This window comes from Chiloscyllium plagiosum, unplaced genomic scaffold (assembly GCF_037043375.1).
Source record: "Chiloscyllium plagiosum isolate Xiang-an unplaced genomic scaffold, Cpla_swu_hap1 HiC_scaffold_20, whole genome shotgun sequence".
NCBI classification, from domain to species: domain Eukaryota; kingdom Metazoa; phylum Chordata; class Chondrichthyes; order Orectolobiformes; family Hemiscylliidae; genus Chiloscyllium; species Chiloscyllium plagiosum.
Genome location: NW_028270158.1, coordinates 33,275,939 through 33,337,686, shown reverse-complemented (window position 1 = coordinate 33,337,686; position 61,748 = coordinate 33,275,939). Strand labels below are relative to the sequence as shown.

Here is a 61,748-nt window from a genome sequence, read left to right as displayed (position 1 = left end):
TGGAACTATGATCCAGCAATACTAATGTTGGAGATAAAATCCTGTAACTTGCTTTCTTCACAGTACTGTGGGTATGCTTAGCAGTTCATGAAGGAAGCTTATGTCCAAGGGTAACTAGGTTTGGGTAATAAATACGGCCTTGTCAGTGATGCTCTCATCCCATGAATTTAAAAAAAAAAGTGGGCACCTATATTGATTTGACAGACAAAAAGACAAAATAATATTAAACCAACAATTTGCAACTTTCTTCATAGAAGACAAATTTTAGGCAAAATAAATGTCTAGTCAGAATGAGAACATAAAAAGTAAGCATATTAGAAAACAATACTGGAAGTATTGAATGAGGAGAGGCTGGGACTTCTTTCCCTAGAGCATTTAAGACTGAGGGTTGACCTTATAGACACTTATAAAATTATGAGGGGCATAAGTAAGGTGAAGAGTCAAGGACTTTTTCCCCAGGGTAGGGCAGTCCAAAACTGGAGGGCATAGGTTTAAGGTGAGAGGGGAAGGTTTGAAAGAGACCCAAGGGGCAACTTTTTCACACAGGGATGCTGCATGTATGGAATAAGTTGCCTGAGAAAGTGGTGTAAGTTGGTACAATTACAACATTTAAGACATTTGGACAGGTACATGGATAGGAAAAGTTTAGAGGGTATAGGCCAAACGCAGGCAAATGGGACTAGTTCAGTTTAAGAATTCTGGTCAGCATGGACGAGTTGGGCCAAAGGGTCAGTTTCCGTGCTGTGTGACTCTGACTCTAGTTGTATAGTTTCTTTTCTATTTTACTTTTGCAGCAGACCGGAATAGACAATTGCTGCAGTTCACCTGTTGCTCTTTGAATATTTGCCATTCTAATGTCAACCCTAATGGCAGGACTATTGATCTTTGTTCTGATTCATTGGTTGCAGGGTGGTTTAGCTCAGCCTATCCCTGGTTTATGCTCTTTGGCATGCAAATAATCTTGTTTGGAAGCTTCACAGGTTATCACGTCATTTGTAGATGTGATGTGCCTGGTGTTAGTCCTAGCATGCTGTCCTGCACACTCTCATAAAGGCCCTGGCTTGAAGGTAATGGTTGAATGGGGGATATGCTAGGCCATGAGTTTGCAAATTGTGGAGGAGTACAATTCTGCTGATAGTCCACAGTGCCTCATGGATGCCCAACCTTAATTGCATGCTTAAAACCATGCTTAAAACGAGCATGTATTAGAGATAGAGATAGATTACATTACAATGGGAATGATTATAGCTAATGTTAAGCTTTAGAAATTAATAGTTTACAGCTCGTGTGCAGAATGAGCAAACTAATGAAGGGAAAAAAACTGCAGGCTTTTGGGTGCCAGGAGGGAATAGCCCCTTCAGAATGCTCAGAGGGGAGGGCAGGGTAACATGTGTTTGGTGGTGTTATCAGAATGGAGCCGAAGAAAATGGCTTGCATATGGAGACAGGTGGGGTAGAAGGTGAGAGTGAAGAGAACTCTATTATAGTTGTAGGAAAGAGTTTATTAGGGGAGGAAATGTGAGAAGTGTGAAATGAAAATGGGTTGAAGGAAAAGGATCACATATCAGAAACACTGCTGTGGAAAATTGTATCATCAGTCCATAGGCAACAAAGACAGAAAAACTTCAGAATGAAATGAAGTCCTGACAGTCCGAATTTAAACAGACACAAACTAGAATTTGGAACCTGTTAGAATTTTTTTTGGTAAAAACAATGCCTGCAGATGCTGGAAACCAGATTCTGGATTAGTGGTGCTGGAAGAGCACAGCAGTTCAGGCAGCATCCGAGGAGCAGTAAAATCGATGTTTCGGGCATAAGCCCTTCATGAGGAATTTTTTTGTTCTCAGTCTGTAATTGATTTTATTCTTACTCACAGATCAGTGAGCAGGCCAGAGTGTAATGGTAATGAAGGCAGATAACTATTGATCAAGTACATATACTGGTGACTGTTTTAACACTCCTGGCCTTCTTACTCAAAAACAAGATCTCTGTGCTATTAGTACCCTTGCATCATATCTCTCAGAAGATTTCTGATTAAACATTGCTTAATTGTCATAGGAAGTTGAGTCAGAGATTAAGCTGAGAGTCTGGAGCTAACTGAGTGCATGAACACTACTTGAAATAGGACTGAAACACAACCAGAAAGTGATTGGGGCTAAATGTTTCTCATACACATATTGATATATATCACATCAGTAAATCATGCCCACACTGAGTGTTGTGGAGGCAATGAGAATTGTAGCAAAAAAGACAAGCAATTCTGAGCAGAATATTTGAGTTGAATTTCAGGACCCAGCACATGTCCACGGTTTCATCTGTAGCAGCGTTCTGAAATCTCACAAACGAACGACCACTAACGGGAGCCTGGGGAGTTAGTACTGGGAGATTATTCAACCATGGGAGAAACATAGTTTAGCCAGATCCTGTCTTCACCCAACATTCTCAAACACAATGTTTTTCAGGACAGCAATTGGGTAGACCAGGAACCTTGGTTACTTTGAGACAGTGAGGTCTACAGGTGATCAGAATTGAGATGTGTTGCTGGAAAAGCACAGCAGGTCAGGCAGCATCTGAGGAGCAGGAAAATCGACGTTTCAGGCTGGAGCCCTTCATCAGGAATGAGGCTGGGAGACTGGAGGAAGAATGCCTTATCTTCCACCTCGGAACCCTTCAACCCCAGGGCATCAATGTGGACTTCACCAGTTTGCTCATTCCTTCCCTTCTCCACCCCCCCCACATTTTACCCCAGTTCTAATCTTCCAGCTCAGCATCACCCGCGTGACCTGCCCACCTGTCAGTCTTCCTTCCCACCTATCTGCTCCACTCTCCTCTCCGACCTGTCACCTTTACCTCCACCTACTGCACTTATTAGCCAACTTCTCCCCAGCCCCACCCCCTCTCATTTAATCTCTCCACCCTCGAGGCTCCCAGCCTCATTCCTGATGAAGGGCCCCGGCCCGAAAAGTCGATTTTCCTGCTCCTCGGATGCTGCCTGACCTGCTGTGCTTTTCCAGCAACACACACTCAAATCTGAGTTATGTTAACAATACCATAAAATAATTCAATAAGATCTGTTACCACTTATTTTCTCAACCTACTATCAGTTAAGCAGAGAACTGAATACTAGAGATCACTCTTCCAAGGAAAAAACGCAGGCCTCAGACTTTATGCAGCGTCTCGAACAGCATTATAATGCACACACTTGGCACCAGGTGTCAGTACAGCATTGCTTTCGATTTAATTCTTCTTTTCACTACAGATAATAGGCAAACTTCAGTGATAAAGCAAAGATCATTTTTGGTGAAATACACAAAGGATGAGCTTCTAGCTCTATTACCAGTTACTATCCAGAAACAGTTAAGTGAACTATGATAACCCATGTTTCCGTTTCCAAAATAATGTTAAACAAACCACACATTGAGAAGGAACATGTATTGAGCACACTGCATGTCTCAGAAATGTCTTAAAATCTTTCACAAGTGATGGATTACTTTGTACCAGTCAATGTTATTCTGTGGGGAATTAAAGTGGTCCATTAGCACTGAGCAAAATACTAACGAACAGCAGGGAGACAAATTATCCAATTAATCTGCTGGTTAAGGGAAGGACTTGGAGAGAACACTGATCATTGAACAGTGCCAGGGATCTTTTACATTTACTGAGCAGAGAAATTATTAAACTCTTCAGCCAAAGGATATTCTAGCCAGTGCTAATGCTGTTTAAACTGTGGCCAAAGTTGGAGCAGGAAGAATGGCAAATCATTAAAGGACACCACTGTGTGGGTTCTCTTGCTGGGTGAATTGATAGGGAACTCTTCAGCATTAGGTGCTGATGTTACAAATGAAGCACCTCTTTGGACTGTATCTCCAAGTTTTACATACTTACACTGGAGGTTTTCTGCATTTAAAGAATTTCTCCTCTCCCAGTGAGAATACATTGCCCTTACACCTAATTAAGAGAACATTTTACAGCATTCTGCATACACAAGATTCTTTAGCAGTTGCTTGGTGGTGTAACCAAAGAAATGTTTGTTGCCAGTTCTGGAAAAATCTCTGATCTATCACCGCACACCCAGAAGAAATCATATAAACCACATTCAGCTGTGATCTGGTCCTGATGATGAGATGTGGTTTAATCTGAGGGAAAGATCAGCAGCTGCACTGAGAAATTCACTTTCTGATCAATTGCAGATTAATGCTCAAAGTTTGTATATGATGTCAGACCATCTCTTGTTTTTCTCTTGCTTTCTCTCTCTTTCCCTTTCTATTCATCTCACTATCGCTTTCTCAATCAGTCTGCATCTCTCTTTCATTTCTCTTATTCTTTTTCAGCCTCATTCCCCCTCTGTTTTTTCCTTTCTGGTTCTCTCCTCTCCAGGTTGGCTGTAGAAATTCTCTTCTGTCACATTTAGTTCCAGGAGTGAGAAACTTCCCACAACTCAATGGCTCACATTTCATCTTACGTGGAATGGAAGAGTCAGGACCACCAGAAGCTGACAGAGAAGCTGATGTCCAGTGACCTCACATAATGCCAGTACTTCACTGGGATAAACAGGACCTCTCCTGGCCTCAGTACGCATTCCTGGAAATCAGCAAATTTAAACTCTGGAAAATTGACCAAATCTGGGTTCTCCACATCCACCTGAAAATAACAAAATTGTTCATTAACTGAAGTTGGGATCAGTTTATCAGCCCAATCAGAAAGACAATGTGTACAGAGTTAGCGAAGACCAACAGATTAACATGGTCCACTCATCCATTCACTTGCCTCAATCCCTGTCTCCAACCCTATATCCACAAGCCACTGCATGACTACCCATCTAGGTAACTATCTCAAGCTGTGCCAGACTTTATTCATCTTCTGCCCTACATTCCCTTAACTAAACCTCTGATCATATATCTGCCCCATAACTAAGGTTATATTAATCCCAATGACATCACCCCTCTCCGCCCACTTCTGTAGGAACCCAATCCAGTACTTTAGCTTCTCCCAAACTCAAAGCTGCTTTCTTACCTGACTGGTGTTGTGCAATAGTTGGGTTGAATGAGGATACAGTCTTCCAGTCTCTGCTGGGGAATACAGGCGGATATATTTCTGACCCACCACCTGCCAGAGACAGAATGGTTTAGCATTTTCACACAGAAGGAACCTTATAGTAGACTGTTTACCTGCTCTTAGTGATGTCAGCAGTGCCTCTCGGGCCTAACACAATTGGTCATTCTTTCTTTGCGAATTCAGACAATTGGTGAGTGTGCGCATACAGAAACATGCACACAGACTCAAATATACGCTCACAGAAGGGAAAGTTTTACAAGATCTCCTACTAGAAAACTAACATTTTCTGCTTGGCTGGAATGTAGTTCAAATTGAATCATTCCTTACAAATTAACATCTAATCCTTCTAACAGTCTGTAAGTGACAAGACCTCCTGATTAGGTACATCATCAACAGAATGCTAACAACCATTCAACATCCCACTTGATTAACATTTGGTTGCACTGTAGAAGTCACAACATAGTTTCCACGATGATATTGGATTCTCATCTACTGTGAAAAGCAGCCACCAACTAGAGCAAGCCTGGTGGCCAGAAAATCATCTGATTCAAACTGAAGTTGCAAAAAATTTAAATGGCACAGACTATATGACATGTTTATGCTGACAAACTCCCCACCTTCTTCACGTTTCACTTCCATCTAGAACATGTAGACTTTTAAACTCCTAAAATAGCATCAGCAATCAATATTTCACTATACAGGCAATGGTAATCTTGGTTCTTTTTTAGTCCAGTCATTTTATTAAATACTCCTGGGGTTTTGCTTGCACTTTGCAGCCAGCATGGCTTGTTGTTGGTGGTGTATGAAAACTACCCTAGTTATTGCAGCTTAATCGGATTTGTCCCCTCAATGTTGTTGCTTAATTCAAAAGGAGAAAGTGAGGTCTGCAGATGCTGGAGATCAGAGCTGAAAATGTGTTGCTGGAAAAGCGCAGCAGGTCAGGCAGCATCCAGGGAACAGGAGAATCGACGTTTCGGGCATAAGCCCTTCTTCAGGAAGAAGGGCTTATGCCCGAAACATCGATTCTCCTGTTCCCTGGATGCTGCCTGACCTGCTGCGCTTTTCCAGCAACACATTTTCAGCTTAATTCAAAAGTTAAAGGAAAATTCTGTGGATGCCAGAATTTTGTAATAAAACCTGAAAATGTGAGAGAAATTCAACAGGTCTGATAGCATCTATGGACAGAGAAACAGAGTTAAATGTTTCAAGTCCAATATAACTATTCTTCAGAAGTGATTAAGTTGTTATCGACAAACTTCAGCTTTTCTCCAATTCTTTTTAACTTTGGTCCTGCTCTTAGTGATGGATTTTGGCTGTTCCTTGGATCTGACCGCAGTTTAGCCATTACTCTAGACAACTCACCCTAATGTGGTTCTTTGAGGAGAAAGTGAAGTCTGCAGATGCTCTAATCTGGTTCTTTCTTACTACAATGTTGCCTTGTATTTACAATATATATTGATTTTGTTTCTGCACTAACCTGTGTTAGGAAGTTTTGTTGTGGATCCTGGTGTAGGGGGGAAATTGTTCCTATTGGCCCAAACCAGGCATTTATGGTGATCTCATCTTCATCACCATCTCCTAGACAACAGTAATCTGGTATGTCGATGTCCTCTCGTAACTCTGGGATCTACAGAAAAGATAAAACTAATTTAACCAGCTCAACATGTAAAAAGTCAACTCTATCTGCATTTACACAAACAGTGGATGCTTTGACAAGATGATACTGGCAGTTATGGAATAGTCTGTGCAGAGAAAGAGCCTCACCTGTTCAAATAGTTGATGCTGTGCTAGATATCCAATGGGCTCCTGCTCCACCTACAGGAAGAATCAGGAAGTCGGTGATTACATGTTACACATTGGTGACTGGGCAAGTAACATAGCATGGACCACATACTCCATCAGCTCCATACATACTCAGTGGTCAATAACTCCATTTATGTGGAAATAGTTCCAGGAAACACACCAAGATCTCCAGCTAAATTGCAAGTTAGAATCACTCAGTTAGCTAGAGTTCCAGAACAGACTTGCTGCCATTATGCAAGGCTGGGTTTATTTGATAATAAAATCATCCAGCAGTCACAGTACAGTATTCTCCACAGACAGCAAGGTATCATGGAGCAGAGGGCAGCTGAGCAGTGCAGATTAAGATAAAATGTGAATGATGTTAGCAGAACCAAGGCGATGGATGGTGGGATGGAGTTTAGGAAGCTTTAAGGAGAGTGTGCAACCAAAAGGTTGAGAATTCTCGAGATCAGGATATAATGGTGAGTACGCAATGAGTGACAATAAGAAGCAGATCTAAGATGGATGACTGCAGGGAATTAAAGAAAAATAGGGTGACCCTTGAAGTAACAAAGGCATGGAAGGGAACAGATATCATGTGTAGATATAGAAAGTGAGTTCCTTGGAAGCATGAGTATCTTGAGTTAACACTCTTAAGCTTTTCCATGGACAACCTGTTTTCAAAATCTATAAATTCTGTACCATTATTCCTCATCTTCAAAAACATTGATATGCAATTTAAATTATATTGCAGATAGTATGGATATATTAGCCAGCTTTCAAAATTATTTAACTCTAGGAACACAATGGCTTTAAACAACAATTGATGTCAAGAAACTAACCTGGTCCAAAACATACTTCTCAATGAATTCATTCACAGTCATCAGTGTCTGGGACCATTGCTCATCGGTGTAACGAGAACCCAGTTCTACTGGCACAGTGCGATAGCCTGCAATGTCACGGATGTACTCCACGCTGTGAAGAACAGTCAGTCAATTTCTCTATGAAACCCAGGATATCTGGGCCTGATTACAAGTAACAACATATTGGAGGACTTCAATCCTGAGAATGCCAGGATCTGGTTACAAATTCAACACTCCCAGGGCACTTACATAATTGGTTAAATATGTACTGAAGTTTTCTCAATGCAGTTTGAAATTTCTAGCAGCAGAAAACTGTTGATTCTATCTAGAATGATGGTAGAACCAAATAAATCTCTGAGTGAAAGACAGAGATGCTACACCACCAATACTCCCCTCTAATGGGGAGTACTTTTCCATCAGCCTATTTTGGAATTATTTGTTGAGGTAAAAATATCAGCGCTTAATCCTGTACAGTACTTAGTCTCTCCCCACAGTGTGTTCTCCTGATAGAGCACAAGCAAATGTCTCAATGCAATGCTGCTTTGCTTTGATTTGTAAGGACCTGCATATTGTTAACAGAAGAAAAATGACTGGTCTGTCGTTACCATGATGCATGGTATCACTACGCTGTAAGGTTACCGCAGATAGGATAATAAGTGCTCATTAATCAGACATCCACCCCAAAGGTGTACTGCAGCTCCAGAAAAATGTCCTTTACAACAGAACAATGGTACATAATTAGTACTGTATTGTTGCAATTATATGGCATTTTACTGTTTTTATTTAATATGAAAGATGGAGGTTACTGACAGTTTATCCAATTTTTTAAAATGTTGGAGATTCTCAATGCCTATACGTACCTCCATTTACAATCCCTCACAGCAGGCCAGTGATCAACAATTCCCTCCAGTATGACAGGTTTCTGTGGAATGAGATAGTGTGTTCTAAAATATTCCAGTGAAGGGCAGTGGACTCTTGGAACAGCCATTTCAGTTTTCATCTCTTGCACCAGAGGAAGAGAAACACTTAGCTTCTGGAATCACAAATCAATTACATTTTTAAAAAGTCAGAACCTGTTAATGATTTGAGTTAATCCTATGTTTAGTTTCTGATGAATTTCACCTAATTTATGAGGAAATACATTTCCCAACCAACTGGCTAAGTCAGAGCTCTCCATTCTCCCGTCTTTTATTCTGAAATGAATACAGGACTTGCTGGTTGAATAAAGTATAATGTCCATCAGATTCACCCATCCTAGTCATTGAGTTATGCAAAAACAATGGAGTTATTGACCAAGCAAAGCTTGATCAATTAACTCTAATGCAGGTTCAGATACAAGGTGAGAAAAATACTCAGTGGCTATTTCACACCATAGAGCTTTGAAAATCATTGATCCAAAATCACCTGCATCATCCAAACCCAGAATATTCACCACCCTCTTCTTTTCTAATTAATTATCCCCACAAGATCCAGATGCTCGCCTGCTGCAGACCCAAGTAAAACAGACAGTGTTTGCAATGTTTGGGCAGAGGAGTGTGGAAGAGGCGCTGGGTTGGATTTAGGATCCAGTCTTGTCCTAAATGCTCAACTTCTTAAAAAAAAAAGTGAGCATTACTGATAAGGCCAACATTCATTGCCATCCCTAACTACTGCTGAGAAGGTTTGCTCAGGCCATTTCAGAGATCAGTTAGGAATCAGCCACATTCCTGTGGGTCTGGGTCACATGTAGACAAGATCGCACAGGGATGGCAGATTTCCTTCTCCAGAGTCATACAGCATGGAATGGACAAGGTGGGCTGATCAGGTTTCCTAAACTGAACTAGCCATGGTTTAGATGCCACAGGAAGGATAGAAAGGGGACAAGAGAAGAGGGGGAATAGTTTTTTTAGTTAAGGATAACATTACAGCTGTACTTAGGGAGGATATTCCTGGAAGTATGTCCAGTGAAGTTATTTGGGTGGAACTTGGAAATAAGAAAGGGATGATCACCTTATTAGGATTGTACTATAGGGCCCCAATAGCCAGCAGGAAATTGAGAAACAAATTTACAAGAAGATCATAGATATCTGTAAGAATAATAGGGTTATAATGGTAGGGGATTTTAGCTTTCCAAACAGAGACTGGGACTACCATGACTGGGACTGGGCGGCACAGTGGTTAGCACTGCTGCCTCACAGCGCCAGAGATCCAGGTTCAATTCCCGCCTCAGGAAACTATCTGTGTGGAGTTTGCACATTCTCCCAGTGTCTGCGTGGGTTTCCTCCGGGTGCTCCAGTTTCCTCCCACAGTCAAAAAAGAATGTGCAGGTCAGGTGAACTGGCCATGCTAAATTGCCCGTAGCGTTAGATGTAGGGGAATGGGTCTGGGTGGTTGCTCTTCGGAGGGTCAGTGTGGACATGTTGGGCCAAAGGGCCTGTTTCCACACTGTAGGGAATCTAATCTAATCTAATCTAAAATTAAAGGCTTGCTTGGAGAGGAACTTAAGTGTGTACAAGAAAATTTTCTTATTCAGTGTGTGGATGTACCTACTAGAGGAGTAAAACATGACCATCTCTTGGGAAATAAGGCAAGGTAAGTGACTGAGGTGTCAGTGGGGGAGCACTTTGGGTCCAGAGAACATAATTCTATTAGTTTTGAAACAATGATGGAAAAGGATAGACCTAATCTAAAAGTTGAAGTTCTAAATTGGAGTAAGGCCAATTTTGATGACATTAGGCAATAACTTTTAATCATTGATTGGAAGAGGCTATTCAGAAGTAGAGGAACAGTTGGAAGGTGGGAAGCCTTCAAAATCATGATAATGAGAGTCTAGAGGCAGAATGTTCCTTTAAGTGTGAAAGGCAACACTGATAGCTGTGGGGAATACTGGATGACTAGAGAAATTGAAGCTCTGGTCAAGAAAAAGGATATGTCAGGTATAGACAGCTGAGATAAAGTGAATTCCTAGAGGAGTGTAAGGGCATTAGGAGTAAATTCAAGCCGGAAATCAGGAGGCAAAAAAGGGAACATGAGATAGCTTTGGCAAGTAGGGTTAAAGAGAATCCAAAACGATTCTACAAATACATTAAGAGCAAAACAGTAACTAGGGAGGAATAAGGCCCTTTAAAGATCAACAAAATCATCTGTGTGTTGAACCTCAGGAGATGGGTGAGATATTAAATGAGTACTTCTCGTCGTTATGTACTGTGGAAAAGGACACAGAAGCTACAGAACTTGGAGAAATAAGTAGTGATATCTCCATATTACAGAGGTGGCAGTGCTGGATGTCTTAAAATGTATTAAGGTGCATAAATCCCCAGGACCTAACCAAGTGTATCCCAGATCTTTCTGGGAAGCTAGGGAAGTGAATGCTGGGCCCTTCGCTAAAATATTTGTATCAGAGCCATAGGTGAAGTGCCGAAAGACTGGAGGATGGCTAATCTAGTGCCATCATTTCAGAAAGGTGGTAAGGAAAAATCAGGGAACTATAGATCAGTGATGGGAAAGTTGTTGGAGGTTTATCTGTATTTGGAATGGCAAGAACTGATTAGGATAGTCAACATGGCTTTATGTGTGGGATGTCATGTCTAACTTGATTGAGTTTTCAAACAAGTGAGAAAGAAGATGGATGAAGACAAAATGGTGTATGATTTCTACATGGACTTCAACAAAGCATTCAACAAGATACTGCATGGTAGACTGGTTAAACAAGCTTAGGACACATGGAATCCAGGGAGAGTCCATCATTGGCTTGAAAGTAAGAAACGGAGTGGTAGAGGGTTGTTTATTGGACTGGAGGCCTGGGACCAGTGGTGTCGCAAGGATCAGTGCTGGATCCACTGCTTTTTGTAACTTATAAAAAATAATCTGGATGTGAATACAGGGGGAACGGTTAATAAGTTAGATGACACCAAAATTGGTGGTGTAACGGACAGTGAAGAAGGTTACCTCAGAGTACAACAGAACCTTAATCAAGGAGTAGCAGATGGAGTTTAATTTAGATAAATGCGAAGTTTGCATTTTGGTCAGGCAAATCAGGGCATGACTTATACACCTAATGGTAGGGTCCTGTGGAGTATTGCTGAACAATGAGAACTAAGAGTGCAGGCTCATAGTTACTTGAAAGTGGAGGCACAGGTAGACAGGATAGTGAAGTAGGCATTTGGGTAAGCTTGGTCAATGCACTGAGTATAAGAGTTGGGATGTCATGTTGTGGTTGTACAGGACACTGGAGAGGCCACTTCTGGAATATAGCATTCAATTCTAGTCTTCCTGTTAGAGGAAAGTTGTTGTTCTATAGAGTCAGAGTCACAAAGCACTACCCTGTGTGTGAAAAAGTTGTCTCTCAGGTCCCTTTCAAAACCTTCCCCTCTCAGCTTAAACCTATGCCCTCTAGTTTTGAACTCCCTTATCCTGGACAAATGACTTTGGCTATTCACCTTATCTATGCTCCTCATGATTTTATAAACCTCTATAAGATCACCCCTCAGCCTCCTACATTCCAGGGGAAAAAAGACCCAATCTGTTCCAGCCTCTCCTTATAATTCAAATCCTCCAATCTTGTAATATCTTTGTAAATCGTTTTTGCACCCTTTACAGTTTTATAAAGCAAACTAAATTAATTCTTAGGTCTGGGATTGTTAATAACAAAGTCACTCTGCAATTTTACATTTCCATTTACAGTACCGACCATCATTTCCTTCTCTCATCCCTTTATAGTCAATTAGCATTGCATTATAGGCAATAGTGTCATATTTGTGTTGTGAAACTATTTCAACCTCATTTCCATTATGATTTATCACACACAGCCATCTTCTCTCCCATTATTCTGCTGTTATTCCAATGTGCCAACCATTCCAGTCCCCATCATTAGGACTTACATGGAAAAATATCTTACTGAATTTGCTTGTTCTCTCAATTCTTAATATAATAATATAAATATAGAGAAAAGTAGCTGCATAGTAATATAAAACAGTACCTTTCTGCTTGATTCCTGATGGGATGCAGCATCTTCTAAAGGCCTTTTCCCAAGAGTGTATCTCTGAAGAACTCCGACCAGTCTGTTGAGAATGTTGTCCAATATGATTGCCCCCATCAACAAACCCATGTCACAAGTTTTTATTGCCTCACTAACCGTTCCTTCATCCTTGCACAAACAAACAGCTTTAAAAAGACAACCATGAGAATACACCCTCCTCCACTCCTTATCCACGTCCCTCCAAGTTCCAATATTAAGTTTCTCCCAAGAGAAATCCACAATAGTCTGACTGAGCTGCAGGCACTTGTCTATGTCCTGGCCTTTGTATAGTAAATCCACTGTTTTTCTTAATAAGAATACGAGGCTCATATCCACTGTACTGTTGAACTCCAAGTTGAAGTCTTCCAATCTTGGTGGCAAAATTGCCATTACCTCTTCCCAAATACAACTCATGGGTTTCACTTCATGTGCAAATTACTACAATTCAGTAAGACGACAGGCTACTTGGCAGTTGATGGCAGCACATTTCAGAGGTTAAAACAACAAAGTAATTATCTAATTGCTAAGAATCTGGTACTTGTACAATTTTTTTCCCTCGACATTCAGTAATTACGATGAACTCAGCGTTTGTAGACTTGTCTTGGTCTTCACTGGCTCACCAGATTTCCACTGTGGAGATGATCCTAGATAAACCAACACAAATTGAAATGACTATTCTAATAAAATTGACTTCAATTAAACCCAGGTTATGAGACTACAGAGCAATTTTCCACAAGGTTATCAACAAAACTGGAATTGCATTGCCTCTCCCAAAACTGTGTATTTTTAATTTCTCTCCTAAAGCCATTTTTATCAATGTATCAAAATGAAGTCTCTGATAACGTATCCATATAGTCATCCCTCACAGTGGCTTGTTAAAGCATTTTCTCATTCAATGGAAGCATTTTTGATGCATTCTCATTAATTATTGATACACAAGGATTAATTGTTGATATTCATTCATGTGTTGTAAAGAGCCTTCTTTGAATAGTCAATGCAACTCAACTGTCTTTTCAAAGCTGCAATCTCCCTGAGGGGCTGACGAACCTGTTCCTGTTTGGAGGAGAAACTATGGTCTGAATAGAAACATAACCCCCTTTCTACCTCTTTCCTTCTTAAATGCTCTTTCTGCTAGCTCTTTTTGTTCAGGATTACAGCCAAATCCCCACCCCTCCAGCCACCACACACTGAGGTTGGCAACTGCATTGCAAGTTAAGAGTAGTGGCACATTGATTTGTCTCTAATGGATAGAGATTGACCTGCAAGCTGTGACCTACTGGTGACAGCAATAATATTGCTGTCATGCCAATCTGTACTAATTCAGTTGATGGACATTCAAGACTAATTTGATTACATTATATAGATTAGCCTGTTAGAAGGGCATGTGCTTGAACCATCTCCTGCACTGTGAATGAATGAAGATGTTTTTAAAAGGATGCATTGTACAGCAGAGTTCCCATCTCATCCACTGTCCACTTTTACTGCTCACAATTAGAAACGTTGAACAAGGGCAATTAACAACTGAAAAAAAATCTAGCAATCTGGTAGATGCACCAATTTGCAAGTGACTGGGCTACACAGAAGTCATTTCCCAGGTACACAATTCAGTGCATGCTATTAGCTACTTGCAGGCAGATCAATGGGAGGAATGCTGTGGACCACATATTTTAGGTTAGAAGGACAAATTAAGCTCAGGTAAGGGCTTTCCTTACTGATGCTCATTAGCTTTCATTTCCTGTATGAAATTGGTGAGAAGGGCAGGAAAAGAAAAATTTGCATTTATACAACAGCATTCTCAATTGTAGAGTGTCCCAAAGCATTTAAAGATAACCAAGTACTTTCAAGGGTCATCACTGGTGCTACATAGGATATGCAGCAGCTAACTTTACATGCAACAAGCTCCTATAAAGACCAATCTGATAACCAGATATTCTGCCTTTTGGTGGAACTAGTGCAATGGAAACTTTTACACCCACCCAAAGTGGATATGTGGCCATGGCTTAACATCGAAAAAACATGGATAAACAATCCCACAAGCAACACATCAGATTAACCCTCTGCCGTCCTGCCACATCCAGTCATGAGTGGTGACAGACAAGTCATCAACTAGGAGAAAGTGAGGACTGCAGATGCTGGAGACCAGAGTTGAAAAATGTGGTGCTGGAAAAACACAGCAGGCCAGGCAGCATCCGAGGAGCAGGAGAATCGACGTTTCGGGCATAAGCCCTTCTTCAGGAATGAATCTGAGGGTTGGGACTGAGATAAGGTGGGGGGAAGGGAAATGAGGAGAGCTTCTTCAAGGTAGGCATCCTTGCAAGAGGATTCGCAGTAGGTTAGTCATCAACTAACCTGAAAAGGAGCCTCCACAAAAAAAAACTACATTCTCAATGATGGGGATGCACAGCAATCGTTGTGAATGACTAGTTCAAGCAATTGCCAGCAATATGAAGAGTTGAATGGACGATCCCTTTAGGACTCTTGTGGTCCCCCAGCTTAACAGATGCCAATTTTCAGTAAATTTAATATATTTTATGTATATCAAGAATTGGCTGAAGGCATATGAAGAGAAATGAGTGATGAAACATACGGGTAACAAAAGGCATGCACTCCCAGAACTACCAATAGTTCCAGCCAAGATGTTCCAATAAAGCTACAACATAGACATCTACCTGACAATGTGGAAAAATGCCCAGAAGTTGTGTGTCCATGAAATTAATCCTGGCCAATTCCTGCAACCTCAGTTTACTCTCAATCATCAGCAAAATTATGGTAAGCATTGTCAGCAGGTGTTATTAAGCGATGCTTCCACAACAACACTGTTGACCAGTGCTCACTTTATATTTTATCATAAACAATCAGTTCTAGACCTTATATAGTGTCCTGAATTCCAGTTATGAAGTGAGAGTGACTAACTTTGAAATGAATGCAGCAACTGACCGAGTGTGGAATCATGAAGTCTCAACAAAATCGCAGTCTCCACTTGCCTGAGTCATGCTCAGCAGACATGACAGGGTTTGGCTCTTGGAGGCCAAACACCTCACCCCTACAATATTGCTGCAGAGTAGATATTTTCTAAACAACCTGTTCAGAAATGTTATTACACACCTTTGGAGTAAATGGGATTTGAAACTAGGCCTCTTGACTAAGAGACAGAGATGCTACCAGAGTGCCACTAGAAGGCTTTTGCTGCAGGGTAGCTATTTTCCTAATCAATCTGTTCAAGCCAGGCCTCCTGGTTCAGAGGCAGGGAGACTACAACTGCTATAAGAACTCTTTTGCTGCAGGGTACTCAACTAGGACCAATCATCTCCAGCTCCTTTAACAATGACTTTCACTTCAACAGAAGGTCAGAAGTGGGGATGTTCGCTGATGACTGAACAAAGTTTAGTACCATCTGCATTTCTTTAGATATGATAGCAATCTCTTCCTGCATACAGCAAGACCTTGACAACATTCAGTTCTGGGGTTCTAAGTGACAAGTAACACTCGTGACACATAAGTCACAAGTAAGGACCATCTCCTTCAAATAAAAGAGGATCCAATTAACACCCCTTGATATTCAACACCATTGCCATCAGTGAAACCCTCGATCATCAACATCCAGTGGGTCACTTTTGACAGAAACTTAATTGGTCCAGCCATAAAATACTGTGGCTACAAGAACAGGCCAAAAGCTGAAACTTCTGTGGCATTTAAATCATTCCCAAAGCCTGTTCACCATCTACAAAGCACAAATGATTAAATAGTTTTCACTTGCCTTGATGAGGACAAATCGGCCCATTTGATCAGCACTCCATCCACCCACCATCAGTACAAAGTGGCAGCAGTGTGTACCATCCACAAGATGTAAGGGATAGGATTTATGAACATCCGGATAGGAATAATGTGATCAAGGATAGTCAGCATGGTTTTGTGAAGGGCAGGTCGTGCCTCACAAACCTTACTGAATTCTTTGAGAAGGTGACTAAGGAGGTGGACGAGGGGAAAGCAGTAGATGTGGTGTATATGGATTTTAGTAAGGCGTTTGATAAGGTTCCCCATGGTAGACTACTGCAAAAAATACGGAGGTATGGCATTGAGGGTGAGTTGGAGGTTTGGATTAGGAGTTGCCTGGCTGGAAGAAGACAGAGGGTAGTAGTTGATGGCAAAGGTTCATCTTGGAGTGCCGTCACTAGCGGTGTTCCGCAAGGATCTGTTTTGGGACCATTGCTGTTTGTCATTTTGATAAATGACCTGGAGGAGGGGTTAGAAGGTTGGGTGAGCAAGTTTGCGGATGATACGAAAGTCGGAGGAGTTGTAGACAGTGAGGAAGGATGTGGCAGGTTACAGCGGGATATAGATAAGCTGCAGAACTGGGCAGAAAGGTGGCAAATGGAGTTCAATGTAGCTAAGTGTGAGGTGATTCACTTTGGTAAGAGTAACAAAAAGATGGGGTACTGGGCTAATGGTCAGATACTTGGTAGTGTGGATGAGCAGAGGGATCTTGGTGTCCATGTACACAGATCTTTGAAAGTTGCCACCCAGGTAAATAGTGCGGTGAAGAAGGCATATGGCGTACAGGCTTTTATTGGTAGAGGAATTGAGTTCTGGAGTCCTGAGGTCATGTTGCAGTTGTATAAGACTCTGGTGCGGCCACATCTGGAGTATTGTGTGCAGTTTTGGTCGCCATACTATAGGAAGGATGTGGAGGCACTGGAACGGGTGCAGAGGAGGTTTACCAGGATGTTGCCTGGTATGGTAGGAAGATCGTATGAGGAAAGGCTGAGGCACTTGGGGTTGTTTTCATTGGAGAATAGAAAGTTTAGGGGTGACTTGATAGAGGTGTACAAGATGATTAGGGGTTTAGACAGGGTCGACAGTGAGAATCTTTTTCCACGTATGGAGTCAGCTATTACAAGGGGGAATAGCTTTAAATTAAGGGGGGGTAAGTATAGGACAGATGTTACGGGTAGGTTCTTTACTCAGCGAGTCGTGAGTTCATGGAATGCCCTGCTAGTAGCAGTGGTGGACTCTCCCTCATTATGGGCATTTAAGCGGGCATTGGATAGGCATATGGAGGATAGTGGGCTAGTGTAGGTTAGGTGGGCTTGGATCGGCGCAACATCGAGGGCCGAAGGACCTGTACTGCGCTGTATTCTTCTATGTTCTATGTTCTAAGATGCAACTCAGCAATTTACTAAGGGTCCTTCAACTGCATGGCACGGTAGTTCAATGGTTAGCACTGCTGCCTCACAGTGCCAGAGACCCGGGTTCAATTCCCAGCTCGGATAACTGTCTGTGTGGAGTTTGCACATTTTCCCAGTGTCTGCGTGGGTTTCCTCTGGGTGCTCTTGTTTCCTCCCACATTCCAAAGACGTGCAGGTCAGGTGAATTGGCCATGCTAAATTGCCAATAGTGTTAGGTGCATTAGTCAGGGGTAAATGTAGGGGAATGTGTCTGAATGGGTTGCTCTTCGGAGGGTTGGTGTGGACTTGTTGGGCTGGAGGGCCTGTTTCCACACTGTAGGGAATCTAATCTAATCTTCCAAACCTATGACATCCATCAGTTTACGAGAACATTAGCAGCTGGAAACGTGGAATACTATTACCTTTCAAGTCACACACCATCTTGACTTGGAACTATATTGTTATTCCTTCAATGTAGCTAGATCAAACATTCAGGAACTCCTCCGGAGTAGCACTCTAGGTGAACCTACACAATGTGGACTGCAGTGGTTCAAGAAGGTACCTCATCATTACCTTAAGGACAATAACAGATAGACAATATCACTTCCATGAATGATGAAAAGAAACTTATAAAAGGTAGCAACTCTGAGATTGCAACATTTCCTCAGCATCAGTTTTGATTTTTGTGCTCAGCAATGTTTAGAAAAGAGCAAGACATCATCTTAAATAAAAACAGAAATTGCTGGAGAAACTCGGCAGACTGGCAGCATCTGTGGACAGAAAACAGACTTAACATTTGAGGTCCAGTCTTCAGAACATCATTTTAAATTTTGACTTCAACAACCAGAGCATCTCGTGCAAGAGGTAGAGGGGCTTCCCATTTATAAAGTGATATGGGGAGAGTGCTCCATAACAATGCCTGCTTCCACGTTTCCAGTGACAATAAACCATTAAAAACAAGTAACGTATAGCAGTAACAGATGAATCAGTTCCCTTTGTAGCAATTACGATTATGAACCAATTCAGCAAATTCCTTCTATTATCCAACATATTATCTAACTACACACGTCATAAAACTTGCTTCTGAAAAGTTAATGGAATGATTACAAGGGTAATAATGTGCGGCTAGGGAAAAAGTCCTCTCTGCACAGCTCACTTAGGAGACACTGAACCAGTATCAGCAAGTTGTCTAATTAGAGTACGGATGTTTGAAAGTTAGTTAGGGTCTGCCTCAACTCAGAACAACAAAATGCAAATGCCAAAAACTCAGCCTAGTCCCACAGTCCTACTGGAAGCAAAAGCACAGCTGATGTGGAAAGTGGAGAAAAAGACTTAGATTTACATAGTACCTTTCAAGATCTCAGAACATTCTAAAGTGCTTTACAGCTAATGTAGTGCTTTTGAACGGTAGTGACTATTTTAATTTAGTAAATACTGCAGTCAATTTGCATGCAGAAACCCCCAATAACTACAATGTGAATTATAATCAGATAATTTGCTTTGTGATATTGCTCAAGGGACAAACATTGGCTCGGACAATAGGATAACTTCACAGCTGCTGTCTGAAACAATTCCATGTTTATGTACACCTGAGGGGGAAAATGAGTTTAACATCTCAACAAAATAACAGCACTTCTGACAATGCAACTCTTTATCAGCATTGTATTGGAGAGTCAGGCTAAATAGTTGTGCTCACGAACCAAACTTCTGATTCTTAATCAGAACCACGGTTGATAGAAATCTCCTGGTCTCTATGAAGTTGCTCTTTATGGCTAGGGTTAAGGAACAAAGATGGGTCAGGTGAAAATGAGAATTACTTTTATAATGGTCACGTTAAACCTGGCTTTCAAGCCACCATACAGCTGTTGAAAACTAGCACGCAACCAAACCCTAATTAATACAAAGTTACCAAATAAATAACATAAAACTGTGCTATCAAATGAACTGGGAACTTCTTGTATATATTCCTTTTCGTGAGTGGATTCTTAATCTCTACATTTGTCTGTCTACCTTGCATGACACTTTCAATTGCAATGTAGTATAAACAGATGTTCTTATCCGTATGTTCCTGGTTTATTCTAATAGGTTTGACCTTCTCTTCATTTCAGGGCTTCATTTATTCTGCAACTTGCAACATGCTCAAGTTTGCAATTGTTTAATCAAACAACACTTTGTTAAAATTAAAGATTCAGAATGTCAAAAAAGAGAAAAATGCTTAAAGAAATACTGAATAAATGAGCAATATGTTACATTTGTCAGAGATTGCGCCTGTTGCCTCCACTTTGAATTCCTGACGTTGCTCTTGCTCAGAGCTGCTAGGGTCAGCGTGCCAAAAAGGCCAAGGTTAAGCCGTTTTGTGAAAACCAAAGCACTTGCCATCTGGTGAACAGCAGTGCATTTCCCCTTTCAGGACCATATTCTATTTTTTTTGCTCTCCTGCTACACTTAATGAAGGAACTCTGTGACATTAAGGGTGCCTGATATCTTTGTAATGCAGTTTCTTAAAAGTTGTGAGCATGAACAGCAAATGAGCTCTGGCGGCACATCATAGATGCACTCAGTTCTGTCTTCACTGACATCCACATGAGGGGCTCTTGTGGTGCAGTAGGAATGTCCCTACCTCAGAGGCAGAGGATCTGGGTTCAAATCTCACCTCTTAAAAAGGTATGTAATAACATCCCCAAACAGGTTAAAAAATCCACATATATGCACTTTTAAGCAGGACTTTTACAAGTGTACTAAAGAAACAAACTTTGCTGATTTTCCTCTCTGCTTGGTTGTATCAAACTGCTATGTGTAGGTCTAATACAAATAAAAATCAAGAAGGACTACCACCAACCAAGGCAATGGACAAAACAATGGCTGAACCAATTCAGTCAATCTTGAAAGCTCTTCTCACTAACATGGTTGTCCCATAGGTCGCTAAAGCAACAAAATTGTTCCTTTCAACCAGTGTCCCAATTCAGCATGTCCAACTCTTACCAATTTTTATACATGCATTACTGAAAGCATCCTGTCTGGATGCCTCACAGCTTGGTATGGCAATGGCTCTGCCCAAGACTGCAAGAAATTACAGAGAGTTGTGAACGTAGCCTGGTCCATTATGAAAACCAGTTTTCCTTCATTGACCTCATTTACACTTCCCGCTGCCTTGGGAACGCAGCCAGCATAATCAAAGACCACCTCCTATCCCGATTATACTCTCTTCCACCTTCTTCGGGTGGGCAGGAGATACAAACGTTTGAAAACACATACCAACAAATTTAAGAAGAGCTTCTTCCCTGCTGTTATCAGATTTATGAACTGACTTCTTATATTAGAGTTGATCTTTCTCTGCACCTTCCCTGTAACTGTAACATTATATTCTGCATTCTGTTCTTTTTCCTTGAACTACTTAGGTATGATTGGTTTGGTTAGCACACAAAACAATACTTTTTACTGTATTTCAGTGCATGTGACAATAACAAATCAAATCAAACGCCAGCCTGGACACATCCTGGTCTTCAGCATAACAGAACAACACAGGTGGTGGCAAGAGTGCTTTGCAGTAACTCTGGGAGTCTGCAACATTGACTCAGGACTCCATTGAGTCTCATGGTGTTAAGCTGAACATGGGCAACCTTTTGGTCACCATATATCACCCTTCTTTAGCTGATGAATCAGTACTCCTCCACACTGAACACTACTTCAAAAAAAAACTGAAGGTTGCAAGAGGAAAAGTTATAATCAGGATATGTGACTTCAATGGCTATTACAAAAAAAACCTTGGTAGCACAACTACTGACTGAGCTGGTTAAGACCTGAAGGACCCATGTACCAGACTGGACACGTGGCAGGTAATGAAATAACTAATACAAGGATAAAATCAATGTGATACTGTCCACATTAATCTAATCCATCGTAGATGCATCTATCCATAACAACTTGTGTATAGTCACCACAACAGGGCCCAAATGGAGAATGCCTTCTTCACACTGTGGATACCTCATGGTACTAGCACCATGTTCAATGGGATAAATTCAGGATAGATCTTACAGCAAGATAGTTTTAAAAGCTGTAAAACTGCTGGATATCAATACGTAGAGAGATTTTGGGTGCATTTATACCTGTGACACAAAGTTAGTATGCAGGTAAGCGGCATGGTAGTTCTTATTACAAGCTGATTGGATAATTGTGATAATTATATTTGGCTTTGGGAAGACCGTGTCAGGAGTACTGAGCATTGTTTTGGTCTCTACATCCAAGGAAGGATGTATTTGCACTGAAGGCAATACAGTGAAAGTTAACTACATGCGATCCTCAGATAATGTTCTGTATAAGAGGATAAGTAAATTGTGCCTGTCAAGTACTCCAGAGTTTAGGAGAATGAGAGATGATTATATTGAAACAGATTCCGAGAGCTGACAAGGGTAAATGGTGAAAATCTATTTCTCCCAGTGGAGAGCCTAAAATTAGGGGGCTCAAGCTCAAGATAAGGAACTAAACGTTAAAGATTGAGATGATGAGAAATTTCTCAATCAAAGGGTTGTGAATCTGAGAAATTGTTATGGATATTCCTCTGTTTCACATAGTTATGGTCAAAATAGACTTATGTTTGAAATTTCTAGCAATCAAGGACTTTGGAAAGGCCTGAAAGTGGAGTTAGGGCACAATATCAGCCATGATTGTATGACACAGTCGAGCATTCTTGTGGGGTTAAATGGTCTACTCCAGCTTGTACTTATATTCAGTGCAAAACCGGCTACCTCTGACATTGTTTCAGAAGTCACAGATTTGTTTTCACCAAAATCCATAAACTGAAGGCCCAGCACATCCCTCAAACTACTATTATCAAACTCAGGGATCAATCGGCATTTAAGTGCAGGGCAGCATGCTAACAGAGGCATCTGGTAACTCTAAAAAGGACTGGCAAACCTTGTGGAGCTACAACCTAAGCTACACACATGCTGCAAATGCAGAAACAGCATACATTTGACAGAGCTATGTGAAACAGCAATCAACAGATTAGATCAAAACTCTGCATTTCTGCTGCGTCCAGTTGTGGAAGGGGTGTACAATTAAACAACTAATTGGAAGGAGGAGGTTGTATATTCATTTCCTATTGTCAAAAATGGCAGAGGCCAGGAGTTGAATGAAAACTACAAGATTGAAGCATTTACAACTACCATTAGCTAAAAGTGCCAATTAGATGATCCATTTTGGACTTTTCTTCAGCTCCACAATCTTCAGCCAATTTAGCTCACTCCGCATAACAGCAATAAACAGTGAACATATCGGATATAGCTGAAATTAGAGGCTCCAACAATATCTAGCTATAGAGCTGAAGACTTGTGCTTCAGAACTAGGTTACTAGACAAGCTGGTGAAAGTGAGGACTGCAAGTGCTGGAGATTAGAGTCGAGAGTGTGGTACTGGAAAAGCACAGCAGGTCAGACAGCAGCCGAGGAGCAGGAAAATGGACGGTTCGGGCAAAAGTCCTTCATCAGGACTAGACAAGCTGTTCTAGTATAGTAACAACTTTGGCATGTATTCAACAAAGTAGAAATTGCCAAGATATGTCCTGCATGGAAGAAATAGACATATCCAATTTGGCCCCATCAGTATGTTCTCAATCAGTGTTATCAAGCAGTATGACTAATAAACGTTAACTGTTTGTCCTGTTTGTCTGGGGCAAACTCAGAATTTCTATTAATCCTCATCTTCAACAACAAGGACCTTCCAGGAGGGATTACTCAGTATCAATGGAGAGTGAGAACCTAGCTAACTATCTCCACTAGCCCACAAACACTGAAGCTAAAAGTTCTCACATTCCACCACAGTGCCACCCAGCTGAGATCAAACAAATCAAAGACTAAACAGAGAACCTTCTAGCCTACATGGCTCAGTTTCATCCTGCTTTAAAACTCTTCTATTGCAGATCTATTAGCTTAATAGGAATAACTCCACACCATCCCATTGGGATAAATGAAAATTAGACTGACAGCAACAAATAACCCATTTTTGAAATCTCCTTATGCCCAAGATATATAATTTGAAATGTTACTTAGGGCAACATGGTTAGCATTGCTTCCTCACAGGGCTACTGACCCAGGTTTGATTCCACCTTAGGCAACTGTCTGTCTGAAGTTTGCATGTTCTCCCTGAGTGTGGGTAATCCAGTTTCCTTCCATAGTCCAAAGATGTGCAGGTTAGGTTGGATTTGCCATGCCAAAAAAATTGCCCTGTAATGTCCAGGGATGCACAGGTTAAGTGAGTTAGTCATGGTAAAAACTCCAGGTGGGGTTGTGGGTATAGGATGGAGGGGTGGGTCTCAGTGGGATGCAGTTGGAGGGTCAGTGCATACTTGATGGGTTAACTGCACTGGAGATTCTATGTCTCTATCCAGAGACACAGTACTCTGAATGGATTCTCTATAGATGAGCTTAAGGAAGTACTGGGCAATCATACTGATTCGGCAAATTGATAGTTTAGACCTAAATACAATGGTGTTGTTTTAAAACAAATAATTGAGACAATTTTTCTAATCCATCACAAATCAAAATGTGCACTGGGACAGTAACACTGTCAGTTTGATTCATTTGGGAGCGCAGTCATATGGAAGCAGGTAGCAGATAAAAGCCCAATCCAGGGAATACTACACAGGTCAAGCTGGGTAGGGAAAATCCTGGATAAGTTTTCTTCCTTAAGGACAGCAGTGAACAAGTTGCATGAGATCTTTAAGGCCCATCAAACAGGGCTTCAGTTTTAATGAATTGCCTAAAGGACTGTAGCATCTCTGACAATATATGAGTACTAGATTACTTGCACGTTTTGTTGAGAGAATCAATAATCAAAGCACCCTGACTCAAAAATGATAATGTTATCAATCATGTCAAAATGAAATTAGAGGCTGGTTACTTGAGAATAATCCTCACTCAACACCCACGTGTAAATAGAAGGGTCAATGCATAACGTGAAGCTTGAACCACTGCCACAAATTTTTTAACATCCCAAGGATTTTTAAATAGGTTTCCACTTCCTCTCTCTATCCTTTGAATCCAATATTGCTGCCATCAACCTATAAAAACAGAATTCTATTACAAAGGTTCTCTTTACTGAAGCATAATATTCATAAATTAATAAATCATGGGATATAAAACAGCAAAAAACTATTCCGTGTCTCTTTTCACACAATTTTCATTTCCCACTTTAAATAAATCTGTGCACATTTTAAAAGTGCGTAATTTAAAAAAATCTTATTAAAAGCTGCAGCAGACGTGCATATTGAAAGAATCTGGAAATAAGATTTAAGTATGCGTTTTTCTGAGATGAATTGATTTTTTAAGTGACAGCATCTGTTTGTTTATATTTCATTTGCAGCTAATTCATCCCTGGGTAGCTGTTTCTGGCTGTTCGGTGAATATTAACCAGCTGTCACAATTAGGCACAGCAAATCTAATTAGCTCATGCGTAAAGGAGTTTCTGGACATTGTTTAGAAGTAATAAATTTTTAAAAATACGGCTGCCCATTTGTACCTTCTAAAACTGTGATAAATGAACTCTATACTGTTTAAGGAGATAGAGATGAATTGAACAACATGGTGTAATCTGAAGTTTGCTGAGGGCTCCTGGCTTTCACTGCCAACCAAAGATCAGTGCTATAGCCAGTTAGTACAAGTCATCCAGTGCACCAGTTCAACAGAATCAATCTCTTCTGTCACTTTTCCCCATCTTCTCACAAGGGCAGATCCTAGCTGGGATAGAAGTCCATGAGCAGCACTTAGCAACATTATCATGCATTCGTACATAAAGTGACACAGGGGCTAGTCAACCACAGAAAGCATCACAAATGAACTTTTATTCCACATGATATTTTCCTTCAGTGTTTTGGGGCATTGAGGATTCCTGTGATACTGATTACTTCGTTGCTCGACTCAGTGTGCTTTCTGCTTTATGTTAGGAATACATATTCATACTGTAAGTAACCACATTTTTAAAAACATTTTTGAACTATGGACTGCAAATGGGAAAAATGGATGCTGCTTTAAAATGTGAATACAAAGTGTGTTTGCAACTTTGGAAAGCAAATGAAGCTAACTAATGCATATGCAATAATATTACTTTTGGGGACAGATATTTTTAACCAACTCATTCAGAAATGTGAAGACATCTCTGGTGCAGGTGGGATTGGAAGCTAGATCTTTTGGCCTACCACTGTGCTACAGGAGTCCTTAAAGAGATAAATTACAAGCACAGCCCACTACGTTATGATACATCTTAGGAGCAGGTAGGATTTGAAGCTGGGCCTTCTGGCTTGGAGGTAGGGACAATACCACTGTACAATAATAACCCACTTTCAGGGGCACACTTCTCAAATAGAGCAGCACCACATGTTTACATGCCCAGAGACACTGTCTTTTATTTTTGGCTTTTCAACTGGCACCAGTTGTTTTAGGCTCAGGGGACCCCAACACAGGTACAGTTGTCTAAGCGGTCTTGTTGCAGTTTAACACAGACTCTGTAAGGGGAATGAGAGAAAGAAGCAAGGAAACCTCCCAAGCCAGCTGCATCAACCCTTTTCTCCCACCTTTTCCCATATAGGTGCTTTCTCTAATTTTTTGGAAATACTGTTTGGAAATGCTGAATGAAATCCAAAGACAAGCAGAAAGACTGATTATCCAATCAAGCAACCAATGAGCTGCAGACTGATCACCACTGTGTAAATAACATTGAGTATCATCAAAGATAGTTAAAGGATTGTGGGGCCAAGCCATTTAGATTTCTGAGTTTGGATTGGTATGTTCCTTTGACTAGGTAAAAACAATGACTGCAGATGCTGGAAACCAGATTCTGGATTAGTGGTGCTGGAAGAGCACAGCAGTTCAACTGCTGTGATGTTCCTTTGACTATTTTATCCCTCTCAATATTTGTGTTTGCCTGTTTTTCCTCCAGTCTGTGCCTGAAATTTAAAAGGATTAAAATTTAAGCTGAATAAATTAAAACTGTTGTCCTTTTACTGTTCTTGTTAAAATTAAGAGTGAATATAGGAGGAATGGTTAGTAAGTTTGCAGATGACACCAAAATGTGGTGTAATGGACAGTGAAGATGATTATCTCTAAGTACAACAGGACCTTGATTCGATTTGGCCAATGGAATAAGAGGTGATAGATGGAGTTTAACTTTGATAAATGTGAAGTATTGCATTTTGAGAAGGCAAACCAGGGCAGGACTTACACATTGAATGATAGGCCCTGGGGAGTGCTGTCAAATAAAGAGAACTCAGGGTGTAGGTGCATAGTTCCTTGAAACAGAAGCCACAGGTAGATAGGGTGGTGAAGAAGGCATTTGGTACACTTGCCTTCACTGATCACAACACTAAGTATAGGAGTTGGAACGTCATGTTGTAGCTGTACAGCACATTGGTGAGGCCACTTTTAGAATACTGTATACAATTCTGGTTATCCTTCTATAGAAATGGTTTTGTTAAATTTGAGAGGGTGCAGAAAATATTTACAAGGATGTTGCTGTGAGTGGAGAGTTTGAGCTATAAGGAGAGGGTGAAGAGCCTTTTTTCCCCTGGAATGTCAGAAACTGAGAGGTGACCTTATAGAGGTTTATAAAATCTTGTGGAGCATGGATACAGTGAACAGCCAAGGTCTTTTTCCTGGGTTGAGGGAGTCCAAAACTAGAGGGCACAGATTTAAAGTGAGAGGGCAACAACTTAAGAAGTACCTGGAGAGTAAGCTTTTCATGTAGAGGGTGGTGTGTATATAGAACAAGCTGCTAGAGGAAGTTATGGAGGCAAGTACAATTACAACATTTAAAAGGCATCTGGATGGGTATAGGAATAGGAAGCTTTTAGAGGGATATGGACTAAATGCTGGCAAGTAGGACAAGGTCAGATTGGGATGATTGGTCAGCGTGGATGAATTGGACCGAAGGGTCTGTTTCTGTGCTGTATGACTATGATTTTAAGTAGAGCTTTTTTTAAAAAACTGAACTAACCTGGTTAGTTTGGCTTTATCCTGGGCAGCAGTAAGAACTGGGATTTGTGGTAGTTTCATTAAATCTTAACATTTGGTGTGATGCTGGGAATAGTATATTACCCCAGTGGATCATGACAAAGTTTGGGGAGTCATGGCTGTGATGTTTGAGAACAAGGATAATGCAAGATTGTGTGTGGAGTTAAAGTAAGTAGTACTATAAAGGGTAAAATGACAAACAGTTTTTTTCATTAAGAACACAGTCCTTGTCTAGCAAAGAAACACCTCAACATGAAAGAATTTGGCCAGGCACACACCACATGCACAGTCTTCCTGATCTTTTAATTTTTTTTACATACAAGAACATTAAGAAATACAATGGCATTACAAGCTGCTAAAGCCTTTTAGAAGATGGCCCTGGTGTGCATATCGGAAATCACAAAAGCTAAATTAATTGAATTGGCAAGCAAATTAGAAGTGGAATTGCCTGTAGAGCTAAGAAGGCAGAGATAAACTGAAGTATTAGCACAGCATTTGGGCTTGGTAGAAAGCAAACGTATTCCAAGTAGGGAGACATCAAAATCAGTTAATATTAGTATTACAGTGAAAGCAACTCAAGCATGAGGAAAAATGAAAGCATCTTGAAATAGAAAAAGAAATTAAAAACTAGGAGATGGAATTTCAAAGAGCATTAGATTTGAAAGGATGGAGATGAAAAGACTTGAGAGCTTGAACAGAAAGACAGAGAATAAGCATTTGAGGAGACAGATGGGAAATAACAGTTCACAATGATGTGGTTTGAAAAAGCAAGATGCCGATGCAGGCTTTGATGAGGAAAATTCTCTCCATATTCAAAATCCAGTAAAGACACGTTTAAGTTTGTACAGGGCCTCCCAAAATTTGAGGAAATAGATGAGGACACATTCTGTTAGTTGAGAAATAGTGAGACAAATTATTTTACTGATGGAAAACTGGACATTATTGTATCTGTTTGGAAATTCCTTCTTCAAAAGGCAGTGGATGTAGCATCTTCAAATATTTTAGGCACAGATAGATAGATTCTTGATTACCAAGAAGATAAAAGATTAATCGAGGACATATGCAAAAATGTATAGTTGAGGTTAAAATTAGGTCAGTCATTATCTTATTGAATGGAACAGCAGGATCAAAGGGCTGAGTGGTCTTTTTTCCCCTATGTTTGTAACATGAAAAGTAAACTGACAGGTAGAGTACACAACAGGCTTCACTGTCAGAGGAGGTTTCTTTGGACTATAACTGGATAAAACAGGCAATTCTGGGCACACAAGTTAGTTCCTGAAGCATACAGACAAATGTTTCGGAACTTAAGGAAAGAGTCTAGACAAACCTACTTTGAAAGGATTAAACAAAGTAATTTTGACTGGGGAGTACAGGTATTGAGAGTAAATACCAGGTATAGGGCTTTCAGATCGTTCCCTTAGAAGACTTCCAAAACTTGCTACTTTTTCGAACAAAAAACCATATTGAATACTGAAGGGTTGTAACTGCTAGACACACAGTTGTGAACTGATCCACAAAACTAAATCTTTGTTTGTCAACTTAATAAAATTGAGAAAGATAGAAAGTGGAAGAAAAAAAACTATCCAGGGTAGAGAATAGAGAGCTGAGAATGGAAAAGGTCTCCTCCTCAGATCAGAAAGGAAGCTGTTGAGTGGAGGCTGGTAGAAATCAAAAGCTTTTGTACATCTCTATGATTTTATGAAGTGTTTCCATTGTGACAAAGTGGAACTTTTTTTTGTTGAGAATGCTTGAAGTTGTGAGAGAAGCCCATAGGACTTTATGAATTGTTGTGGCTTGCAAAAAACAAACCTGAAAAAGGAATACAACAGGAAAACACCATGGATCGTACTGTGGCTTTAACTATAACCAGGAAACCAGAGGTAAAAAACAGAGTATAGATGAGGTGAGAAGGGTTGATGAAAGATATAAAGGGATTTTGTTGAACTGGAAAATACTTATATTAAATGGATGCAGAAGCTACTGGAATTGTATTGCTTTCCCTCCAAAGTGTGAAATTAAAGCTAAATGGGATAAATGGAAAGTACATCCTACCTCAAACGCACAAAGTAAAATTAGAACGTCAGTTCCCTTGAATGGAACAGTTGTAGTGGGTGCTGTTAAAAAATTGGATGGTTAATTTACTCATGGAATCATTTGGTTGCAATAAATGTTTTAGCTTCATCCTTAACCACGGAAAGTCCAAATGAGGTTAAACAGACAGAATAGTTACAGGTACTTTTCAGTCATGTGTGATGACCAGAACAATTGATGAATAAAGTCATCACCAGAAGTCAAATTCATCCCAAAAACAGAAGTTAGAATAGCTGAAACATTAATTTTTAAAAGGTGAATTATGCCTTTGTTAATTGAGACTCAGGAGGTAGATGCAGACTTAAGATAGAGGCTGAGGCTGAAATGGTTTCAGACATCATCACAGATTTGCAGATGAGAAATGGATAGCTGATCATTAGATGGTGATGCAGTTCTATAAAATTTGTGATGTGTCAGGTAATAGAGAAACCTCAAAAGTAAAATCAAACAGGTACCTTTAATATACCAGACAGGATTTGGAAGAACTGGTTGTTGGTTTGCTCACTCAGCTGGTGGGCTTGTTTTCAGACATTTTGTCACCATGCTAGATAGCATCAGTGAGCCTCCGGTGAAGCGTTGGTGTTCTGTCTGGTTGCTATTTATGGGTCTTGGTTTGTTAAAGTGGGTGATATAATTTCCGGTTCTGTTTCTGAGAGGTTGGTAAATGGGGTCCAAATCTATGTTTGTCGATGGAGTTCCAGTTTGAATAGCAGGCCTCTAGAAATTCCAGTGTGTGTCTTTGTTTGGCCTGTCTCAGGATGGATGCATTATCCCAATCGAAATGGTATGCCTTGTGTGTGTGTGTCGGTACCAGTGATACTTGGTCATGTCTTTTGGTGGCTGGTTGGTGCTCATGTATCTTGCTGGCTAGTTTCCTGCTAGTTTGTCCAATGTAATGTTTGCTGCAGTCCTTGCAGGGTACTTTGTTTATTACATTCGTTCTGCTGCCTGGGGGTCCAGGTCATCTGTTGTTTTAGTTGTTTTAGTGTAGTAGTAGATTTACGGGCTACCATAATGCCTAGGGCCAAAGTAGTCTGGTGGTCATCTCTGAAATGTCTTTGATGTATGGTAGCATTACTACTGTGTCTGGGTGTGTTGAGTCTTGCTGCTTCGGTCTGTTGTGCATAAATCGGTAGACTATGCTCATCAGGTAACTGTTGCTCCCGAATATGTTGTACAGGTGTTGCTCCTTGACTTCTTATAGTTCCAGAGTGTTGCAAAGTGTTGTGACTTGTTTGAACAGTGCCCTGATGCAGCTGTGTTTGTAGGGGTTGGGATGGTTGCTTTTGCAGTTGAACATCTGGTCAGTGTATGGGGCTCTCCTGTAAATGCTGGTCTGCAGTTCTCCGTTGGCTTTTCATAACACCATGATGTCCAAGAAGGGAAGTCGGTTATTGTTCTCTTCTTCTTTGGTGAACTTTGCACCGAAAGGAATGTTGCTTATGTTTGTTTGTTTCTTCTAGTTTGTCGCGTTTCATGAGGATAAAGATGTCATCCACATAGCCGACCCAAAGCCTAGGCTGGATCGTGGGAAGGGCAGTTCGGTCTAGCCTCTGCATACTGCTTCTACTACAAGACCTGATATTGATGATCTTATAGGTGTCAGAATGATTTGTTTGCATATTTTGTCATTGAATGTGAAGTGGGCTGAGAGGCACAGATCCAGTAGTTTGAGGATGCTTTCCTTGCTGATGGAGTTGGCCCTGTCAGGTATCCCTGGTTTATCTAGCAGTGAGACCACTGCTTCTTTGGCTAGGGTGATGTTTATTGATGTGATGTCATGTCGAAGGAAACCATGACCTCGTCGACCTCTAGGTGTCATTGATGATGTGGTTAAGGAATTCCTGGGTGGAGTGGATGGAGTGGGTGGAGACTTCTACCAGGGTGTTTTAGTTTTTGTCGCAGTTCCTTTGCTAGCCTGTATGTCAGTGTGCTTTGAGGTGAGATCTTGGGTCTGGGGGGGGGGCGGGGCTCCTTGTTTGTGAACTTTTGGGAATCCGTAGAAACTATCACTAGAATCCATACACACAAAGAGGGACATCAGTTCGACTGGGACAATCCATCCATCCTGGGACAGGCCAAACAAAGACATGGGCGGGAATTCCTAGAGGCCTGGCATTCAAACCAGAACTTCATTAGCAAACATATAGATTTGGACCCCATTTACCAACTTCTCAGAAACAGAATCGGAACTGATATCACTCACCACAACAGACCGAGACAGATAAATTGCAAGCGGGACAGAACACCAACGCTTCATCGAAGGCTCACTGATGATGTTACCCAGCGTGGTGATGGAACATCTGAAAACAAACCCATCAGCTCAATGAGCAAACCAATGACTTGATTCACAACCTGAACTACAAATCTTCTCCAAGACCTGAAGCAGCATAATGGCTCAGTGGCTAGCAGTGCCTTCTCACAGCACCAGGGACCCAAGTTCAATTCCATCCTCCACTGGCAGATATTTGGGGGGCGGCACGGTGGCACAGTGGTTAGCACTGCTGCCTCACAGCGCCAGAGACCCGGGTTCAATTCCCGCCTCAGGCGACTGATTGTGTGGAGTTTGCACACTCTCCCCGTGTCTGCGTGGGTTTCCTCCAGGTGCTTCGGTTTCCTCCCACAGTCCAAAGATGTGCAGGTCAGGTGAATTGGCCATGCTAAATTGTCCGTAGTGTTAGGTAAGGGGTAAATGTAGGGGTATGGGTGGTTTGCGCTTCGGCGGGTCGGTGTGGACTTGTTGGGCCGAAGGGCCTGTTTCCACACTGTAAAGTAATCTAATCTAAAACCTTTTTAAAGAACTATTCAGTCAGGTGTCGGTAGATTGTGTTGGCATTAGCCAGAATGAAATCAGGAGACAAGTATAATTACGGATAGGACAAACAAACAGATTTCCAGAGACTATTCCTTTAAGGACAACTGCAGCGTACACCAACGAGCCACGAAACGACACAACCAGCTATGCTTAGTAACCACACACGCGGATGACAAGCAACATGAGTTCGACTGGGACAACACTACTATTATAGGACAAGCCAAACAGAGAACAGCATTCCAGCCCTTTCATTACCTGGCTGAATGATTCAGCTCTGCTAACAATGTGTACTAACTATAATTTTTATAATTGAAAAGTATACATATGGAAAGTTTACATAGAGCCCAATTTACAATTCAGGGAATTCCTAGAGGCATGGCACTCATCCACAGATTCTATCAACAAACACATCGACCTGAACCCAATATACCGGCCACTGCAGCGGACAGCTGGAATTGACAACCGGAAGCGGCAGAGACAAACCACTATAAATGCCGGAGGAAACATCACAGAAGCGCTTCACAGGAGGCTCCCAAGCACTGAGGATGTCACCTAGGCAGGGGATGAAATGTCTGCCACACAAATTCCCAGCTCGGCAAACAGAACCACAACAATGGTTCAGTAACCTACAGCAGATTCACCAATACCATCACCTTGATTGTGGTGCTCTGAAAATAGTGATTCTGCCCAAAATGAAGCTAAACAAGGAAATGCAGGCACATTCTGTGCAATTAAATGAACACAATATCATTGAATATTAGTTAACAGTTTCCACAGTAGCATCACGTCCAGGTATCTCATACTGTGCTCTGGAAATAGCAATGTTGCCCAGCGAGGGGGAGACTAAGCTATACAGATGGTTTTTGCATAATTAGAAGAATGCAAAATGGTTGTAGAATCCAATGTAGATCTGTCATAGAATAGTCAGGAGATATCAATATTTACCAAGGTATTTGATGTAGGTTTTGAAGTGAAGGAATTCCCTAGTGATGCTGATGAAGAGGAGCAGAGCCTACATTCAGATACAGGAAGTAGGAAATGCATTGAATTTGAAGTGCAGAAAAATCAAATGTTCAATTAGAATCAATTTGTTTTCTGCTTCAAGCGAAGAAATTGATACAATATTGTATGTTTTAATCCCAGATTAATGTTATTTTATTTGGAGTAGGAATCTGAGTGCACAATGCTAACTCTTCCTGAAAAATAACTTTTATGTTGAAAAAATTGTAGAGTCCACAGAGTTAAATGAATTATTGGAAAGTTAAAAGCTTTTTGTGCATTTCTGGACATATCTGTGTCTTACACATAAAATATGTGAAAACAGGACCACAGCAGACACATTATCCAGAATGTGAAAGTGATGGGTTAAGTGAAGAATTTATGAGAAAGATGACAAGAACTTTATTAAGTATTGTATTTAGATTTATTCCAACTTCCTGGATACAAGAAAGTAATTCCCCTCTGCCTCTGATATCACTGTTCCTGATGAAGGGCTTTTGCCCGAAACGTCAATTTTGCTGCTCGTCGGATGCTGCCTGAATTGCTGTGCTCTTCCAGCACCACTGATCCAGAAACTGTTTTTTAATGCCCATGTTAACTCACTGAATGGATTTGAGAAGAACTCCATTTTAATCCCCTATCCTCAGCATCTCCTATCCATCTCTAAAACAATAACCATCTCCAAAAGGTAGGAGAAGGAATGGAAGTGACCACTTTTCTGGATTTCGAACTGTTCTGGCAGTTTTATTTCCGTCTTGAAATTGCTGAACAAAATATAGCAGTAATATTGTTGGATTAAAGAACATACTAAATTAAGATTAGTGAATTTGCAGATGGTCTTTATAGTTTCAATTTCAGCTCCAGATGGAGGTGAGAAAGCACAAGGCAGGGGAGTGAAGCGGCTGGAGGATCATGTGGATAATGGAAAAAAATTAAATATGGTGTAGAGAGAAAATAGAGATGCTAGCGCCAATCTTCAAATTTCTTTGGAATCTCCAGTAATTAAACACATTGTTATGAACAACCGGAAGAAAAAAACTGTATTGTAAATTGAGCTCTATGTAAACTTTCCATATGTATACTTTTCAATTATAAAAATTATAATTAGTACACATTGTTAGCAGAGCTGAATCATTAAACCAGGTAATGAAAGGGCTCTAATGCAACGAGGGGTACGTCAGGTTCCAAGATATCAATTGTGTTAGGCGTTTCTGTGGCCAGCAGCGAAAAATCAGAATGGTGTGTTGCTTCCCTGGTGCCAGGATCAAGGATGTCTCAGAGAGGGTGCAGAGTGTTCTCACGGGGGAGAGGGGCCAGCAAGAGGTCATTGTCCACATTGGAACCAATGACATAGGAAGGGAAAAGGTCGCGATTCTGAAGGGAGATTACAGAGAGTTAGGCAGAAATTTAAAAAGGTCCTCGAGAGTAGTAATATCTGGATTACTCCCGGTGCTACGAGCTAGTGAGGGCTGGAATAGGAGGATAGAGCAGATGAATACATGGCTGAGGGGCTGGTGTATGGAAGAAGGATTCACATTTTTGGATCATTGGAATCTCTTTTGGGGTAGAAGTGACCTGCACAAGAAGGACGGATTGCACCTAAATTGGAAGGGGACTAATATACTGGCAGGGAAATTGGCTAGAACTGCTTGGGAGGATTTAAACTAGTAAGGTGGGGGGAAGAGGGAACCCAGGGATATAGTGAGGAAAGAGATCAATCTGAGACGGGTACAGTTGAGAACAGAAGCGAGTCAAACAGTCAGGGCAGGCAGGGACAAGGTAGGACTAATAAATTAAACTGCATTTATTTCAATGAAAGGTGCCCAACAGGGAAGGCAGATGAACTCAGGTCATGGTTAGGAACAGGGGACTGGGATATCATAGCAATTACAGAAACATGGCTCAGGGATGGGCAGGACTGGCAGCTTAATGTGCCAAGATACAAATGCTACAGGAACGATAGAAAGGGAGGCAAGAGAGGAGGGGGAGTAGCATTTTTGATAAGGGATAGCATTACATCTGTGCTGAGGGAGGATATTCCCAGAAATACATCCAGGGAAGTTATTTGGGTGGAACTGAGAAATAAGAAAGGGATGATAACCATATTGGTATTGTGTTATAGACCCCCTAATAGTCAGAGGGAAATTGAGAAACAAACTTGTAAGAAGATCTCAGATATCTGGAAAAATAATAGGGTGGTTATGTAGGGGCTTTCAAACATAGACTGGGACTGCCATAGTATTAAGGGTTTAGATGGAGAGGAATTTGTTAAGTGTGTACAGGACAATTTTCTGATTCAGTATGTGGATGTACCTACTAGAGAAGGTGAAAAACTTGACCTCCTCTTGGGAAATAAGGCAGGGCAGGTGACTGAGGTGTCAGTGGGGGAGCACTTTGGGGCCAGCGACCATAATTCTATTAGATTTAAAATAATGATGGAAAAGGATAGACCAGATCTAAAAGTTAAAGTTCTAAATTGGAGAAAGGCCAATTTTGACGGTACTAGGCAAGAACTTTTGAAAGCTGATTGGGCGCAGATGTTCGCAGGTAATGGGATGGCTGGAAAATGGGAAGCCTTCAGAAATGAGATATAGAGAATCCAGAGAAAGTATATTCTTGTTAAGGTGAAAGGGAAGGCTGGTAGGTATAGGGAATGCTGGATGATTAAAGAAATTGAGAGTCTGGTTAAGAAAAAGAAGGAAGCATATGTAAAGGGATAGACAGGATAGATCGAGTGAATCCTTAGAAGAGTATAAAGGAAGTAGGAGTATAAATAAGAGGGAAATCATGAGGGCAAAAAGGGGACATGAGATAGCTTTGGCAAATAGAATTAAGGAGAATCCAAAGGATTTTTACCAATACATCAAGGACAAAAGGGTAACTAGGGAGAGAATAGGGCCCCTCAAAGATCACATTAGAGTGGTGTTGGAAAAGCACAGCATGTCAGGCAGCATCCATGGAGCAGGAAAATCATCTATTCCTGATGAAGGGCTTTTGCCCGAAACGCTGATTTTCCTGCTCCTCAGATGCTGCCTGACCTGCTGTGCTTTTCCAGCACCACTCTAATCTAGTCTCCGGTTTCCAGCATCTGCAGTCCTTGATTTACCCCTCAAAGGTCAGCAAGGCAGCCTTTGTGTGGAGCCGCTGTAAACGGGGGAAATACTAAATGAGTATTTTGCATCAGTATTTACTGTGGAAAAGGATATGGAAGATACAGACTGTAGGGGAATAGATGGTGACATCTTGCAAAATGTCCATATTACAGAGGAGGAAGTGCTGGATGTCTTGAAACGTTTAAAGGTGGATAAATCCCCAGGACCTGATCAGGTGTAATCGACAACTCTGTGGGAAGCTAGAGAAGTGATTGCTGGGCCTCTTGCTGAGAATATTTGTATCATCGATAGTCACAGGTGAGGTGCCGGAAGATTGAAGGTTGGCTAATGTGGTATCACGGTTTAAGAAGGGCGGTAAAGACAAGCCAGGGAATTATAGGCCTGTGAGCCTGACGTCGGTGGTGGGCAATTTATTGGAGGTACATCCTGTCCCTCAGGATTCCATGTATTTGGAAAGGCAGGGACTGATTAGGGATAGTCAACATGGCTTTGTGTGTGGGAAATCATGGCTTTGTGTGTGTGAAAACAGGATTGATGAGGGCAGAGCGGTAGATGTGATCTATGTGGACTTCAGTAAGGCATTCAACAAGGTTCCCCATGGGAGACTAAGGTTATATCTCATGGAATACAGGGAGAACAAGCCATTTGGATACAGAACTGGCTCTAAGGTAGAAGACAGTGGGTGGTGGTGGAGGGTTGTTTTTCAGACTGGAGGCCTATGACCAGTGGAGTGCCACAAGGATCGGTGCTGGGTCTTCTGCTTTTTGTCATTTACATAAATGATTTGGATGTGAGCATAAGAGGTACAGTTAGTAAGTTGTAGATGACACCAAAATTGGAGGTGTAGTAGACAGCTAAGGGGTGACCTTATAGAGGTTTACAAAATTATGAGGGGCATGGATAGGGTAAATAGGCAAAGTCTTTTCCTTGGGGTCGGGGAGTCCAGAACTAAAGGGCATAGGTTTAGGATGAGAGGGGAAAGATATAAGAGAGACCTAAGGGGCAACTTTTTCACACAGAGAGTGGTACATGTATGGAATGAGCTGCTAGAGGAAGTGGTGGAGGCTGGTACAATTGCAACATTTAAGAGGCATTTGGACAGGTATATGAATAGGAAGGGTTTGGAGAGATATGGGTTGGGTGCTGGCAGGTGGGACTAGATTGGGTTGGGGATATCTGGTTGGCATGGACGAGTTGGACCGAAGGGTCTGTTTCCATGCTGTACATCTCTATGAAAGAATCTGTTGTCAGATTGCTGGAGGCGGTGCACTCTGAGAACATGTGAAGCAACCAATGATATGCATGAGGGCATAGCTTCACGGGATTTGATACCTGTGAATGGTGAGGCATGAACAATGGCATAGTGCAAAGATGGTTGTTTATTACGGAACCAACTTATCTTGTATCGGGAGGCAATCCAGATTACAAGTTCTCAGAACCTTGCTAATCCAAGGTGCGCATAGTGAGCATGGCTGATTCTACATGTGTTCAGAGGCAGCTGAAGAAAGATCCAGGTGGTCTGAGTGAAGTAACCAGAAGAAACTAAGAAATCACAAAGGTAACAGGAATCAGGAGGGATGAAGAAATTTCCTGAGAGACTGGGCAAAAACAATTGCAAGGTGATCACTGGGAGAGCAATTGAGGAAGAGTCTCCAGGCAGTGAATTAATGCTGTGTGCAGGTTCTAACCAAGCAGAGCTGCAAAAAGCTCTTGGAGAAGTGAGGTCAATCTGGAGGTTAGCTTGAGAGTCAGAGCACTATCTGGAAGACAGGATTGAACAACCAGGACATGAGCAAGTGTTCGGGCATTCCTGATTGCAGTGAGGGAATTAAGAAGAAGAAGTTTCTAGAGAATATGGAAATTCTTTTGGAGGAAAAGCCAGGTGTTAATAAGAATTTTATGACTGACATCTGGGTTGCTAACAAAACTGTTTGACTGTTGTTTGATTTCCAAACCCGTGGAATTGTGTGGCTTTATTCTATTGAGGATTTGGGATTTTGAAACTTAAATTTACTTTAAATAACTGAATGAGATCATGAACCAATCTGGGCTTCTGATTCAAGACCACAACATGTTGGACAACCAATGTTAGGACCATAACTTTTTTTTGATGTACATCAATGGCCAGAATATTTTGCAAACCAAAGTATACTTGAAAATCAATAGGTTAAGCAGAGGCAGGAACTTAAACCGCTCACAATCATTTGGGAAAAATTACTGGAAAAACTATTAGATCTAAAGGCTGAGAAGTGCATGAGTCTGATGCCCTCCAAACTAAGGTTTAAAACAAGTGGCTACAGAGATAATGGATGCCTTGCTTGTATCTTACAAAATTTCCTGGAATCCCAGAAACTCCCAGTAGATTAAGAAAAAATGTAACCCCTCTTTTTAGGAATGAATGGAGACAAAGTAAAAAGCTTCAGGCCACTTAGCCTAATGTTTCCTAATGAGGAAAATGTTAGAATCCATTACTAAGGAAATGATAGCAAGACGTTAAAAAAAGAACAATCAGGCAGAGCCAACACCATTTCTATGGAAGGGAAATTGCATTTAACTATTATAAGTAGTTAAGGAAGAAACAAACAGAATAGATTAGGGGAACCTGTAGATGTGGTGTACTTAGATTTCCAGAAGACACTTGATAAGGTGCCACAAAGATTACTACACAAAATAAGAGCTTGTGGTTTTGTAACATGTTAGCATGACTAGAGAATTACTGACAGTAGGAGTCATTTTCAGGTTGTCAAGCTATAGGGTTCAGTGTTGGGGTTTCAAATGCTCAGAACCTATTCTATGTCTTGGATGAAGAGACCGATTGAATGGCAAGTAAAATTGATGATACGAAGAAGGTATCAAAATAATAAATCAAAAAGATTTAAAGAATCTACAAAGACATAGATAGATTAAATGGAGTACATTGTAGGAAAATATGAAAGTGTTACTTTGGGAAGAAGAATAGAAATGCCTGTCCCAATTATTGGAGTTAGTGGCACCCACGTACTGGCAAAAAAGATGAGAATGAACACAAGTTCAACTGGCCCAGAAATCCACAATGTAATGGCTTGATTTAGTCTCCAACCTCTGCAATTGTGTGTCCTACTTCTAAGAAAAGGAAGCACATGGAGAGGACAGTGCAGGAGAGAAAGAACCTACACAGTTACTGCCTTTGCTGTTTGAATTTGTGTATCGCTGAACATTGGAGTGCATCTGGGAAAATTAACAGTGAAATTCACAACTAATCTTGGAGGAACTGTTGGGCGAACTTCACAGCACAGAATCAGACAAGCTAATTGTTGTTTTAAGTCTGTCCAAGAGAAAGGCTGCAGTAGTGAGTATAGTGGATTCTTTCTTGATTATATGTTTTTGGAGATAAGCCTCTTGGACAGACTTAAAATATAAGCCATAGCTATTAATTTAACCTGGGGCAGTGTTTGTAGAGGAATAAGGCGGTGTTATTTTCTGGGTTTGTAGATTGTGAAGGAGCAAAAATGGCCTCTGCAGTGATATGTACTTCTTGTCAGATGTGGGAGTTTAAAGAGAGTTTAAGGGTTACTGCGGATTATATCTGCCATAAATGCTGTTGGATGCGAATCTGATCAGATCGAGTGGATCGGTTGGAGAGACAGATAGAAGCGATGAGGAATTTGCAACAGCAACAATATGTGATGGATGGCAGTTATAGGGAGGGGGGAACGTCTCAGATACAGTCACATAGAAGGGTAAGAGAGGTAGGCAGCTAGTGCAGGAGTCTTTTGTGGATATACCCATTTCAAACATGTATGCTGTTTTGGAAAATGTAGGGGGTGATGGATTCTCAGGGGAACGCAGCACGAACAGCCAAGTTTCTGGTATTCAGACTGGCTCTATTGCAACGAGGGGTACGTCGGCTTCCAAGAGATCAATTGTGTTAGGGGAATCTGTAGTCAGAGGTACAGACAGACCTTTCTGTGGCCAGCAGAGAAAAAGCAGAATGGTGTGTTGTTTCCCTGGTGCCAGGATCAAGGATGTCTCAGAGAGGGTGCAGAATGTTCTCACGGGGGAGAGGGGTCAGCAGGAGGTCATTGTCCACATTGGAACCAACGACATTGGAAAGAAAAAGGTTGAGACTCTGAAGGGAGATTACAGAGAGTTAGGCAGAAATTTAAAAAGGAGGTCCTCAAGGGTAGTAATATCTGGATTACTCCCAGTGCTACGAGCCAGTGAGGGCAGGAATAGGAGGATAGAGCAGATGAATGCATGGCTGAGGGGCTGGTGTATGGAAAGGGAGGCAAGAGAGGAGGGGGAGTGACATTTTTGATAAGGGATAGCATTACAGCTGTGCTGAGGGAGGATATTCCCAGAAATACATCCAGAGAAGTTATTTGGGTGGAACTGAGAAATAAGAAAGGGTTGATCACCTTATTGGGATTGTATTATAGACCCCCCCAATAGTCAGAGGGAAATTGAGAAACAAACTTGTAAGGAGATCTCAGCTATCTTTAAGAATAATAGGGTAGTTATGGCAGGGGATTTTAATTTTCCAAACATCGACTGGGACTGCCATAGTGTTAAAGGTTTAGATGGAGAGGAATTTCTTAAGTGTGTTGAAAACAATTTTCTGATTCAGTTTGTGGATGTACCTACTAGAGAAGGTGCAAAACTTGACCTACTCTTGGGAAATAAGGTGACAGAGGTGTCAGTGGGGGAGCACTTTGGGGCCAGCGACCATAATTCTATTCGTTTTAAAATAGTGATGGAAAAGGATAGACCAGATCTAAAAGTTGAAGTTCTAAATTGAAGAAAGGCCAATTTTGACAGTATTAGGCAAGAACTTTCAAAAGCTGATTGGAGGCAGATGTCGCAGGTAAAGGGGCGGCTGGAAAATGGGAAGCTTTCAGAAATGAGATAACAAGAATCCAGAGAAAGTATATTCCTGTCAGGGTGAAAGGGAAGGCTGGTAGGTATAGGGAATGCTGGGTGACTAAAGAAATTGAAGGTTTGGTTAAGAAAAAGAAGGAAGCATATGTCAGGTATAGACAGGATAGATCAAGTGAATCCTTAGAAGAATAGAAAGAAAATAGGAGTATACTTAAGAGGGAATTCAGAGATAGCTTGGACAAATAGAATTAAGGAGAATCCAAAGGGTTTTTACAAATATATTAAGGACAAAAGGGTAACTAGGGAGATAATAGGGCCCCTCAAAGATCAGCAAGGCGGCCTTTGTGTGGAGCTACAGAAAATGGGGGAGATACTAAATGAATATTTTGCATCAGTATTTAAAGTAGAAAAGGATACGGAAGATATAGACTGTAGGGAAATAGATGGTGACATCTTGCAAAATGTCCAGATTACAGAGGAGGAAGTGCTGGATGTCCTGAAACGGTTAAAGGTGGATAAATCCCCAGGACCTGATCAGGTGTACCCGAGAACTCTGTGGGAAGCCAGAGAGGTGATTGCTGGGCCTCTTGCCGAGATATTTGTATCATCGATAGTCACAGGTGAGGTGCCAGAAGACTGGAGGTTGGCAAACGTGGTGCCACTGTTTAAGAAGGGTGGTAAAGACAAGCCAGGGAACTATAGACCAGTGAGCCTGACTTTGGTGGTGGGCAAGTTATTGGAGGGAATCCTGAGGGACAGGATGTACATGTACTTTGAAAGGCAAGGACTGATTCGGGATAGTCAACATGGCTTTGTGCGAGGGAAATCATGTCTCACAAACTTGATTGAGTTTTTTGAAGAAGTAACAGAGGATTGGTGAGGGCAGAGCAGTAGATGTGATCTATGTGGACTTCAGTAAGGCGTTCGACAAGGTTCCCCATGGGAGACTGATTAGCAAGGTTTGATCTAATGGAATACAGGGAGAACTAGCCATGTGAATACAGAACTGGCTCAAAGGTAGAAGACAGAGGGTGGTGGTGGAGGGTTGCTTTTCAGACTGGAGGCCGGTGACCAGTGGAGTGCCACAAGGATCGGTGCTGGGCCCTCTACTTTTTGTCATTTACACAAATGATTTGGATGCGCGCATGAGAGGTAAAGTTAGTAAGTTTGCAGATGACACCAAAATTGGAGGTGTAGTGGACAGCTAAGAGGGTTACCTCAGATTACAACAGGATCTGGACCTGATGGGTCAATGGGCTGAGAAGTGGCAGATGCAATTTAATTCAGATAAATGCGAGGTGCTGCATTTTGGGAAAGCAAATCTTAGCAGGACTTACACACTTAATGGAGCGGTCCTAGGGAGCTTTGCTGAATAAAGAGATCTTGGAGTGCGGGTTCATAGCTCCTTGAAAGTGGAGTCGCAGGTAGATAGGATAGTGAAGGCGGCGTTTGGTATGCTTTCCTTTATTGGTCAGAGTATTGAGTACAGGAGTTGGGAGGTCATGTTGCGGTTGTACAGGACATTGGTTAGGCCACTGTTGGAATATTGCCTGTAATTCTGGTCTCCTTCCTATCAGAAAGATGTTGTGAAATTTGAAAGGGTACAGAAATGATTTACAAGGATGTTGCCAGGGTTGGAGGATCTGAGTGACAGGGAGAGGCTGAACAGGTTGGGTCTATAGTCCCTTAATATCGTAGGCTGAGGAGTGACCTTATAGAGGTTTACAAAATTATGAGGGCATGGATAGGATAAATAGACAAAGTCTTTTCCTTGGGGTCGGGGAGTCCAGAACTAGAGGGCATAGGTTTAGGGTGAGAGAGGAAAGATATAAAAGAGACCCAAGGGGCAACTTTTTCATGCAGAGGGTGGTACGTGTATGGAATGAGCTGCCAGAGGATGTGGTGGAGGCTGGTACAACTGCAACATTTAAGAGGCATTTGGATAGGTATATGAATAGGAGGGTTTGGAGGGATATGGGCTGGGTGCTGGCAGGTGGGACTAGATTGGGTTGAGATATCTGGTCGGCATGAACGGGTTGGACCGAAGGATCTGTTTCCATGCTGTACATCTCTATGAACGGAGTCTCTCTCCCTTACCTAGCAAAATAGCAATGGTGGCAGGAAGTAGGTATTTAAGTGTTAATTATTTGGTACCACACTTTCAGAAGAATGTGACAGTATTGGTGAAGGTGCAAAGGGAATCAATCCGCTCAGTAACATGGATAGATTGGAGAAACGTCAGAGAAAAATCAGTGCAGGTGTTCAAAATCAACAGGATGGGGGTTAGACACACTATTTGGGAGTAACTACTCCCATTAGTTCATGTCAAAAGCCAGAGAACACAAATTTAAGGGTAGTGGAAAAAGGAGCAATGGTGAAATGTTTTGTACAGCAAGTGGTTATGATCTGAGTGTTATGCATATTAATTAAGTTTTTAAAAGGGAATTAGATAATTACTTGATTAAAAAAAGGTCCCGATTATGAGAAAAGGCTGAAGCAGTGGAACTTTTACTGGAGAAGTTGAAGAGCCAGCACAGACATGAGTGACTGAATCGCCTTCTACAATGGCATAACTATTCCATTTTGAGTCACTAAAGGCAGTTGCAGGGGTTGGGCGGTATATGACTGGGATAGCATGTCAGATGTACAGCTGTTAGGTGTGCATTTAGGCCAGTGATCAATGGCAATAGCATGGAGTGGGACACAACAGTCATAATATGACAACGACAAGAATCAGTGCAACACAGCACTGTGAGGTTGGTCGTGTTGAATGGGCACAGCGATGTGAAAAAATCCATTCAGGATTGTCCAACCAGAATTGGAAACTTTGCAGACTTCAGGGGAAGTGGGCAATGCAAAGTTTGGGAGAGAAATTACAATTTAACACTTTTTTTGGACATTTCTGTGCCACCACAGAATAGTTACCACATTTAAAGTTGTTTAATTTAAAAGGTTAAAAACTATGTTCACACACGTCTGTACACGAATATGCAGAATGACACATTAATCACAACTGTATTACAGTCTACGTGTTAATACCATTAGGCTATAACACATGGTGTGATCTGAGAAATATATCCAATGGAGCACCAGTCTGAATGTAAAGCTGTGAACTACTGGGGAACTACAAGACGTAACAAAGCATATAACATGAAACATCCACGTTTCTAACAGCTATTGAAGATAACTCAAAATAATAATGAGACCACTCTAACTGTATTGCCGCGCCCCCACCCCACGCTCTCCACCCCTTACCTGCCTACATCAGTGACACCATTTTGTCCACCAATTTCCACCCCCCACTCCCACTCCCGAACCAAACCACAAACCGAACGCAGAATCTGATGACGTTACCTATCCCTGCGCAGAAGTTCCATCACCGTCACGGCTCGGTACGCAGGAATTCGTGACGCGCAACTTCAGTGGGTTGAGGGGGTGTGCGCATGTGTGTGTATCCGAGTCCAAGGAACAGGCCGGGGCGGTGTGAGAGGGACGGAATGGAGTGGAGCCTGCACGGAGCATAATTAAATACACGAGTTTTTTTTTTAAATAAGAAAAACATTAAATGCTGAAAGTGTTAGCAAAAGAAATGAGTTGTTTTCGGAGAATTAAGTCTTTAGCTTCCGAAAGCTAATGCTTCCAAATAAACCTGTTGGAGTATGACCTGGTTTTTGTGTGATTTTTAACTTTGTCCACCCCAGTCCAACACCGGCACCTCCAAATCATTTAAATAGACACTCATAACACAAACATCAGCCACCTCTATCAAGAACATTTGTCAGTTTCACTACAAACCTCCTACAACACAAAGAAGGTGGATCTGAACCAGAGTAGACAATTCAGCTCCTTGAGACTATTCAGACTTTTAATGAGATCATGGCTGATCTGTGATCTAATTCCATACAGCTGCCTTTGGCCCATATCCATATCTCTATTCCTGATGAAGGGCTTTTGCTCCAAACGTCGATTTTCCTGCTCGGATGCTGCCTGACCTGCTGTGCTTTTCCAGTACCACTCTAATCTGGACTCTGGTTTCCAGCATCTGTAGTCCTTGTTTTTACCATATCCTTTAATACATTTGCTTACCAGAGGTACATCTATTTTATATTTAAAGTTAACAACTGATCGAGCATCAACTGCCACTTGTGGAAAACAGTTCAAATCCTCTACCACCCTTTATGTGTGGAAACACTTCCTAATATCTGTCCTGAATGGTCTTGCCCTAATTCTCAAGACTATGCTCCCTAGTTCTAGACTCCTCATCCAATGGAAATAGTTTATCTTGCCTTTCTTGTTAATATCTTGAAGACTTCAATCAGATCACCCCTTAAACTTCTAGTGAAAACAGGCCTAATTTGTAAAATCTCTTCTCATTACTTAACCCCTGAAGTCTGGGGAATTATTCATGCAAACCTACACTGTACTTCCTCCAGAGATATTATATCCTTCCTAAGGGGTGTTGCCCAAATCTGCAATGAGCTTGGACTGCCTCCATCTCCACTTCTGGCATGTGTTGACCCAGGAGACATAGCAAGCTCATCGCCGTTCCCTCCCCAGATGAAATTCCCGAACGCTGTCAGCAAAGGCAATGTTACAGCAAATGCCAATCCCAGGTTCTGATCTCCATGATGAAAATGTGGCCCTATATATACATCATTAACCAATGAAGGGTGAAGAGCTTGGAGGGTACTTGCAGATTGTGGTTTCCCATGTATCTGATACTCTTGTCCTAGATAGAAATGGTCGTGGGTTTGAAAGATGCTGTCTAAGGATCTTCGATGAATTTCTACAGTGCATCTTGTAGATAGTACACACCACTGCTATTGAGTGTCGGTGGTGGAGGGAGTGGATATTTATGGATGTGATATCAATCAAACAGACTGCTTTGTCCTGGATATTGCCAAACTTCCTGAGTATGTTGGTGCTGCAGATATCCAGGCAAATGGAGACTGTGCCTTATAGATGGTAGACAGGATTTGGGGAGTCAGGAGGTGAGTTACTCACCGCAGTATGCGTAGCCTCTGATCTACTCTTGCAACTACTGTATTTCTAGGCCAAGACCAGTTGAGTTTCTGGACAATGGTAACCCCAGGATGTTGATAGTGGAGCATGCAGTGTTGGAAACATCGTTGAATGTCAGGGACAGTGGTTAGATTGTCTCTTAGTGGAGATGATCATTGTCTGGCATTTGTGTACTGCGAATATCACATCCTCTTCCCCCTGCTTGTCTAGCTTCTACACTTTACCTGGGGCTTGCCTGTTAATTTTAAAACAGAACCATGGTTTCTTGCAAATGTTCAGAAATGTTTTTTGCACTTTCAGAATTGTGTCCTGTGTCATTCATAATACGGCATTGCTTCCACAGAGAGCAGCTCTTCAAACCATGTCTGACATCTTAAAAATCCCAGCTGTATGACTCCAGCAATCACTCCCAGTGCCTATAATGCAACTTGTGGAAATCCTGACTATCCCCTTTTCCTGTGCTGGTAAAAATGGACAGAGCCAAAAATATGGGAGAACTTCTAGATCCCAATCCTGGCCACCATTGTATTTTCCCTCCTGATTGAGGGTGGCATGTTGGCTCAGTGGTTAGCACGGCAGTTTCACAGCACCAGAGACTCAGGTTCAATTCCAGCCACGGGTGACTGTCTGTGTGGAGTTTGAAAATTCTGCATGGGTTTCCTCTAGGTCCTCTGGTTTCCTCCCACAATTCAAAGATGTGCAGGTCAGGTGAATTGGCCATGCTAAATTGCCCATAGTGTTCAAGGATATGTAGGCTAGGTGCATTAGTCAGGGATATAGGTAGGGGAATGGGTCTGTGTGGATTACTCTTTGGAGGGTTGGTGTGGACCTGCTGGGCTGAAGGACCTTCCATACAGTAAGGATTCTAAAAAAAATTCTAAGGTTGTGTTCCCTTCCAAATAGATTAATGGAAATGTAGCCCAAGGGCTTGAAACTGATCTAGCAATCCATTATTCTAGGATCATTACAGAATGCAAATTCCTTTCTTTAATTGTACCTAGAGAAAAATCAACTAGGAGAAAATGAAGACTGCAGATGCTGGAGATCAGAGCTGAAAATGTGTTGCTGGAAAAGCGCAGCAGGTCAGGCAGCATCCAAGGAGCAGGAGAATCGACGTTTCGGGCATTCCTGAAGAAGGGTTTATGCCCGAAATGTCGATTCTCCTGCTCCTTGGATGCTGCCTGACCTGCTGCGCTTTACCAGCGACACATTTTTCAGCTCTGTACCTAGAGAAACCCCCACCAACACCCACCTCCAACACTGGGTGCAATTTAATCCATGTCATGAAGACCAATCTAGCAGCTGGGGGTGTTGGTGGTGTGGGCAGGTGGGGCTGAACAGTGGGCTTTTATAGGGCGTTCCCCCTTATTATTCAGAAAGTCAGGCCTTTAGAATGGCCACATGCACTGCAGAAGCAAAGATCTACCTCTTAAAGTGGCAAGTATAAGTGTATCCACAGTCTAGAGGGACCAGCAATGGAATTCTGAATCCATTTGTGTTTGAAGGTGACTGCAATGAACCTGAGGATAATATTGTATAGGCATGACATCAGCTCCCCAGGCAGCACAAGACCAGGTAGCAGCAATGAAACAGACAACAGTATCCAATATATCTGAAACTCTACCATGTTTGAATGACCTCCCTGCCTGTTTCCTGTAAGTAATCTAATCTAAAAAGGCTGAGAGGTCGAGTTGACTCCACTATTTCTTGAGTTCAAGACCATGCTTATCTGTCCTAACCTAGGCTGACCTGTGCCGAAGGGGCTAAAGGTGTGCTTTCTCATACCAATCTTGTTTCAAGTTAGGGCCATAGTAAATTTCTATACCTTCTAGGTCTCGACTAGCAATTTATTTGGAATCTCACAGGTTGCCACTTCCTGCTGCATCAGGAGGTCATCAGCACTCTTTTCAAGAGGGTTTGTGACTTCATGAAATATCAGTTGGATGGAAACAGCACGCTGAGCAGTTCATGGGCTTTGCAGGCCTGGCTGATTTCTTGTGAATGCAGAGTATGATCGACGACACACACTGCCACTGGCAAGACACCCTCTGAAAACAGAACTGCATTTAACAAAAAGAAGTGTTTCTACTTCTTAAACACACACATTATGTGCGAGCTTTGAATACAGATTCTTCAGGAGTATGCCAGGTAGGACCCATGATGCCATGGCACACTCAGGTACACACCTGTTTAGTAGCAGCAGGTATGGCCCGATACCTGGCCTCTGACCCCATTGAGGTGCTCCTGTATTGATGCTGAGTAATACCAGTCAAAGTTCCAGATAGGCTACCATACAGCAGATCAGCTTATTGAAAACGTATTTCCATTGTCTGGATCAGACACAAAGTGGAGGACTGCAGATGCTGGAGGTCAGAATCAAAAGGTTGGGGCTGGAAAAGCACAGCAGGTCAGGCAGCATCCAAGGAGCAGGAGAGTCAACATTTCGGGCATAAGCCCTTCATTGGGAATGTAAGTCAAGGGAGCCCTTCAATTTAACTTAGAGAGGGTGTGCTGCGCCCTGCAAAATCCAGTTGTGTAAAGAAGAGAACAGCTAATGCCTAACAAGGAAGAGGCAGCACAGGCCTTACTGGATGATGATGGTGATGAAGCAGAGGAGATGCAGAAGGGGAACATGAACATCTTTCTGCTACAGATGCCTGAGTAGTAAACCACTGAAAATGTCCCACAGAGGGAGTGCTAAAAGTTAAGACTTGGCAGGAGATAACCTGTAATGCAAGTAGAATCGTCTCAGTCAAAGATCATTGTCAAAATGACTGACAGTCATTTCAGACTGACAACTTGATGGGTAACTATATGATTCAATTGAAATTGTTTTGTTTAAAGTTCTCAGTAGAGGCATAGGGTTTATGTGAAATTGTATCAATCATAATTCCTGGTCTCTGAACTTAAGGAAGAGGTAAAATTACCTACAGCTTAGTGCAGAGCTGAATCACGCCTGTGCTCCAATTGCCATCTGGTACATTTGATTTAACAGCTGCCTGTTTCCACAAATAGGACTGTCACTTTCAGTTATCAGACCACCCAGGGTCCACATCATTCCTTCTGAGTGCTGAATTATCCAGAAAAGGCAAGAGCTTACTGATGGCTAGAGGGTGAAAATTTAACAGGTCAGTTTTACCTATTATGGGTAAAAGAGGGAATATTTTGTATTTGGAAGGTACCCATCAGTACTGCAGCATGCCGCAAAGGGCTTTATAACTAATAAAAAGCACAAAATCTCCCCCAACAATGCATACAAACACCCTCTGACCTATTCCCTCTATCCCTGACTCCCTCACACTCTTTCCCTATCTCTCTCACTCTCTCATTATCCATGAATCTCTTACTCCCTTACTATATCTTCCTCACCACAACTCCCCAATCACTTATTATATGTGCTCCCTCATTCTTATATCTCCCCTTCACTCTTCACCTGTCTTGCACTTCAACTCTCACTTGCTCTGAATCTCCTTTCTCTTACTCTGTCTCCCTACCTTCCTACTCACTAATCCTATCTCTTCCCTCGCCAGCAAGTCATCTATTGGACAAGTTTACTCCAGAGTGAGGCTTTAAATAACAATCATCTGATTTTGAGGGGAAAATAGTCACTACTGAACTGAAGTTATCACCCTGGTCAACAATAAAAATTAGAATAAGCACCTCTAAGATCTTCGTCTCTCATGTGAGCTTCTAATTATAAATCAATGCAAAGTGCTACAGCTAGGATTTAATCCAGTTTGCCTGCAGTTTATGGCTAAAAAGACCAGGGAAATTTGATTGACAGTTGGGTGATTGCCTTGTACCCGTAAGTATTATCAGCTTTATGAAAGAGCTGGAATTCCAGGTCCTAGCAGTTGGGTAATGATTAAAGCATGAAGTGCAACACTGAGCTGCATCTATCAATCATATATTTGCAAGTCAAGTTGAATGTCTTATCTTCTTTCCTGGCTGTGTCCAATTAACTGACTCCAGCTGAAATAATGTTGGATAGGGGCACTTTAACTGGCCTCAAGATTTTTGTACTAGGAGGCAACATGATTAACAGATCTGTCTGTGGACCTCTCCTCACACCCACCACCACCACCATCCACTGACCATAACCCTCTGGGAAGTCCATTCCACTTGTAGAAATCAGTAAATGTCAGGGGTGCTGGTTCTTTGCCCCCTCTCCCCAAGTACATATTGACCGATGCTAATGTAACAAGCACAGCACAGGTCAAGGATGGAATTTGGGACTGGCAGCCAGTTTCCTCGCCAATGTGGTTCAGTTGCTCACTGAATGAACTCACTGAGTTCTCAGACAGTTGATACTTTCAATAGCGATAAGGAAATTGACAGGACATTTCCCACCTGATAAAAGATGAAGTCACCATTGTCCCAGGGAGTGGCTGTCTCATTAGAGAAAGACAGCTAGTGGTGCCACACCTCTGGGAAGGGGTGAGGTTGAGAAAACAGGATCTTCATGGTAACCTCAGCCAGTGCAGGAATTGAATGCATACGCTTGGCGTCACTCTGCACTGCAAACCAGCTGTCCAGAGAACTGAGCTAACTGACCCCCCTATCCTCCAAATAAACAGAACAGAGAGGTCAGCTTTCAGCCAGACTTAGAGGTGCTCTCCCACCTGCTGCACTTCAGTTGTAGACCTCTTTGAGACTGAACAGAAAGGGATTTTTTTAAAATTATAACTTTGAAAAGTTTGGAGTGAGACTGCCTCCATCTTGGGAGTGCCATTTTTTTCTCAGTTACCTGAAAAGGCAACACACTGTATCTGACAGCTGATCCATCTGCCTTCATGAAATGCATCTGAAAATGTTCTACGGAAGAATTATAAGTTAACTCTATTGCAACCAGTGCAGAGGCCCAAAATCTGGGCCTGATTCTTCAGTACAGCATGGAGACAGACTCTGGCTGGATACAGTGATGCTGGGAGATGGCAAGGGGGTGGAATCTAATGGGTGATTTCAATTCACATGGAAGTTCAGTCAAACTAATTAGCACCAATGCTGCTAAGGAAGAATTCTTAGAGTGTGTGTAAGATGGGTTTCTGGAGCATAACATCAAGACACCAACTAGGAATTGGGCTATTTTAAATATAGTATCATGCAATCAGAAAGGACTAACTAATATTAATCATCTTAATATCTAGGATTTATTTGGAAAAAAGTGTCAATAACATGATGGAGTTTTAAAATATGTTTGAAAGTAACATAGTTCATTATGAAATTAGGGTTCTAAATCTGAACAAAAGAAACTATGAAGGTATGAGAGTCAAGTTGGCTATGGTGGATTGGGAAAATGCAATGACAAATTTGACAGTAGTCAAGCAATGGCTAGTGTTTAAAGAAGTGTGATAGCAAATATACATTCAACAAACCCTAGTAAGAAACAGTAGTTAACAGAAGTTAAATATTGCATTAGAGAAGGACATGGCTTGTAAAGTTTTCAGGAAAAGTGGTAAGCCCATAGATTAGAATCCGGAAAAGGGGGACCATAAAACTGTGAACGGGCAAAGAGAACATAAATGCAAGATAGTGAGAAATATAATTCCATACTGGAAAGGGTTCTTCAGATAAATGAAATAAAAAACAAATTTGGGTCCATTGCGGGCAGAAATGGGAATTTAAAATGAGGAATATGAAAATATCAGAGAAATTAAATAATTATTGTGCTCATGGCTGAAGCTATAGAAAATCTCATTGTAATACTGATTAAGAAGAGCACTTGTGAACAGGACTAATTGAAAGAAACTTGTTAAAATGCAAAAGAAAATTGGATTGAAAGTTGACAAAATCCCAGGATCAGATGAGCAAAATCCCAGAAGGATATTGAAGAAAATGGCTATAGAGATTGTGGATGGATTGGTGACTATTTTCCAAAATTCTATGGATTCTAGGAAGATTCCTGCAGATTGGAAAGTTGCAAATGTAACCCCACTTGAAGGGAGAGAGAAAATGAGGAACTATAGACTTACGATAGGGAAAAAAGTTAGAATCTACTATATTGGATGTGAAACTGAAAACTTAGAGAATAATAGTATGATTGGGTGGATTCAATGTGGATTTACAAAGGGTAATCATGTTTGACAAACCTGTGGGAATTTTATGAGAATGAAATTTTAGCTTAGTCAAAGGATGTGGTGGTTTTGAATTTTCAGAAGGCTTTAAATAGGACTCTACACAGGATAGTAAACAAAATCAGAACACACAAGACGGGGTTAATAGATATCATGTTCATGATAATGGTCTTATAATCAATTGCTCATCAGTGATGCATTATTTTATTTGAAACAGTAAAAGATGAGACAAGTGATGAAGCTGACCTAACAGCAAACCAGTGGATCTCTTGTGTGTACAACTTGTAGTCTTTGAGCAGACTAATTGCCTGGCAGAATTCCAACATTGAATACATACAGCACATGGACCCCTTAAAGATGGGCTCTCTTAAAATGCAAGCTACACATAGAAATCCCCCTCATTTCCGAAGGAAAGTGTAACGATTTAAAATAACAAGTGAGTCTATGTGACAATCGGGTAATTTGGAGATACATCCAGATCTCATTAGATTATTTTGTTTGGAGGCTCCTTGTTGAGTTTTTCTTTCATGGACTCCAGTTGTTGTCCCAAAATTTGCTTATCCTGGCATACCACAACCAAGCTTTGCTTCAGATCAGCCAGTTGTTCTTCAAGCTGTTTTGAATGGGGCAAATCTCCTTGACATTAACTGTTTTGTTCCTTAAGAGCTTCCAGCTCATTTAGAAGCTTTTGTTTTTACAGTTTGGATTATTCATTTTCTATCAAAGTTTTAACTTCCTGTTGCATATTTTTTCCCTTCATAATGTGGTCTAATAACTGTATAGTATCTTCAATGTTTCTTTCTTCTTGTTTTCTTTGAAGTCTGGAATATTTACTGCTTCAATGGTTGTTAAGTTGTCTGATTGTTCTGCTTGAGTTCTTTCATCATTGGCATTTAGAGTCATAGAGAGGTACAGCATGGAAACAGGCCCTTCGATCCAACTCGACCATGCTGACCAGATATCGTAACCCAATCTAGTCCCATTTGCCAGCACTTGGCCCATATCCATGTCAACCCTCCCTACTCATATATCCACCCAGATGCCTTTTAAATGCTGTAATTGTACCAGCCTCCATCACTTCCTCTGGCAGCTCATTTCATACATGTAGCACCCTCTGTGTGAAAAAGGTACCCCTTAGGTCCCTTTTATATCTTTTCCCTCTCACGCTAAATCCATGCCGTCTAGTTCTGGACTTCCCTATCCCAGGGAAAAGACCTGGTGTATTAATCCTATCCATGCCCCTCATGATTTTATAAACCTCGAAAAGGTCACCCTTCAGCCTCTGACACTCCAGGGAAAACAGTCCCAGCCTAATCAGCCTCTCCCTATACCTCAAATCCTCCAAGGAGAAAGTGAGGACTGCAGATGCTGGAGATCAGAGCTGAAAATGTGTTGCTGGAAAAGCGCAGCAGGTCAGGCAGCATCCAAGGAACAGGAGAATCGACGTTTCGGGCATAAAAAGGTATCCCTTAGGTCCCTTTTATATCTTTTCCCTCTCACGCTAAATCCATGCCCTCTAGTTCTGGACTTCCCTATGCCAGGGAAAAGACCTGGTGTATTAATCCTATCCATGCCCTGAAGAAGGGCTTATGCCCTAAACGTCGATTCTCTTGTTCCTTGGATGCTGCCTGACCTGCTGCGCTTTTCCAGCAACACATTTTCAGCTCAAATCCTCCAACCCTGGCAACATTCTTGTAAATCTTTTCTGAATCCTTTCAAGTTTCACAACATCCTTCCGATAGGAAGGAGACCAGAATTGCATGAAATATTCCAACAGCGGCCTAACTAATGTCCTGTACTGCTGCATATCTGGTCGGCATGGACAGGTTGGACCGAAGGGTCTGTTTCCATGCTGTACATCTGTATGACTCTATGACTCCCAGTCTTATACTCAATGTTCTGACCAATAAAGAAAAGCATATCAAACACCTTCTTCACTATCCTATCTACCTCCGACTCTACTTTCAAGGAACTATGAACCTGCGTTCCAAGGTCTCTTTGTACAGCAACACTCCCCAGGACCTTACCACTAAGTGTATAAGTCGCGTTCTGATTTGCTTTTTCAAAATGCAGCACCTCACATTTATCTAAATTAAACTCCATCTGCCACTTCTCAGCCCATTGGTCCATCTGATCAAGATCCTGTAGTAATTTAAGGTAACCTTCTTCGCCGTCCACTACACCTCAACTTTTGGTGTCACCTGCAAACTTTCTAACTATACCTCCTATGTTCACATCCAAATGATGATATAAATGATGAAAAGTAGTGGACCCAGCACCAATCATTGTGGCACTCCAATGGTCACAGGTCTTATTTCTGAAAAGACTGCTTTCTGAGTGTTTTTTGCATCTCCTTGTTGTGTGCACTGTGCATCTCCTCCTGTTTTGCAGGTCTGCCATTTTCTCTGGCATTGCTTTGAACTTAAGCCCACGTTTCTGTGGCAGCTCCTGCTGATTCTGATCTGTTTTATGTACCTGCTACTTCAGATCTTCCTGTGTGCCAGCAAATTTTTCATGAGATTGATCTTGCTTCCTTTCTTTCTATTTCCGTTCTGCATTTGTCTTTGTGAGCTGAGCAGAGGTATCCCCTAAAGTTATCAATACCTCAGAGGTTGCATTTACCTTGAGCTAGCAGTGAAACCTTTCCCTACTGAATTTTCATTTTCCCCTCCATGACAGAAAGTTGAGATTTTAGCTCCACATAATTCAGTAGGAAGTGAAATGTTCGATTTTTCCTTCATGTTCGGTTCTGCAAGTTTCAGTTTCTTGAACATTGTGCTGCAGTTTCTATTGTGTTTCTGACATTAAGCTGATTCCAATGAATTGTGACTGGCATTAGGTCATGGCATGCTGGTAGATATGTAAATGCTGGTACAGCAGTGTCTGTAATGTAGAACATCTGAAACCTACAAGCGGATAGAAATCGGTAAACTATTGTATTTTGGAAGTTTAATATTCATAGGTTTCATCATTGCTTCCCGTATCTGTTGGTTTTTTAGAATTTGCAGGAATAAAGTATCGGTACTTACCTTGGTTAATAACAATTAGCCACTACAGTGTGGAAGCAGACCATTTGAGTCTGTGCCACCCCTCAGAAGAGCATTCCTTTCCCTCCCCCTCCCAGACCCATCCTCCTACCCTATTCCTATAACTGTGCATTCCTATGGCTAATCCACCTAGTCTGCACATCCCTGGACACTATGGACTATTTAGCATGGCCAATCCATCTAGCCTGCACATCTGTGGACTGTGGGAGAAAACCGGAGCACCCAGAGGAAACCCACCCAGACATGGGGAGAATGTGCAAATTCCACACAGACAGTCGCCCAAGGCTGGAATTGAACCTGGTTCCCTGGCCCTGTGAGGCAGCAGTGCTGACCACTGAGCCATCAGGCCACTAAATTTTCTGAGTACAGCCAATATGAATTTTTGAAAACTCCTTGGACATTGATGTTTTCCATGGGATTGCCAATGTGAAATATGTGTTCACAACTCTTTGTTTTGCATCCATTGGTAAATCTTTGTGCTGAATGCCAGTGGGCGAAAGTGAGGACTGCAGATGCTGGAGATCAGAGTCAAGATTAGAGTGGTGCTGGAAAAGCACAGCAGGTCAGGCAGCATCCGAGGAGCAGGAAATTCAACGTTTCGGGCAAAAACCGTTCATCAGGAATGAAAGTGCTTTTGCCCCGAAACGTCAATTTTCCTGCTCCTCGTATGCTGCTTGACCTGCTGTGCTTTTTCAGCACCACTCTAACCCTGCTGAATACCAGTATTGAAGCCACTCCAACGAGTACAGATAACCATTGACCAGCTAATAGTAGCCAATATACTATCATAACCATGGTTCCTAAGAGCAGATACCACCAATGGCAGGCCAAGCAGATCATGCTGAGGAACAAGACTGTGACCAAATTCCCTAGCAGCTTCCAATTGGTAGATGACAAGGTTTAGTTAAGTGTTCAGCAGGGATACATCCTGCACAAATGCAGTGACTTTCCTGTTTGAAGGAACCATCAAATGGGTGAATAATTAAGCCTCTCACCTCCACTTAAATTATAATACTTATTATGTTAAAATGCTACATATAAAGAGTGCTTTAATGGTTTTCTTAAAGCAAGTATTCACTTACATCAAGGAGATGGATTTGCCTCCCTTGTCACTTCAGACTCTGTCTATCCTTGTTTGGAGCATGGGGGAGAAACAGCAGAGGAGTGGAGTGCAACAGGACCAAAGTATAGGAGTTAAAGTTTCAGACAGCAGAATGGAGAGTCTAAGGAAGAAATCTATTGGAATGCATTCAAAAAGAGAACGGAGGAAGTTAAGCTCAGCCCACGGTGCAATTATCACTATCGACTATTGGTATTGCTAGAGAAAGTTCTGTGAGTAATTAGACCCTTCTGATCATCACTCTCAGTCTGTATACCATCTGAAGTAAAGGGGATTTTTGTGCTGTACAAAGATGTAACTTCAGCAGACCTTTTTATAATTGCAGTAAAGCAGTAGAATTAGGGACAGAAAAGCCTCATAGATCAGATCTAACCATTTCCCCTGGGGAAAGGTTATGCATAAAAGAGGAAAGAGAGCAATAATGTCACAATCAAAGAACTTTCATTTCTTGCAATGAATGACATTTCAGAACAGCACTCATTTCACAATTATTCATTTCCCGACAGTTCACAGGTTATTTATTTATTGATTCCAGTTGATCTAAAAATAATACATTAGCCCTAAAAATGTACCTTAACTGCCTTGGATATATTGGTGGAATAGGTAAAGGGAGTATTACTCAGTATCTAACCTATGCCACATTTGTTCTGTGACTTTTTGGTAGGACAGTGAACTTTGCAGTGTCTAACCTGTGCTGTACTCCTTTGCAGGATTTGTCATGCTGACTTGCATGTATAGCTTTTAAACAGGCCCCTCACAGAGACGGCAAAAGCAGCAACCTTTAGCTGCCTCATTTTGCAAATCTGCAGATATTTCTACTTCTGTGGTTTTAGAATAGCTCAGTACAAATGTGCTGAGTTTGTGCAGGAAATATGTCTGTGATCATGTAGACCTATGCCACAGTGACACAGGCCAGGCTGTCTGACCAGCATAGAGAACGGGATCACTAAGTGATTAAACCCCTTCCCTTTCCCTTAAAGTTACAAATGGGGCAGAGCTTACATGGTTCTTATCCCCATCACCCACTGACCTTCCTCGGGGTGTGACCTTCCTGGACGTGTGTGTGTGTGCGGCCAAACCAGCAGCTTATTTAGGCAAAAGTGAGGACTGCAGATGCTGGAGATTAGAGTCAAGACTTGAGTGGTGCTGGAAAAGCACAGCAGGTCAGGCAGCATACGAGGAGTAGGAAAATCAACGTTTCGGGCAGGATACCTTCATCAGGAATTTATTTCAGCTTATTTAGTCAGCATTATATCACGGGACTGAATAGGCATCACCATGCATTGTCTAGGCTCAGCAATAAGGTGAGATGTAGATTGAACTCAACACAGATATTCAGGAGAGGAGGGAGAAAAACGAAGATAAATAAATCCCAGCACTTCTATATTGTGTGCCTAAGATGTAGGCATATGCCTTAGCCCTCAGCACATTGTGGCAGATCCATCCTATACACTTTGAGTAAACCTTTGTTGGCTGAAAAATACTTTGAGACAACAGGTCACCATGAAAGGCACAATAAAAGCAAACTTATAAAAGTAAGCCTGTCGTTCTTTCTTTCCCAATTTTTGTTTTGTAGTTGTGAAGTTTTGTCAATGGTAAAGTTGTTAATCAGTGGTTAATATAAAATTGCACTGTGCTGCAATTCATAAATCTTTATTTCAAGACTAAAGAATTTAATTTGTTTGTAATTTTCTCATTGGATGAGTGTATTGCAGTGTTTAAGTGCCATGTAATAGCATAGAAATGAACAGGATTGTACAAAATAAAGAAAATCTATTTTTCTCAGCATTTACATAAGGAGGCTGAAGAGATGCATGCTAAAAATACATAAAATATAGCCTTTTTGCTGTGGCATGGATTCTAAACTAGACAGGCTGTACCTTTAAGGTAGTTGCAAGTCATTGACATGTGACATTTTGGTATAAAGGTACTTGTCTCACCTTTAGTGCAGCAGTTAGTTGAGAGTGTATAATGTGCAGTAACTTCAATAAGCATAAAATGCACACATGATGTGTGTACATTTGTGATATATTAGCCTTGTAAATACTTAGTGTTGGAAGTAAATTTCAAGATATCTTACTCAATAGAACCTCACTATCTGTGATATACATCACATGGGCTAATATATAGTAAACTACAAACAGCACTGTGACCCCAGTAAGCGGGCACTAAAAGCTAGTCATGACTGTTAGTTAGTAGCAGTAAGTGGAAATGAAAGACTGAAAATATGACAGTATTGTGGCAGTTGACAAAGTCTTTTTCCCAGAGTCATTTTTCAATCTAGTTGAGTTCAGAACTGAAGCTACAACTACAACCAAAACTAAATTGCCAAAACTAAAAGCTACAAGCCTATGTTGAAACACAGGGAGGACTCTATATCTCTCCCTTTTAAAGAAGAAACAAAAAATAACAGCCACAGAATGCTGCTGCTCCAATTTTAAAAAAATGGTCCTGAAAGTATAGGTTGAAAAGATTCCTAGAAGAAAATATGGTTTAAAAACAGTGCAAAAACAAAAACAAACCTCATGCAATGTCATTACTCCTTCTTGGAATGAACACCACCTACAGGCAAAAACCTGCAACTACAAGTAATTTTAAATGAACCGCAACATGCAATTTAAAAAGAAAGTCAAAACCAATAAAAACACGGAAGAACACTACACTGTTGTGCAGATCCTTACATTAGCATATTAAAGAGCAAAAAAATAGAAAGCAAATGATAATCATGGATTAGCATCCATTGACATTTGATCAGAACTTGAGTTATTTAAAGAAAATATCAATTTTACTTTATGGATCAGCAGATAACTACCGAAGAACAAGAGGCAGTCAAACTTCTTCCTTCAGATTCTGAAGGATGAGGAAGAATAAAATCCTCTAGGATTTCGGATGATGACCACAAATATCCTGACACAATCTTTCAGATTTTAGAAAATTAATTTTAAGTTTGAGTTGATTTCAGGATATACTGTACAGGCTTGAATTCATTGTCAGACTGACAATAGCCAGGTGAAACAATTGACTGATTTGTAGTGCTGCGGTGATGCAAAGATACAGGATGTGATTTCACTGAATCAAACTCTGCTAAAAAGGCTGATGGAACTGATTATTGCCTCTGCATCCACTGAATTTTTCTAAAAGGCCCTTCTTGAAAAAGCTGAAAAATATACCATCGATGCTGTATTATATGAAGGATTTAAGTTTGAAGCAATTGTAGCAGGCCAGCAGCATCTGTTAGTGCTTGACACTGCAACAATTGCAACCATTAACAGGTTCAATGCAACAGCCAAACATTGCATGAGGTGTGGCCTGTCTCACACACCAAGACAATGTTCAGCATTTCATGTCAAATGCATGCTACATTTCACAAGAGGAATTTGGGCTAAAACAAGTAGGAAGTCCAAACACTCAGAGAAACCAAAGTAAACATAATACTCCACAGCAGCACGTGAAGAAGTGTCAACCAAGGAACAATGCCAAAGAACCTTTCATGTTCCATCATTGGCAAGCAAACATGTTAAAAAAAGTCCAGGAGGTAATCGCAATGTTCCAGCTTGCAGCCCCAAGTCACACAGTACGTGTGGTAAACTTGACAAACCACATAGACACTTTTAGAAAATCTGAAGCCTTTATTTCCATCTAAATGATATATATCCAAAAGGAATTCACTATATGTATATTGTGCCAAAATCAACACTGATCCAACTGCACATATCATCCCTCTGTTCATTTTCCATGAGGTATACTTAGGAAATTGTACAATGTGGTGCAGTCCCCAGATAAGCTAACTGTTCACAATTGGTTTGACATTCCATGCATTGGCAGCATCGATCTTAAATGCCAGTTTGAATCCTTGGGATGGCCATCCCAAACCTTTTACATTGTTGAAATATTTAGACTTCAGATCACTGGTTTTTCAGCTTATATGAGTCCACTATTACTATGCTCCACAACATAGCAATTCTCTCATTGCTACACCAATGATTCCAAACTGACTTGTATATCTCAGTCAGAGCTGAGCAGATTCAGCAAACTGCATCAGACAGTGACCAGCTGCAACAGTTCAAGAAGATCATCATCAATGATGACCAGAGTGCATCTAGGAAGTCCTCAAACTAATAGTTTCCTTCTGGTGAACTAGAACTCTGCAAGAACGTAATTTTAAATACATGTAATTCTGCAAACTCTATGTCAAGACACGTCAGCCCATATACACATAGGTTACATGGGTGCAGAGAAAACTAAGCCATTGGTGCTTGAATCTACATATTAATGCAGCATTGATAAGGACATTAATCATTGGTCACATGACGTAAAGTGCAAATGGCACCATTTTCCAAGCTCACATGACACTGCTTCCATTGAGACAGATTTAGAGTGCCGACATTACTTTTATAAATCCTTCGGACATGAATATCATTGGTAAAGACAACATTTATTTCCCATGCAATTTGATCTCACATCCTTCCAAGATGAGCTGCAGAGGAGTTGTAGTGTCTGGATGATCAAGGGTTCTTGCTCTCCGCACCTACCCCTAAGCATTCTGCTTTCCATGCCATGTCAGTTGATCTATGATTTTTCCACTCCCCCATGGGGAGGGTGTGTGGAGTTTACATATTTTCCCCATGTCTGCGTGGGTTTCCTTTGGGTGTTCCAGTTTCCTCCCACAATCTAAACATGTGCAGGTTAGGTGAACTGGCTATGCTAAATTGCCCATAGGTTAAGTGAATTATTCAGGGGTAAATGTAGA

At 41.4% G+C, this 61,748-nt stretch overlaps 1 protein-coding gene across 3 annotated transcripts; it reads right to left on the bottom strand.

Annotated features, from left to right (window-relative positions):
* Positions 1–3,214: 3,214 nt before the first annotated feature.
* On the bottom strand, positions 3,215–45,009 carry kdm8 (lysine (K)-specific demethylase 8). Of its 3 annotated transcripts, none has more exons than XM_043711662.2 (8): positions 44,991–45,009; positions 12,657–13,339; positions 8,560–8,732; positions 7,679–7,811; positions 6,819–6,869; positions 6,532–6,681; positions 5,013–5,105; positions 3,215–4,640 (listed from the first exon to the last, which is right to left on the bottom strand). In XM_043711662.2, the coding sequence occupies exons 2-8, from the start codon at positions 13,107–13,109 to the stop codon at positions 4,476–4,478; spliced, it is 1,218 nt and encodes a 405-aa protein (XP_043567597.1). In that variant the 5' UTR covers positions 13,110–13,339; positions 44,991–45,009; the 3' UTR covers positions 3,215–4,475. The 3 variants fall into 3 exon arrangements, with proteins under 3 accessions (XP_043567597.1, XP_087853913.1, XP_043567595.1); XM_087997787.1 differs by lacking the exon at positions 44,991–45,009 and adding an exon at positions 30,407–30,542; XM_043711660.2 differs by lacking the exon at positions 44,991–45,009 and adding an exon at positions 18,283–18,417.
* Positions 45,010–61,748: the final 16,739 nt, after the last annotated feature.

Bases quoted from the DNA above. Each gene is read 5' to 3' on its own strand.
- kdm8 (XM_043711662.2), bottom strand. From the start codon at position 13,109: ATGAGTTGTATTTGGGAAGAGGTAATGGCAATTTTGCCACCAAGATTG. The intron at 6,682-6,818 runs GTGAGGCTCTTT...TCTTTTCTGTAG, and splicing joins AGCATCAACTATTTGAACAG to ATCCCAGAGTTACGAGAGGA. The intron at 4,641-5,012 runs GTAAGAAAGCAG...TGTTATTTTCAG, and splicing joins TATTGCACAACACCAGTCAG to GTGGATGTGGAGAACCCAGA.